Below are 72,089 nucleotides of genomic sequence, written 5' to 3'. Positions count from 1 at the left end.
TACATTATGTAAATCTTATAAGAAAAAGGATTGAAGAAGGATTTTGGTAGCAAAGGGAGGAATAAGGGCACCAATATAGATGAATGGAGATGAAAAATAAAAATCTCCATTCCTATTGGTCAAAAATCATGACCAATGGGCTTTGAGGAGGCTGCCCGAGGCCATATTAGGGATTAGGGTTAGTTTCTCGAGGCCATTCGAACTTTGAAAGCTAGGGTCAGAAGGTTTAGGTTTTTGGTTAAGGTTTTGGTACAAGTTTTGTGTCATTTGGGGTTTTTATGAAGAAGTTATAGGCGCTCAAAGTTAAGGTGTTAGTTTTGGACCTACTGTCACTCTTTTGGGCATAACGCACGCGTACGGATGGCAATTGAGGATCGGCGACCGCGACTGGAGAGAGCACTTTTGCGGCTATACTTTTTGCATACTGCTTATTGGATTCTAAGTCGGGATAAAGGAGTTATTGGATTTTGAAGTCAGCACATGCAATCTAAGGGTAGTAAGTAAATCGATTTACTAGTGTTTGTCTCTTGAGCTATATCTTCAACAATTTTGTGAAGTTTTGGCTCAAAATTTCAGAAAATGTGTAATTTCATGTTAGTAAACTTTGTGCATAAGTTTTATGACATTTAAAGTTATGATTTTTGAGATATAAGGAAAATAGTTATCAGATGCTTGTAAATTAGGGTTTGGAGTGTCTGCTAGGGTTTCTTAAATGCCAGAAGATCGGGAGTGAATTTATAGTTGGTTTTTTTTGTGGTAAAATTTAAGGCTAAATTCTACCTATTTTGTAAATTTAAAATAAATTAAACAATTAGATTAACAGTTATGATTTTCTAAAATTTGGGGCGAGAAAACCCTTCGTGGAAAAAATATGTTTTGAAGGGATTTTGTTATATTTGGAGTTTTATACAAAAATAAAGGAGTTTTGGAAGCCAAGAAAAGAATCATATAAAGGTTTAAGGTACACTCTCTACAGCTAGATATCCAGTATATTCCCAGATAGCAAATCACACCATACGACAACATTCGATCATTAATGTCGTAGCCGCACCAATGAACAAGATACTCTAACTTGTCCCACCTTTGCCATGAATCCAGTACCTTTTCAACCTCGTATTCCTTGTGGTTCTTGATTTCAATACTAGGCGATAGATATTGCATTCTTCTAGGAAAAGAGGACTCTCGATAAGACTCCAACAGAGAAACATGAAAGATTAGATGTACCTTCATAGAAGCCGGTAATTCTAGACGGTACGCCACTGGATTGATTTGCTTCTGGATGATAAATAGTCCCAATCTTTGATAGTCCAACTTATCACAAGGTCGCTTGGTCTTGATATTCCATTGAAGAAGCTATGCTTTATCTCCAATTTTGAAAGTAGGTGCTTGATTCCGAAATCTATCTATAGATGCCTTATAGGATTCTTGAACAGATTGTAATTGAAGCTTCAACGTATTTTGAAGCTCTGATAGTTGTTTCGTAAATCCTTCAGCTGCTGGATTGTTATTTGTTGACAGACTCAATAAATCAAGCTTCAGATAATACCCATAGTTGGAAAAGAATGGTGTATATTGAGTCAACGCATGGAGGGTGTTGTTATATGCAAACTCGGCTAGCAGCAGATATGTGGTCCAATCGTCTTGCTGATAGTTGATGCTGCATCGTAAGTATTGTTCCAAGACTTGATTCACCCGTTCCATTTGGCTGTCAGTTTGAGGATGAAAAGTCAAAGAAAGCTTGATATCCACCTTCAATATCTCAAAGAGAGATCTCCAAAACTTTGATACGAATTGGGTTCCTCGATCTAATACGATATCATCTGGTAGTCCATGATATCGATACACATTATCGAGAAAGAGCCTTGCTATGACTTCACTGGATGATGTCTTCTTATAAGAGACAAAGTGCGCCATCTTTGTAAGTCGATCTACCATGACAAAGATGCTGTCCAATGAATTCGATGATGGCAGGTCCGTGATGAAGTCCATGGAAACTGAAGACCATGGTCGACGTAGAATCGGTAATGGCTGTAGAAGTCCATAAGGGCGATGCCGAGGATTCTTGGATCTTGAACAGATGTTGTAAGAGAGGACAAAATCTTTCACATCCTTCCACATTTGGGGCCACCAAAAATCTCGAGAAATAAGCTCTAAGTTCTTGTTGGATCCAAAATGCCCCGCAGTTGGAAAATCGTGGCGAGATTGAAGAACTCGGAGTCGTGCTGGTCCTTTTGGAATATACAACCACTCTTCAAAGTATAAAAGATCTCCCTCCACCTTGAATTTGTCGTCATTGGCACACTGCTTGATATTAATGACTACTGAATCTTCAATGGTCACAGCACGTACCTGATTCAAGAAGTCAGCATCAATTGGTACAATAGTAGCACAAAGCCGAAATTGCTCTGGCTTCAACAACGTCATACATTGTTGATCAAACGTTGCTTCTCCAGCTTTTGGTACAAGATACGATCTCCTCGATAAGGCATCAGATAGTCCCTACTGCTTTCTAGGTCGATAAGTGATAACAAAATCAAACCTAGATAGCGACATACTCCACCGAGCTTGACGTCGATTTAGAACTCAAGCGACCATGAAATACTCCAAATTCTTGTGATCAATGTATATGGTCACTGGGTGTGCAGCTCCTTCAAGAAAGTAACGCCATTCTTTAAAAGAATCCACTATAGCAAGAAGTTTCTTATTGTGGATCTCATAATTGATTTCAGCAGCGAAAAACTTTCGAGAATAGAATGCAACCGAATGGAGCTTCTTGTCTTCTCCCATTTGTGAAAGTACAGCACCCAAAGCAAAATCCAAAGTATCAGTTTCTAAATAAAAGGCCTTTGTAAAGTCTGGATGTACTAAGATTGGAGTCGTAGTAAATGCGGTCTTCAGGTCTTAAAACGCCTTCTCTAGTAGAGGTCCCCATTCCAACTTATCCTTGCATGTCAACCGAGTGAGAGGAGCAGCAACTTGAGAGTAATTCTTGATGAAGATTTGATAGAAGTTGGCAAAACCAAGAAAGCATTGTACGTCTTTAATCGTCTTTGGAACCTCCTAGGACACGATTGCTTCCACCTTCTTGGGGTCCATCTTCAAGCCTTCCGTAGTCGCAACGAACTTCAAAAACTCCATCTCTATTTGGTGGAATAAACACTTCTCCAACTTGGGATATAGTCCTTGCTCGCGTAATTTCTCCAAGACCAAACGAACGTGCTTTTCATGCTCTTCCTCATTTTTGGAGAATATCAAAATATCATCCAAGTAGATGACAACAAAATCGTCAAGGTGCTCTCGAAAAATATCATTCATCATATATTGAAAGACCGCTAGAGCATTAGTAAGACCAAAGGGCATGACATTATACTCAAAATGGCCATACCTTGTACGGAACGCTGGCTTCCACTCATCTCCTTCCTTGATTTGTACGAGGTTGTAAGCTCTCCTTAGATCAATTTTTGTAAAGATCCTTGCACGTCCAAGATGTTCTAAGAGATCAAAAATCAAGGGTAACGGATAATAATTCTTCTTTGTTATCTTGTTGAGGCCTCGATAGTCCACGCACATCCGCAATGAGCCATCTTTCTTCTTCACAAATAAGATGGGTGCTCCAATTGACGATTTTGAATGATGGATGAAATTCTTGGCTAGATTCTGGTCGATGTACTTCCGCAACTCCGCCAACTCAGTCTACAATAGATTGTAGATTGGGCCAAAAGGTGGTTGTGCTCCTTCTTGCAAGTCTGTTGCGCAATCATATGGTCGGTGTTCTGGTAGCATGTCAGCATTCTTCTTTTGAAATATGTCTTTAAAATCCTTATATTGCTCAGATATACTTGTTGTCGAGATCTTCTCCCCGATAGTTGGAGCCGCATAAATAACAAATGGTGTGCCTTCCTTGGACGATCTTATAAATGCTCTTGCTCCAATGAATAAGGATTTCTCTATTCGAGATTTTCTACTAGGCTTGTTCTTGGGTAGTTTTGTAGAAAAGGTTATCTTCCGCAACCTCCAATCTATAGATGGATTATGCTTTTTCAATTAGGAAAGACCAAAAATAACAGGATTTGATGGGGTTCTAATAATATTGAAAATAATATGACTACTATGGCCCTTAAACGTCACTTCTATAGGTTCTGATTCATGGGTGACACTACTAGACAATAAAGGTCGCCCATCTATGACCTCAACGTGAATAGGTTTGGATTTTTGTACTAAAGGGATCTTATGACGCTTTGTAAATTCTTCGTCTAAGAAACAAGCAGATGCTCCTGAATTTAATAATGCTAAGGTTCTCAGTTTCTGAGGGCCAATAAACAAAGGAATTGCAAAGCAAAGGATAGGTTGAGCGGAAAGAAAGGAACTTAGTTGTTGTTGTGATATTTCATTGTCCAGTCGCATGGCTCCTATTATAGCTGGGCATCCGCGTTTTCCTGAACAAACGTATCCCTGGTCCTGACAATGCATCGATTTTGCTTCTTGGGGCAGTTTCCAACTTTGTGGCCTTCTTCACCGCAATACAAGCATAGACCTTCCTCCATACACCGCTTTTTTTCTTCTTGAGTAAGAGATTTGATACGTACCGCATCAATTTGCATGTCTTCTACCTCTGAATGTGAATTCACATTGCTTGCCGACATAATTGGGGCATGGCAAACCGTATGTTGTCTTGAACGTTGGTCTTGCCGACATTGGAATAGGCGGTTATCGCACTTCACAACTTGGATAAGAGCTTTGTTGAGTATTTGCGGATCAGGAAGAGTTAACAGCAAATCCTTCACATCGTCCCTTTAATCCCAATAGAATTGACTCATCAATGCTTCTTCGTTCCAATTGATGTCGCATGCTAATTGCCTGAAATTCGATGCATAGACTGATGTAGAGCGCATCCCTTGTCGTAGTGATCGGATCTTTGTTGTAGTCCATTGAACCTTGTCGTGTTCACCGAATGCTTCCGCAAACGCCTCCAAAAAGGTTTCAAAGTTGTTTAGTATGGACGATCGTTTCTCAAACAAAGAAGCAAACCATGATAGAGCTTGCCCTGTAAGTAAGGTTCCAACAAGCCCAACATGTGACTACTTCGTTGGATAGCGTTCAGCTGTAAAACTGTTATCAACTTGATTTGGTTGACGAATCCTTGAAACTTGGAATGTGTACCATCGAACTTGTCCGGAAGGCTAACTCAGGGCTCCTTATGTTATAAAACTAGCGATGCTTGTCGAACCTGAGGCAAAGTTGCTTCTCCAAGTGCAGAAGTTTGAAGCTGGTGCAACCTAGATTGTGCCATCTCAGATGCTCCATCATTATGAAGCCTTACCACGACTCCTTCAATCTCTGCAGTTCTTTGCGATAACGTAGCGAGGGCATTCATGATAGCATCCAACTTGGACTCCAAACTTTCTGTCATACTAATGTCTTGACCTCCAACCATTCTAATAGAAGGACAGAAATGACTCTACAAGAAGACAATATTGGTTTAGAGGAGAGTACTCCGCAACCTCTAAAATGCCTTAAGAGCTTCAAGAAAATGGATAATCCACTCTCTCCAAGAAGAATAGGACTCCAATATTGTAACAAAAGAAGTATCAATTTAAAGAAAGATAATCCGCAACCTCTAAAATGTTAGTACACTTCCAAGTAGAGGGATAATCCATACTCTAACGAGGAAGAAACTAGCTCTGATATCTGAGGTGAGTGCAGTCTCGACAAACTGTCACGAATACAAAAATACACACTTGAGATTTAACAAGAAGTTCAAGAAGAACTGGCAAGAACTAGATTGATCACATGAATACAAGAACAAGACCAGAGAGGTGAGCTAGAGCTCCAAGAGATGTGTTGTCGAGACTGAAGAACTCTTCAACCTCGATTCCAATATATATTCCTATTTAAGAAGCTTCTCAAGCAACTTCTACCAACTAAGAAGCTTCTAGAGGGTTCCAGAGACTTGCTTCTAGAAGGTTCTAGAAACTTGTCTCTAGAAGATTCTAAGGACTATGTCCCTAACAAATATATGATATTATGGTGTTATTATAACTATAACATGTTATTTTTTTGTATAATGAAATATGTGATAAGTTATAATTTTTTTATATAGTATGTAATAAATTATAATTCTTTGTAGGATGCAACAAACTTATGATGTGCATGACTCTTGAATCATGAGTTCCAAGCTCTTAAATTATATGCTACATGTTACTCATTGAAGAATTGTAAAATATATCACAATAAAAATAAATCTAATTGCACACCATGGTTATCTGTAGTTCTGAATATGCCATTAACTACACATGTTTTTTTACAAATTAATTGTGGTTAGCATGCATATCTGCTCTTTGATAAAAAAAATCTTTTGCAATTGCTTCTATGTTGCAACATAGATATAATTAGAATGCCTTCTGAAATAGCGGCCTCAACAATCTTATCTCTCTCAATAAAGGTAGAAATTATGTACACTTTTTCCTTTGACAGAACAACAGTAGAATTTAATTACATAACATGGCTTCAATCACAAAACCAACACGAGGGACCTATACTCTACGAGGTCAACTATTCGGATGATTGTAGGTGAAGGTGACTGTAGCGTTCGAATTGTGGATTCTAGTGAGTAGGAATTTGGCGTTGAAAATACGTCATCTACTATTTACACTGTTGCAACGATTGAATGTAATACTAGTTTCTCCGTTATAATTTGGATTAGTGGTGATTGAGGTACATTACAGTTTACCAACAATGCTAAAGGATTACATGCCTATGGTACTGAACAATTACGATATTTTACATGTTCTATTCGGTAACTTGGGCCGATAGTGTTGGTAGCACTACGAATCGGCTTTCTTAGTGCATAGCTGAATTATGCTCAAAGTGCTTCGTGGTGTAGGCACATATAAATCCAATCAATAACCACATACAGAGAAATGACGTAGTTGTCAACATTTTCACTCTTCGACACAAATGAGGTTCAAGGCATTCATACAAATCACATGAAGCGACTCAAGCGAGCCAAAGTGCACCAGAAACCAGGATAAAGAACAGAGAGAGAAAAAAATAAATAAAAAATAAAGGGGGGGGGGGTGTGTGTGAGTGGGGCGGTTTGCAGAAGGAGAAGACGTGAGAAAACGGCATAGGGAGAAGAAAAACTGCAATAAGATAGCAGAAAGTGTGCGAGGAGGAAAGGAAAGGGAAGGAACCAATTATCTCGAAAAAAAACTAAATAATTTGGCTTCCATAAACTTGACTTAATTATTTTATAAACATGGCATAGAATCTCGCCATCGGTTTTTCGTACTACACGATGACATATCACATATCAAAGGGAAATGGTGCAAGGAATGATGCAGCTACAAAGGGAGACACAGCATCATGCCCCATTCAAATCAGAGAGAGCCAGATGATAATGATACTGCTACCCTATCTATCAAGGAACCCAGCTGACTCCACACGATACCTCCATCACCTGTACACTCACATTCACACACACACTGGGAACGGAGAGGGACTACCTACATACATCACGGTCGGCGCTTCTCCATCGCAGCGCCTCCCCCTTCACACCTCACCATCTCCCCCTCATCATCAACATGGCTGCACCCGCCACCATCGCAATCCACGATCCCGGCGCCGACGGCCGCAAACAATCGCCACTGTTGGAGTTGAATCTAGGTGTAGTTGTTGGAGTTGTAGGCGTCCCAGGCGAGGTGGACGGCGTTACGCTGGGAGTAGTAGGTGTTAAGATGGGAGTTGGGGGTGGTGGTGAGTTGAAAGTCGTGGGACTTGGTGGGATTATATCTGGGGGAGGAGGGGGGTCCGAAGCGGGAGCTGACGGCGGTGAGGACGAAGACGCAGACAATTTGAAGCACCCTTGGTAGCAATAAGGTTCTTCGGTGGCCGGGTCCGACAACTTGGAATGGTAGTAGTATACATATGCTTCGCGCTTGCTGGGAGGAAACAATGTCGCATTCGTCAAAAAGGCCCGCAGCAAGTATGTGCATCGGACTGAAGATGTCGGATACAGAATGTTCTCCCATCCATACCAATCGCAATCGATCACGGCTCCTGTCACATTGTTATAGACCGTAGGTGTCGGACCAAATGGGTAATCTGGAGAAAAGCGCGTATTCTCTGGCCGAGGGAGGCCATCTGGAGAACGCTGTGCACTGATACCTACAATGATGCAACCTACCACCAAACACAGGGCTAGCGGTACCCTCATCCTGGCTTTTTCTAAGAACCTAGGTGTGGTCGCTAGAACTATGTGCTGCGCAACTGAACTCAGCGATAACGACACACTTTCCGTCTGCAACAAACGATTGCAACTTATCCTGAGAAAACACCAAATGACGATGAGGTGTGGCTAAGAAGCAGCAGATATCGACTGCTCGGCACACTCTTCGGAGTTTTTGAGGGGTCGAGTAGTCGGTATCTGGCCACGTTCACCAATTGCGGTTTTTGGCGCATCACAGCACACTACTCCGGAATAATCGTCGGCGCTTGTCAACGTCCATGCCGACTGAAACAGGTAACAGTGTGATCTATCTCAGATTCACCCGGTCTGTGGTTGTCAATCACGGACTGCACAGTTGTGACCTGCAGTCGATTCTACAGTGTGCAGATTGTCAACGAGAAAACAAGTGAGATCGTACCAACTGGTAAAAACATGCCTATTAATATATACTCGGAGGGAATATAGACCCAAGTGGCCAAAACTGCGGTAAGGCTTTTCTGGGTGGTGGTGCTTTTAGTGGATTATTTGTGTGTACTTCCGAGAATGAATGCTGGACCTGCTTTGATGATGAACGTCTCTTCATGGATGTCCTTGTGTGGATGGAAGTTGGATGTGTTTGTGACTTGCTTGCTTGCTTTCCGCCTAGTTAACAGTAACAATATTTATTATCTTTTTGGCATGTTCAAAAATATTTGAACATTTGAAGTTTTTGATCGTTTAGCTATTCAACATTCTAGAAGCATCCACTGGTCATGAGCCTCCCTAGTTCCATCAAGCCCCCTTTTGTGGATTTCTGTGCAAAGGCAAGCCATGTTTCCAATTTTTTTTTTTTTTTTTTTTTTTTTTTTTGCTAATGAAAAGTTAGTTGTACTCAAGAATGAGTAAACAAACAACCATAGATGCACAAGCATGGCAAGCTATTTCTAAGAAAAGGTCTATCATAGAATTTCAAATGTATATTTATTCTTGCAAAAAAGATGACCAATTACAATCTTCAATATTACAAACAAGAGTCCTTAGATGGTATTAATTGCAATATTATATTCAAAAAAATTAACAAAAATTAAATAGAATCTTTTTCTAATAGCTTCTATAATAATTCAAGAAAAAAATTCTTAATTCATTGTATTTGTAGAAAAAATAATAGAGATAAAGATTTTTATTACATACATGTAGATATAAATATAAAGATTAATGTTTATTATATGTTAATTTTGTTTACTACTGTGATTAATATTAGGAGTGTCTAATCAATAAGACATATAAATATTTAGAATTTCTTCAATGATTGTATTCCTTCAAGTAACTCACAAAAATATAATTGTATCTACTAAAGACCTACTAGTTATTTTTCCGAAGAAGTTTGATGATAGTAGATCTGAATTTCAAGGATTTATCAATTAAATACATTTCTTTCAAAATAATTTTTTTTTCTATTAATTAATTTTTACTTTTGAACTTAGATTTATTAGATTTTTTTTTTTTTATATTCCACTAAATATTTTTTTGATATCAAATAAGAATTTATATATTTAACATATAAAATTTTTAAATCATTATATTCTTATAAAATATATATGTATACATATATATATAAATTCAACTTCTTTGGATTATACTTAGTAATATATTTTGATTTTCTACCACATAAGTACAAGCATTCTTTGTGTTGTCATGTTTTTTCTTAGATTGTTATAAATTTAAATAATTCGACATTGATTTGTATATCTTCTATATTTCATTGTAAATTTTAATTAATTATAGAATAGATATTAGTTTGTTTTTGTAAGTTATTGGTAAAATAGACTAATAGTCCATAGAATAGTCAGTTCAAGAGGACAGATGATTGATTTAGTTATTAAAAGCGGTTAATTATAAGATTATGATTAGAATCTGGAAATCAAGAGGAATTATATAGGAGTTGTAGAAGTTTGTTGGAGGGCCAGACTATAATAGTCATGAGCTGGGGTAAGCTTGGTGCTACCTCTTTACTTCTTTGTCTCTTTATTTCTTTGTTGTTGAAGAGTAATGGATAGTTTTTGAATACTGAGAAGTGAGTCTATGGAATAAATCAAAGATTGATTTATGAGTTATTGATTATGTAATTAGAGTATTGTGTGATTGAATTATATGAGGAGTTATTGGAAGATTATGATTGTTGTTTATTGAGAGCTGTGTGTGTTTGGACAGAGGAAGTCTATGATTATAGAAATTTTGTGAATTCACATTATTGGAGTGAAGTCTGTTATTCCTGGTGTTGGATGGAAATTATGTGTTTTAAGCGGTCTTTTGAGAGTGCAGGGTTGTACACTGTTGTTATCAGTTGATGAAGGAGTATTGTTATTGGGAGAAAGCATTATAGTATTTCATAGTATTTTAGTGGTTTGAAATACAGTTAATTGTGTGACAGCAACAAACAAAACTCATGCACTTAGTCTTTCCATGTGTTCGAATTCCCCTATATAGATTTATTTTGAAAGGAATTGTAGAATAAGTAAAATGACAATCACATTAATAGAAGTATTTTTTATAATTATATAAAAGTTTTGAGTTAAAATTATTGATTATTTTATTCAAAAATTAAAAATTAAAATTATATTCAATATAAAAAAATTGATTTACAGACTAATTGTTTTAAAATTAAATAAGTTGAATAAAAATTATTTTATATTAAGTTAAAATATGTATAAAAAACTTCTAGCTTCAATAGAAATGTATAACTAGGTTTTTATCCAACATCATTTTATAAAGGTCCTTTGTTGTATTCTAAATCCTCTCTTTGTTTTTAAGTAAAATTTTAACAAAGACCTATAAAAAGTGTAATGTATTCCTCTATTTAGTTAAATTATAAAGTCATTTTTAACATTGAATCATAATTTCTTGCCAAAGGTCAAAAAATATTATTATTACAAATTCTTAGAAAATCCACAAAAAAGTTGTAGATGTCCTATTTATCTTGTGGATATGTCTTTTTCTAAAACATTTCTTGTAGAAATTTTTATACATGGACATAATAAAAAAAAATAGCAATTAATAATACTAAGATACTGAATAATCATGTTATTTTAGGTTTTTTTAAAAAAAGAGAATAATCTTTAAACAAATTAAATACTTCATAGTTTTTAATTTTTATAAAATATTTTTTCTATAAAAACTTAATAATTCTTAAAAAATAAAATCCGTATTTTTTGGATTAATATATAAATAAATATATATATATATATATATATATATATATTTATTTAACACTAAGTCCTTATTTTATTAGAGATTGTAGTGGAATCCTAAATTACTATAAGAAATTGTAATGTATATTTGAAAAAATAGTGTTAATAACTTTTTTAAGCACTATTTTTATAATTACAAGATTAATCTTAAAAAATACATATAATTACTATTTCGACCAATATATAATTTATTTCACAAATTAATAAATACTTTTGAAGAATTTATTGATAAAATTGATGCTTAAAATTTTATTTGACATGAAATAATTACCCTAATCATATCTATATTTTTGTGAAAAAAATCATATGTACATATGTATATAAATAAATATAGAATATTATAGTAGCTACAAAGAATGTTATTTATTATAAAATAAACCTAGCCATTTAAAAATTAATATTATAAATTTTGATTCAAAAATACTTCTACTACTTTTTATAATTTAATAGATGATGTAATTTGGATGTCTTAGAAAATTTTGGATATTACTCATACCACCTCCATTTTTACTATTATTATCACAATCCACTACCAACTTCATATATTTCTTTAATTTTTTATTATAGTAATTATATTATATGCAAAGGTGGTAGTAGATTGTTATATCAATAGTATACAATAGTATATAATGAAAAAATAAAAAATTATAATATTATAATATTATATTAGTAAATTAATAATAAAAATAGTTATTACAAGTATTATTATTATCTTTTAAAGAGATATATTTTTATGTTTACTATTAAAGTTATCATTTTAAAATTAATCAATCTAAAACAAAAAAAAATTAGAAGAATTAGGAAGAGTAATATTAGTGTTATAATTGATAGAATTATCTAAGTCAAAAAATAATTAGCTAAAAAATATATAAAAAATATTAATCAAAGTTTAATATCTTCAATTATAAGAAGAATAAAAAAATAATAATAGAAGAAAGAATTAAAAAGTCTCTAGGAATGAGATTTTAATTGTATGAAAAAACATATCTCTTAGTTAGCTTCTAATTATCACGGTGTCATATTACATGGTTTTCTATCTGGAAATACATTGGGTACCTAGCTATAGAGAGTTTAGTTTTAACTTATTAATCAAGCTCTAATAAGTTATTTAATCTTTAAAGTAAAAGACAAATAAATACTACAATATCAAAAATAAATTGTATTAGTAAAATCCTTTATATTTAAGAAGATTTATACATAAGGATTTCTAAAATATCTAGGAATTTCCTAACATTCTTGGTTATACCAAATCATAACTAATCATTTGCCGGTAAGTTAGATTTTCAATAATTCCAAAGAAAATCTATAATCTCCTCTCAAAAACTCATCTTTATATCAAAATTTAACCATAGTTCTATATATTCATCTTCAATATATATATAAGGTCTTGATTTCCAAAAAACTCCTTTAATTTGTATAAAATGGTCAATTTATAATAAAACCTCATCAAAACATATTTATCCTGCAAAGGTTTTTTTCTTCTTGAACTTTAGAAATTCATATCTCTCGATCCAACTATTCAATTTTTATCAAATTTACACATAATATAGAATTTATCCTTAAGCATTACTACAAAAAAAATTAAACTATAAATTTGCAACCGATCGTCTAGCATCTTAAAAATCCTAGTAGGTGCCTCAAACCCTAATTCATAAGCACTTGAGTACTATTTTCTTCATATCTCACAAATCCAAAATCTAAATACCACAAAATTTGTACATAAAATTTATTAACATAGTTATACACATTTTTGGAAATTTTGAGCCAAAATCTCATCAAATTTCTCAAAATATAGCTCAAAATACAACTACTAGTGAATCAGGTTACTTACTACTTTTAGATTTGAAAGCACTAATTTCAACCTCCAATATCTTCTTCATTCCAACTTGGAATCCATCAAAAAATATGACAAAACTATAGATTAAAAAAATGCTTTCTTCAACCTCTATTTTCAATCCTCTATTGCTTTTTGTATGCATGAGTTATACCCAAAAGAGTGATAGTAGATACAAAATCGATACCTCGACTTTGAATGCCTATATCTCTTTCATAAAAGCTCCAATTGACTCAAAATTTGAACATAAACCATAGCCAAAGCTTTGAACTTGCTCACCATAGCCTTCAAAAGCTCAAATAGATTAAAAGTATAACCCTAATTCCTAATATGGCCTCGGATAACCTTCTTGAAGTCCATTGGTCATGATTTTTGATCAGTAGTAATAGAGATTTTTATCATTCATCTCCATTCATCTATATGGATGCCCTAAACTTTCTTTTTGCTACCAAAATTCCTCTCCAATTCTTTTCTTTAAAATGTTTACACAATATATGCCCTAAACACCATATAAAAGAAACAAAATAAGACTTTAAGGGTCACTAATATCTAACAAAGGTGATTCTAAATATTGAAAACTTACTACTAATAAGATCAACTTCTAAGTCACTATCAAAAGAAAATAAAGTTATATAAATTCTAATAGAAAATCTTTTAAATAACTTCTTTTTGAGCTAGTAATCTATCCACATCCTATAACCAACAAAAATCCACTAACATAGCTTTCACTATGTTGTCTAGTATATTATATATGAAATATATAAACACATTATTTTCACATGGTAGCCAAACCACAACACGACAATGGACATACATATTTACCTACATATTTATGTGAATTGATACTCTGAGATCACATATCAATGTGATTAATCACATTGATGTGTGATTAAGTAGACGTAGGTAAAAATAAATTTATTTCTTAATATGTTTTAGAAATACTTTCTAAAAGCTTCATAGACAATTTTTAGGAAGTATTTTTAAAAACTTTATTTATTTTACATGTATATGTAGTTAAATTGTAGGTTAGAAACTTGGTCAATTAATTAACTATATATTAGTAGCTTATAGATTAAGTTAATTATATGGCAACCATTTAAAAAAATTACCTTGTAAGTTATGATATATGTCTTGCAAAGTCTATATTTGTTAGAGGTTCCATATGATATTGCCTTATAGTTCCTTATTAAGAATATATATGGAGGTAAAAGTAATCCCTTTTTCACTCTTGTCAATACTTTTTTAGTCTTTAGTCTTGTTTCAAGACTTTTTAGTCTTCTTTTTTTTTAGCAATAGCCATTTTAATTTAATATTATATCATTTTTTAGTGATTTTATAGTTCTTTTGAGTAACAAAAGAATATATTAAGTATTTCTTTCTTTAAGATTCATGTGGTTGAAAATTTAACAAGAGTGCTAACTTACTGTTTTTATCTTGTTTAAGATAAGAAAGAATTACTTCAATTTTCTTATTATATTTGAAGGTTGTAGACTACCCATCTTTAAATAATCTTATTTACTAATATTGATTTTTTTTCTTAAAAAGAGTAGATTATCCCTCTTTGTAGAAATTTTCATTTGATATTGGAAGTTGTAGATTACCCTCTTCTAATTTAACTTTTTGAATTTATTTGAGTTTTTTATAGAAAAAAAGATTATGGATGCTACTTTTACTAGAAGTGAGAATAGATTTGCAAATATTATAGATCTTCATGAGCTTATCAATACTCTAAGAATATAAATCTCATATATTTTTAATATAAATCATAGAAGTATTATTGTTATATTTATAGAAGAAGTTCAAGATTTATGTCAAGAAGTTGTACAATTGAAGGAAGCAAGTAGATTGAATTAACAACCATATCTAAATTTTTTTGCTTCTAAAAATTAATTTGATGGAATAAGTTTAAAAATTTTAGAATTTTTGTAATAAGTTAAGTTCTATCTAAGATTGCATTCCTTCCAATATCTTAATGAATTTACTCAAGTTAGATTTATAGGCCTATTTCTATGAGTCTGTACTCTCTCTTTGTTTGCATCTTGAATATAAAAAGATTTGCAATTCTTTTATGATTTGAATTCATTCCTAAGAGTGTTTATGGACACATTCAAAAAAAGTGATTAAGAAAGAATAGTAGAGATTGAGATCTTATCTTTATGGCAAGGATCTTATTCAACAATCATATAAGCTACTGAATTCTAAAACCTCGCTTGCAATGTAGACTATAATGACAAAGTCTTTATCAATCAATTTTCATATAAATTAAAGGATAATGTGAAAGATTTATTATTAATAATACCAAAGGCAAAATCTTTGAAAAAAATAATTATTCAAGCCATTGCATGCAACAATCAATTATTTGAAAGACATCAAGAACAAAGACTTGATTGGAGATGATTAAGTCAAATAATAATGATAATTTTCAAGTTTTTAGAAACTTATTCATCAAGGCCAAAACCAATGTAAATTGGTATAGTACATTTTGAATTTCTCACAAAGTAAGAAAAGTCTTAACAACATCAAAAGAGCTTATGCTTATATTACAGAGTAAATAAACACATTGCTCAATATTTTCTAAAAAAATGATACAATAAAAAAATAAGAAGTATAATTGCTAAAGAAGGTGATGTGTTAAAAAATAAGTTTTTCTTACTATAATAGGGTCTATGCAACTAAAATCTTACATAATTCCTAGTAAAGGTTATATTTTTTCTTTAGATCCTTCACCTTATTTTACAATAGAAGATTATTTAGAATCAAAAAATCAAGAAGACTTAGCTTTGTTAGATTTAGGAGCCTCAGCTTGTTTTATAGACGAAGATTTTGTCAAAAAATAGAAGATATTGTTAGTCAAAATAACTAAACCCATACATATAGAAGTCATAGATGGTCATTTGCTATCTTTTGAGATATTACACATGAGACTATTCTTTTAGATGTAGCAATTAAAGATCATAATAGCATAGTAATATTTAATGTAATAAGATTTTTATTCAATTTGGTTATTTTAAGATTATTTTGATTAGAAAAGTATAATCCTCCAATAGATTGGATTTCTTATAATCTTAATTTTTTTTGATAGTTTAATCCTAAATCTCATTAATCAAGTAGAAATATAGAAGTCTAATTATTCTAATTCTTACTAATAGGTGCAAGATCTTTCATGCATGTTACAAAAGAAAGGTTATCTTTTGCTATATATGCCACACCCATTTTTAATGGTAGAAAGATGTTAAGTAATATTCCTAGCCACTATCAAGATTTACAAGATATTTTTGAGAAGGAAAAAATAGATATTCTTTTAGAGCACCGTTTTTATGATTATTCCATTGATTTTTAAGAAAGAGCTCAACTACCATTTGGACCAATCTAGAGCTTATCACAAAATAAGTTAATTGCACTCAAGGAATACGTTGATGATAATTTGGCTAAGAATTTCATATGCCTTTTTAAATCTCTAGCTAAGGCTCCTATCTTATTTGTGAAGGAAAAAGAAAGATCTTTGCGAATGTGTGTGGACTATTGAGAACTCAAGAACTCAAGATCACCATTGAGAATAGATATCCTCTATCTTTAATTTCAAGGCTTCTTGATCAACTCAATCAAGAAAAGATCTATAAAAAATTAGATCTACAAAGAGTGTATAATCTAATATATATATATATATATATATATATATATATATATATATATATATATATATATATATATATATAATGTATTTCAAACTAAGTATGGACGTTTTGAATATAATATCATGTCTTTTGGACTCACGAATGTATAAACTATTTTTCAATACCTAATGAATGATATATTTTGTAAGTTTCTTGATAATTTTGTTGTCTATTATATAAATAACATCTTAATTTTGTTGTCTATTATATAAATAACATCTTAATTTTGTTGTCTATTATATAAATAACATCTAAGAACACAAAAAAATATGAAGTTTATATTTGTTGTGTACTATAAAAACTTAGAGATGCACAATTATATATCAAGTTAAAAAAGTGAGTACTCCACACTACTCAAGTTGATTTTCTAAGATACATCATTTCCAATAAAAAGCTAATGAATAATCAAATAGTCAAAATAATATTTTTTCGACTTTATCAATTATTATCAAATCATTATGAAGAATTTTTCTCAAGTTGTAGCTCCCCTTACACATTTGACTTGTAAAGACAAACTTGAGTAGAGTAAAGAAGCCAAAGCATAGTTTCATGCTTTAAAAAAAGAGTTTATTTTTGCACTAATCTTATATTGTGTTGACTTTTTTAAGGCATTTTTCATGGAAGCAAATTCATCAAATTTTATCTCAAGTGCAGTATTGTCACAAACAGGAGCAAATGACAATAGATATATAAAATAAAAGAAGTTGTAATAAAAATAATTAATATGAATGTTAGATAGACATAGCCTTTTCTCCACATATATACTTTTGTAAAAAATGATTAAATTTAAGACCATGATTCTTTTTATGATTATTGATCTAAAATCAAATTTTGATATATCCTCAACTATCTATATTCTATGGCTTTATATCATTTCATATATTCTTATTTATTTGTATTCTATGGTTTTTTACCATTTCAATTTTTCATTCTTTTTTCTTTTAAATTTTATCAAAATAATTTTTTGAAAAAAGAATATAAAAAAATTCTATTTTATAACTATTATTATTTTTTAATATAAATTTTTGAAAAAAAATATCTTATTTAAAATTCATAAAATAGCTCAAAATCAAACTTTAATACTAAAAATTAATAAAACAAAAATTTATGTTAATATATATTTTTTAAACCAAAAGCATCAACCTATTAAATTAAATAATACAAAGAAAAATTACTAAATCAAATAATAATTATAAAATATTAAAAAAATAGTACAAGGACTCTCATATTAGATCTAAATTATTAAAAAAAATAGAGGATTTAATAGAAAAGAATCAACTACTACAATATTATGCATAATGTGAAGTATACATTAAAATAATATCTATTTTATAATCTTCAATAAAATTTGAATTATTGAAGGTGTTTTAAAAATCAAAAACCAAAAAAATAAAACATAAAAAAACAAAAAAAATAACATCTACAATATACAAGTAAGAATAATAATAATAAGAATAACTTATGTCTTTTTGTGAAATGGCATTTTATTTCTAATCTTTATTCTAATTTTATCTTATTGAATAATACATGTTCAACTTAGAATCTTGATTATTTAGATTTTAATCAATTTTAAATAGATATTTTTATAAACTAAAAAAATAGATAGAAAAATTTTAAATGGAAGATTTAATGTGTACAATGATAGCACAATGGAATTTAATCATAGAGACTATTAGCTAAATAATAAGTACCATAGTAGACTTAGATTCAAGATTATTTTTGTATTATGTACAATTAAAGAATCAATTCATTCAAATAGAAAATGCATGTATGGTTTATTTTAACTTATGAAGAGATTGATGAACCAATAAAACAATACAATAGAAAAAACATAACCTTCTCAATCCTAAAAATGGATCTTTTAAAAAGTGTAAAGATGTATAGATCAGAAACCCAATTTTCATTTGAGTATATGAATATTACATAGCCAATAGGTTTATTTATTTAGAACTTGACAATTAGAAAACCAAAGAAATGACATCATCTAATGAATTTTATTTTCATTCTAATTCATCTAATCCAAATCATGCTAGTTTAAAATTAATTTATTCCAAATCTCAATTCTAATCCTTACTAATAATTCACAAACACTAATTTTAAATAAATCATAAATAACAAGGTAACAACCCTCATCCAAATAGAAACCTCTAAGATAGCAGTTTTTAATTCTAATTTAAAACAAACCTCAAAAAACTTCGTAAGCAACACTCCGAAGTACAAATTTTCAATGACTGAATCAACCTGAATACTAGCAGTAAGACAAGAAACACGTCTGTAGGGGCTTCACAGCTTCCCGCCGAGCTTGTCCTCCAAAAACAATTCTTGAATCACCGCTGACTAATTTTATTGGCTATGTAATAATTCACCTACTTAAATGTTATAGTTTTGCTTAACCACCACCCGCACAATCCTGCTACCGCCTCGGAGAACTCCTGAGCTTGCGCCGATGTAACCCAAAAGTTCCTCCTCAGCCTGGCCCATTTCCCTCGATAGTCGACCTACTAGATCCTTTCGTTAAATGAGCCTCGCCGTTTTGATGTTGAGATCAACCCTTCATTCAACCTTCTTTTGTATCATTTATACCCTTCACAGACATCGTTGTCTGAATCCACCCCATCGATGATCTGTTGGAATTGCATCGTTTATCTCCAATATCCCTTCTCCATGAGTGCTGTTGTAGTTCAAAGATGGTATTGTACCCACTGTTTGTCTCGATCGAAGTGATGGAATGTGTGGAACAGGGGTGATCTTTCTTCTGTCTTGTTCACTTGCGTTGTTGCCAAAATGAACCCTTTGAAGTCTATTCTATGGTTGTCGATTCCATCAGTTCAACACTATCCGATTCAGTGAACTTGGTGGTACCCTGTTTGATCTAACCTCCTTTCAGGTGGAGAGGGGTAACCGTTCCGCTGTTGTCGACATCTAATGAGACTTGAACTACTGCCTCAACCCTGCGATCTCTTCTTTCGACAGAGTCTGGGCTATCACCTGCAGTGTCTGCTTCTTTGCCTTAATCGCAGCAGATAAGTTCCTCAATCTGGTCAACACCGCGTTTCAAAGTGGCGCCTGGAAAGCGCGATGCTCCTGCTGAATTGTCATTTGCTCATTCACATCGGAGTTCAACATACTTAGATCATTCTAGCATTTTTAGGTCTCTTCCTAACCAAGCTGGTTTCTAGCAATCTTGGGCTGGGTGATGTAGTATTTGATTGTTTGCCGCAGGAGTTCTTGCTCCTAACGCATCTAACCCTACTGCCAATTTTATCCTTTCATTCTTCGAATTCCTCTATGTTCTTGAACCAAAGCAGCTTGATGTCTCTCCCACTCAACCTCTTTGCACAATTGTTCACGTTCTCATTTGACAAGGCAGTTGGCGGTGATGTATAAGACAGATACCTGCTCTGAACCCCCTTCAAATGTGCGGGCTTCTTGACGGAAAAATTCTCTGCTTTGCCGCTGTTTATAGGAGGAGAGGGGATAACCGGTTCTCTTCTTTGTCGTCCATTCTTCAGTGCAGATGGCCTCTCAAAGACATCTCCTCTATCCACCTTTAAAAAATAAAAAGACATCCACCTCTATCCACCAGTGTGTTTTTATTTTTTAAAATAAAAACACACTGATTAGCGACCTACTTTGCCAGACCGGTTTGGGCTACGCAGGTTCGAGTTTAGACGATTTTTAGACGATTTTGGACTACACAAGTTATGTCAACAGTGGTAAGCGGATGAGGTCTGGAGCACCAAAATTTGAATGCTGGGGAATTAATGAGGGTAGCAAGGCAAGGTGGCACATGGGGTGGTATGCAATAGACAAGGAAGTCAAGCATGGGTTTGAATTAATTGAGGTGATCTTGGTTGGGACATGTGTGTTACTTGAGGTCGAGTTTGTCCTCATTGGAAAGTTGGGATTGTTGGATTTAATAGCAATTTAGCCCAGGGTTGTATTGTTGCATTATATATGCTCTTGCTTGAGAATGCATTAGTTGCCTAGCTGTCAAAGATAAGTAGAAATGTAAAAATGTTCCTATCAAGTCTAATAGAATCTTAAATAACTTTAAGTAGACCTTAATAATTGTGATTAAACTTTGACCAATCCAAAGTAACGTTAAAAGAAGTCATAAAAGAAACACAAAGAAGTTCCAAATTAATTCCAAAGAAAGATAACAAGAAATCTTAAAAAATTATAAAAATAAATCTTTTAAGAAATATCAATAATCCTAGAGAAATACTAAAAATAAAAATTCTTATATAAGCTTAATTGAAATCCTAATTGGACCTTAACCAAATCTTAGGTCAAATCCTAATGAAACCCTAATTAAATCTTAACCAAATTCTATATCAAATCCTAAACCTTAGACAAATCCTAGACAAATTCTAATCAATTCTTACTCAAGTTTTAAACCAAATACCAAGTAATTCTAATCTCAATCAAATCCTAGATCAAATCCTAAATCAAATCCTACTGAAATAGAAGAACTTAACAAACTTTTAACAAATCTTATATCAAAATGTTATCTCAACAACTAATGATCAATCTATTGTTATTAATTCAAAATTTGTACACTTCTTAATATCTTAGTTAGAAATGAGCACAAGAAAGATGAAATGAATTGTACTTACCAATTGAGAGAAATGCAAGATAATTCAATTAGGTATTAAGTAGCATCCTATTCCAATTTGCATGCTAAACTTCAAGCACCAACATCTTCTTTTTGAACTATTGAATTTCTTCCAAATTTTACTTTAGATATTTGAAATAAAGTCTAGTATTTATAAAAAAAATATTTACTTCAATTCAATTGAAAAATTAGTGAAGATCTTAGAAATATTCACTAACTTTCAAACTCTAATTTTTGAGATCTCTCTCTACAAAAACCTTTACACATCTCAATTTAATTGTTTGATTGAACTCAAAATTTGAAAAAACATTAACAACTAGAACACCAACACATTGCTTAAAATTCACTTGTACACACACCATAGAAATTAAAAAATCCTCAAATTTGTAAACATATTTTTATTTCTCAAAAACTATATTGACCTAGAACATTATTAAGTTTGAAAATCCTTCAAAAACTCAATATTGACTAAATTGATATAAAACTAATGCCTAAAAATCTCTCCTAAATTTAGTTCCCAAAATCTATTTTTCGATCTACCAAAGAACCCTAGAGTCACTGTAGATGCATGGTTTTATGCCTCAGGGTCTTATTTCAACTCAGGTTGACAATTGGTTCTCTCTGGGTATCAATTCTTAGCTTCTTGAGGAAAATTTTGCTAAAATCTACTCTTAACTCCCTCTTATACATGCCTATATTATTTTTATATCTCATTTATTTTAATTTGGCTCATTTATGCGTCTATAGAGTAAATAGAAGTTCTTTCTACCAAAAAGTAACATGAAGTCTAAATTTTTTATTAACTTTCTATCATTTATGCTTATTTTTTTTACTACATCTTGTTGCTAGGCTCTTCTATGATAAAATTCATATTTTTATTTTTCACCATATAGTGGTGGTACCATACAATAGTGTAGAAGATCAGATTGTGATTTAATTTTATATGGTGAGTGGGAGATTGCAAAGCTAAGAAGATGAGGGTTGTGGCATGAAGAGGTTTTTGGTCATGGGGCATAGGAGAAGATTTAGATCAGTAGAGAAGATTGCTTATCAAAAAAAAGAGAAGGAACAAATTCTAGAAGAGCTCAAGTTGACTGAAAGAAAGACGACAACAGTACTGCAGTTGGCTAGTGTTGATGGATCTAAATTGTGCAGCCATTTCAAAGGAGGCGGCAAAGTGAAGGTGTTCCAAGTGGAAGAGATCAAAGTGATGGTGTTGCAGGGATGTGGAGATGGTCTAATATCAAGAAGGATAGGACTTAGCTTGAGAATTGACAATCATGATAGATTGGCTATAATTTGCCATATTATTGTAAGGTGGTAGTTGATTTCTAATAGTTGTTAGACAACAAGTTTAGAAGAGTTCTTTTGCATATTTTTGGTATAATAATAGGAAATTGTGATATTATGATTAATGTTTTAGTATGATCATTTCTTTATTAAAAAATATGATGCATATAAAAATTTTCACAAGCTAATTATTGGATAGTTTAAATAATTAAATAATTAATTTAAAATAATATATATAAAATAAATAAATAAATTCATAAAAAAAATCATTAATAAATAATGGTTAAGAAAGAAAAGACATCTAATCTTATGTAAGTGAAGTCACTCTACTAGACTACCAAATGCAATTAAGATTAAATATAACCTTGTGATTTTAATAATATAAGTTTAATTTGCAAGATAAATGTCTAATTTATAAGATAAGTTTTGAATATGTACATCACATACCCAACTTGTAATATAAGTGGCTAAATATATAATATGTGGCCAACTTATTGGCTAATTTGTCAATCTATTAATCACTTATTAACATATTTTAGATTATATATATATATATATATATATATAGTATTCCTACATCATAAACTTGAATAAAGATGGTGATATGATTGTGGCACGTAATGAAAATTTTCTTAGAACAACAAGAAAAAGATAGTCATTAAAATATAATTCAACATTAGTTTAAATAATTTTATAATAAAAACATCTTGTCATTTATATCTATAGAAATGGCCTTAATCTTACTTCTATATATATTAGTGGCCAAAAAAATCTTATGGAGGCTTTCTAAGAATTGTAAGATTTGTAGTTCAAGTATTAAGTTGTAAGTTGATTCTTAAACAACTTCTTATGAGAAATTAACTTCTATAAAAAATTAAATAGCCACAATGTTATATTTAATCTTAATCTAAGAATTTTTTTTGAAGCTTTTTAATAAATATATTACCTTTTTGACATATTTTTTATTATTTATCTATTTTTTTCTATTTACTTTAATAATTTAAGCATCAATTAGACTATTTTTCTTTTTAAAAGATAAGTTCTACAAGAAATGGTTGAATTTTTTTATAATTTAATAAAGTCTAAGATCCATTAAATGATATTAGTCTCAAGGATAAGAACTTGATGAATGAAAATAATAATTTTTTTTTTTCAAAGAAAGATGATAAAATAGAAATAAAAAAGTGTGTATATTAAAAAAAAAACTAGAATGACTATTTCCAAAAGGCAAGAAAATTAGACATCCTTGAAATTAAAATAAAAATAAGAAAGGAATTAACAAGAGTGAAAAATGCTTTATTCTTACCTCTATATATACTATCTAGCTAAGAGCTTTATGGCAACATTCTATAAGATCTCTAATATATGTCTTAGCTTGCAAGGCAAGTTTTCTATGTTTGCACCACATGGTTAGCTTATACTTCAAGCTACCATTACATGCAATACATGGCTAACTTGTTGGTCAAGTATTTAATCTATCAATCATCTATTAAGACATATTCAGGTAAAATCAAGTTTATACAACTTTTAAGAAGCTCCTCTATAAGATATTATTAAATTAAATTACTTTTACCTATTTCTATTTATTCAAATTATGTAGGTAATTATAAGAGTAAATATATATATGTCTATGATATTATTCCTACTTTTAATAGCAAGTTCTATAAAAAATTGTAATTATATGTTGAAGAAGTTTGTAAGTCATACAATTGATTCTTTTATATTGTTAGTACAAATATTGTACATAATGTGCTTAAAATCACGAGTCTATAGAGTTAATGTAAGAATTTAGAGATAAATAGCAAAAATAGGATTTTTGATATAAGATTAGATCCCTATTAGGATATTTGGAGGAAGAATTTTAAAATAAGTAAATTACTTTTTAATGGAGCTGATATAGATTTACAATATCTTTAATAATAGAATTATTCTATTGAAAATTAAGTCAATTTCTTAATTTTGATACCTTCAAAAATTTTGTATCAAATTTATTTTTTGAAGGTATCAATTTAAAAAAAAAGAAAAATATAAATATAAATAAATAAAAATAAATAAAAATAGAAATATATATATAATTTTTTACTTTTTTTTAAAAAGGAGAAAAGATGCCAAAGGACAAGACTCTGCCTCTATATTCAGGCCATTTCTCTTTGACCATAGAGGTCTAATCATCCAGATCCCTCCCATTTTTATCTTTTATCTTTTTTTTTTTTTTTTTTTTCATTTTCTCCTTGTTACTAAGATGCTACAATTTGGTACCTCCTATTTTGTTTTTGTTGTTGTTGTTTTTTTTTTCTTGTGTGTCTTCCTTTTTTTTTCTTTTTTTTCTTTTTTTATCATTTTTTTCTTCGTCGCTATGATGCTACAATTTGATACCTCTTATTTTGTTGTTTTTTTGTTGTTGTCTTTTTTTTTTTTTTTTTTTTTTTTTTTGTCTTTCTTTCTTTCTGATCAAAAGCTTTGTAATAAGCAACCTTGTCTTATTCTTTGTTTTTGCAATTAGATTGTAGAAAATGGAAAGGATCTAGCAAACTCTTTTTCTGTTGTTTTTGTATTAAATAGAATTTTGAATAGTGGAAGCAAGTTAATCAAGTGTTTTCTTTGTTCCTTGGTGGTGATTGATTTTTGCTGAAAATCCACCCTAGTAAAGTAATGTATAGTGAAAGGAACGATGGTTCTAGGATCTTGTTTGATGTTTGGTTATATTTCATCTTCTCCTCTAGTTCGTGTAGTACAACAATGTTGTTTTGGTGGCTTGGTGCTACCTCTAGCATTGATGTGGTTTTTTCCATTTTCCATCCATGACTCAAAGGCAATGGTAACTCAAAGTATATCATCTTAGTCATCTCCATGTGACACAATAGGTACACTGATTGTGTTGGTATTATAGAGGTAGCATATTAAAGTGCATTATGTTGCAACGATGACTTGGATATTGAAACTATTGGCTAGATTTGTTTTGTTTTGTATGATTTGATAGTGTGGTACTGCCATTGATATGCTATTGTTGCAGTGGCATTTAGATTTTTTCTCTTTGCTATAAGCTAAAATAAACCTCTACTAGTTGGAAATTTATTATAGTTCACAATAAGTAAATTATCTAGTGAATTCTAGTAGTTATAGCTATTATACACATTTTTAAAAATTTTGAGCCCAAATCTCGTCAAATTGCTCAATATATAGTTCAAAATACAACCATTGGTGAATCGGTGTCGTATTACGTGTTGTCTTGTTTGGGAATACATTGGGTATCTGGCTGTAGAAGGTATAGTTGTTTTTACAAATAACAAAGAAACCCTAATAGATTTTATCCATCTATGAAGAATATAATTGAAATATCAATTTCCAAGTATTTAAAAACACTCCTCATAGTCATTTTAACCATACAATATTCCAATTGCTTTATTTCTTTTATAATTAAGTTATTTTTGTTTTTCTTAACAAGCCCTAACCCTAGCCAGTGAGCTTTGACAAGTTGTAACTTTTGATCCAACCGTCCACTTAGTGTGAAATTTTGCGTCCAAATACCAGTATAAGCCTTCTATATGCTCAAAAAATTTCAACCCAACCCAACTTATAGATTGCAAGAAAACGCCCAAAAAACGCACTGATGACACTTGGCCGCAATCTTGAAATTTGATGTAGAAACTCCAGAAGTAATTTCTCTTTTGTCAACCGTTAACTCTAGCTCAAAATTGAATAGCCGCTTGATCTCCAAATCTTCTATTATCAAGCCAAAAATTACGTCAATCCAACTAGTAGATCTTCAGATATCACAGAAACCCTATCCAACCCTAGACTGCCAACTTCCGACAACCTTTTGTACTAAAACCCAGATATCTCTTGATTGCATCGTTAGATTAACACAAATTTTTGTATATACTTAGCACATCCAACTATCCAGACAATACCAAATTTTGACCTATAGATGCTACACGACTTGCACAAACCGATTGAGAATGCAAACCATCAATGTTTTATATAAAATCCAAAACACCAAATTAAACACTGACTTTGAGCAGCGATTGCTCTCCCCTCACAAATCCTAATGAAACCAAACTAGTGACCTTGAAAAGAGCTTGAAGCTAGCTCTTCGATCCAAAAACCCGATCTGAAAAAACCCCCCGTATTTTGTCCTAGGCGGCCGTTATAGTGGCTAGAGGTCGGATTTCGACCCTGTCTCATATCCGGCCGACCCCTGGATATCAATCTAATCTATCCTAGTGGTTTTATAGCCCGATCCTACCCTCAACTTAATCCTAGTATCAACCATGCTAATAAATTATCCTTTTTATTCTTTTTTTACCATTTTATGGCCTTTCCAAGACAATAAAAAAGTTACTACAGCCTAGAAGGTAAAATTACTAACTAGTTTTTATCTATTAGCTATTAAGTGAAGAAAATAGGATTAGAGGCTTTTATAAAAGCTTTGTAAAATATATTTAATGCTTGTTGAACCATGATAATAGAATATTAATTAAAATATCATTTTTTTGTCATATTTTCACCATATAGTCGTGTCACAACACGACATCGGATTACTTACTACCCGCAGATTTTAAGTGCTGACTTCAACTTCTAATATCTCTTTTATTTCAACTTGAAATTCATCAAGAAATATGCAAAAAGTATAGCCAAGAAAGTGTTCTTTTCAATTCTACTTACCAATCCTTCATTGCTTTCCAAATGCATGCATTATATTCAAAAGAGTGATAGTAGATACAAAAACATCATCTTAACTTTGAGCATCCATATTTCTTTCATATAAACTCTAAATCATACAAAATTTGTATCAAAACCATAGCCAAAAACATAAACTTTCTTGATTCGAATACGGGGAAAGACTGGTTATATGAATTGGGTCTATTAGTGTCACAATTGATTGTACTGTGACTATCTGAAATCAATTATCAAACTACAAAACACCAAGGCTTACTAATTCCATCTTGATTCAACACATAATCCATTCTACGACTATCAATTCAATAATACTTTTTTCAATCACAATTCTTCATAAGCAAATAATAAAAGCAAAAAAAACAAAGAGGTAGCACCAAGCTTATCTCGACTTACAACTCTCACAGTCTAGCTCTCGGCTTATGACTCTCACAATCTGGCTCTTGGTCTCTCTTTCCTCAACTTCTTTATCCTATTAAAAAGATGATCCATTGGCCAGTGGATTCCAAAGGTTATGATCCTTTGAATTCTTAACCATTTATTTCACTAACAACCTATTGTTACCAATTAAATTGCCTAACCATCAATCTAATTCTCAAGATTATCAATAACCAACTAGTAACTTATCAAAAAGTTTATTTACTTATTCTACAACAAGTCAGTAGAAATCAGCAAGGTTAGACACAAGAGAAGTATAGAATGAGATACCTTCCACTTTCAACATCCTTTACTTATAGGTGGTGGTTCCTAACCAACGAAACAACTTCTATCTTCTTAATATTACATCCATTTTTACTTCATCTAATTAAATCCTAAGTTCTTTTTTAACCTAGCCAATACCTAAATCCTAACCACCACCTTAATTACTTCCTTTCATCCTTTTGATGCCCTTTAATTATTAACAACTTACTTAAGATAATACTTACTTACTTTAACACTCTTACTTTACTATTGATCAAAAGATATTAATCTTAGTGTCTTTATTAACTTCTGATGCCTATCCTTTACTAGTACTTTAGTGAGCAAATCTGCAAGCATCTTCCATTGTACAATACTTCATGTCAATTACTCCCATTTCAATCTTCTTTCTTATAAAGTGATGTTGAATGTCAATGTGTTTGGTTCTTGAGTGATGCTTTGGGTTCTTTGCAAAGGTAAGGCATCCTTGATTGTCATACTTCATTGGAGTTGCTTCCAATTACACAAGTCCAATGTCTTCTAAAACTTCTTTTAACCATATTGCCTCCATTGCACCATGACTTATTGCCATGTACTCTACCTCTATTGTTGACCTTGTAATTGTTGATTGTCTCTTGTAATTCCATGAAATTACTCCTACTCCAACAAAGAATACATATCCTATTGTTGACCTTCTATCATTTGCATCTCCAGCCCAATCCACATCACAATAACCATGCAATGTAATATTATGACCTCCAAGGCACAATTTGAAGTTCAAAGTACCTTTTAAGTTCCTCATGATCTTCTTAATGGTTGCTCAATAGATTGGTCCAGCCTTTGACATGTGTTGACTTACAATAGTCATCGCATATACAAGATCCATCCTTGTACCAACCATTGCATACATAAGTGAGCCTATTACTACCTTGTATGGAACATCTTTCATTTTATCTTCAACTTCATCAAACTCTTCATCCCTAAGCTTCATCAACTTCATATTGGCCTCCAATGGTGTTTTAATAGGCTTGCACTCCTCCATGTTGAATTGTTTCAATACTTCTTAAATATATTTCTTTTAGCTCAATGTAATGACCTTCTTGGCTCGATCTCTAATAAAGTCCACTCCTAAGCAATTGTGGAGCTCTTTCAAATCTCTCATTTCAAATTCTTTTGCTAGCTTTGCCTTCAACTAATCCATCTTTTTTAAGGTGTTGGCCAAGATGATTAAATCATCAATATAGAGAATAACAATCAGCAAAAAGACTTTTGTTTGCATCACATACATAGAATGATCAGCATCACTTCTTACAAATCTCTCATTCACAAAGATTGTATCAATGCATTGGTACCATATCCTTGGTGATTGCTTGAGCCCATACAAGGATTTTTTCAACTTACAAACAAGGTGTTGCTTGCCTTCTTCAACAAATCCTTGAGGTTGATTTATGTAGTTATCTTCTTCCAATTCTCTATTGAAGAAAGCCGTCTTCACATCCATTTGATGCGTCTCCAAGTCCATTACTGTCTTAATTACCACAATGGTTCTAATGGTGGTGAATTTGGCCATGGAAATAAATGTCTCATTAAAATCAATACTAGCAACTTGTGAGTAGCCTTTGGTAATCAATCTTTCTTTATACCTCACAACATTGCCCATTGCATCCCTCTTTATTTTAAATACCCACTTACAACCAATTGAAGCTCGATTTGGTAGAAGTTGAGTCAATTTCCGTGTTCCATTGTCCATGAGTGATTGATACTCTTCTTCCATGGCTTTTTCCTACTTCAAAGCATTTGTGGACTTCATTATATCACACAAACTCAACGAATCAGCAAAAAATATAACATTGGTATGTTCTTCACTTACTTGAAGAAAGATGTGATTCTTCCACCATTCACCACATTGTTTTCTATCTCTCAAAAGATATCTCCTTTCATTTGAAGAAGACTCAACTTCTGGTATTCTATGGTCTCTTCCAACCTTCTTTTCTTTATAGATAGTCTTTTCTCATTCAAAGGTTGATAATCCTCATCACCATCATCATCAACATCTTCATGCTCTTTATTGCTGATCTTAGTATTTTTGAAGGCCTTATTCTCCATCTTCTTTGCCTCTTCATTTTCATTTCCATTGTTACAACCATCATTGTCTTCATCTTCTTCTTTCTTTGTTGAATTTGAAGATGTGTCTACAAATATACTATTACTTCTACTTGGAGATATATCTAAGTGCTTTCAAGCCCTCTTATGCTCTAAAAACTCAACATCACGACTTTTGATGATCTTTTTGGTCTCCAAATACATGAGCCTATAAGCCTTTGTACCTTCACAATATCCAACAAATACATATTTTGTATCTTTTGCATCAAATTTTGATCTCATACAATCAGGTATCTTTGTATATGCTATGCATCCAAAAGTCTTCATGTATAAAACACAAGGTTTCCTCCCACTCCAAATTTCTTTGGGAGTTTTTGATGTAAGTGCACTTGTAGGGCACCTATTCTTTGTATACATTGTTCTTACCATGGCTTCCGTTGTCGTACTATAAATGCTTACAGTATGTAAAAATTAGCTAAAACATATTATATGTTGATAAATCTAGATGTGTGTTAGAGTGGCTAGTAGATTAAATTAAAAGGAGTTGGTATAAGAAACTTTACTTTGTTTCTTTATTCTTTTGATTCAGACATTAAATATATATATATATATATATATATATATAAGACCTAAATGTTTAGTATGAAGCTTTGGGAGAAGGTGGAAACCTAAAGATGAAAATCTAAACTAATAGGAGGCTAATTGAAAGGGATGAAAGCAAGGCATGGTCGAATGAAGGCAAGGAATGGGGAACTTCATCCCTATTAGTCGAATACCATGCCCAAAGGGCTTCAAGGAGGCTGCCCGAGGCCTTATTAGGAATTAGGGTTCCTCTTTCAAGTGCATTCGGAGATTAGAAGCTAGGGTTGTAAAGTTTAGGATTTGGAGTATAATTTGTATACAAAAATTAGAAGATTTGGAGTTAGGGTGAAGAAGTTATAGCCATTTGAAGTTAAGGTGTTTATTTAAGACATACTGTTACTCTTTTGAGGGTACGAGGAGGTTTACAGCAGCTTTTGAAGATCGGAAGGTGCGACTGGAACGAAGATTTCAAGGCCTACATCTTTCATGGAGGAATTATTGCTTTTGGAGTTCATATGAAAGAGTTATAAAGAGTTGAAGGCGGCGCTTCCAAATCAAAGGCAATAAGTAAGCGATTTTAATTGTAGTATTGGTTGGAGCCATAACTTGAGTATTTGGATGAATTTTTGGCTCAAACTTTTGGAGAATGTAAATTTTTGTATTAAAAAGCTATAAATATAAATTTCGTGACATTTGACCTTATATTTTGTGAGATATGAAGAAAATTGCACGTGGATGTATAAAGATAAGGGTTTGAAGCGATTGTTAGGGTTTTCAAGATATCTCAAGATCTGCAACGAATTTGCAGTTGAAATTTGTTGTAGAAGTTAATAAGAATACATCAGTACCTCATGTAAAATTTGAGTTTGTTTGGATGGTCAGATTAGGAGATATGAGGTGTTGAAGTTTGGAAAAATCTCCACATAAGAATAAACAAGGTTTTAGAAGATTTTATCATATTTTGGAAGTTGTGGGTTACTTGAAGATTGTGTATTGGATGTTATTAATCAAAAGAAAAAAATTATATATAAACTTAGGACTTTCCTTATTTTCAAGCTTGATTGAATAATTAGTGACAGCCAGAAGCTCAGCATTTTTTTGAGGCAAACTCTCTCTACTCCAACACCGTCCAATAGTCAAATGCAAGAGTATATACATGTAGCATACTCCTTGACATCTCCACAATAGTATGATTTTCTCTTTCAAAAATTCTATTTTGTTGTGGAATGTAAGCAGTTGAGGTTTGTCTTGGAATACCATGCATCTTTAAGAAATCATTAAATTGCTTTGACATATACTCATCTATATTTTTTGTATGTAATATCTTGATTTTATACTCACATTGCTTCTCCACAAGTGCTTTAAACTCCTTAAACCTTGTGAAATACTTACTATTTGCTTTGAGGATAAAAATTTATACCTTCCTTAAAAAATCATCAATGAATGTGACAAAGTACTTTGTACCTCTTATTGATGGCATCTTCATAGGTCCACAAACATCAAAATGGACTATCTCCAATAACTTGGTTGCATGTATTGCAACTCCATTTAGAAATGTAATCCTTTATTGTTTGCCTTGAATACAACCTTCACAACCAAGTGTCATAGCATTGTGGTTTATATGACCAAGATTTAAGCCATTTACTATGGATTAGAGTTCCTTCATACTCTTGGCATTTAAATGACCAAGGCATCGATGCAAAATGTCAAACTTGTCTTAATCTTGATGAAATTCAATAAATGCCGCCACTTCAGCTCCATTCACCTTCTTATATTTGATGAAGTAGAGATTGCCATCTCTAAAGCCCTTTACAATATCATCTCTTTCCAATGTCTTCATAAAACATCCATTCTTATCAAATTATACTTTACAATCATATAAAATAAGTTTACTCATTGAGAGGAGGATTTTCTTCATCTTTGGCACATGTAAGATGTCCTTCAATCTGATCTTCGTAGTTTGGCCTTTCACAACAATCTCTACTATAATAGAACTTGTTCCAATAGCTTCTACTATGCCATTGTTTCCCATGAGTGTATTTGTTGCTGAAATTTCTTCATAAGTATCACATGAATACTTGTATGGATTCATATACTTGGTGGCACCCGAATCAAAAATCTACTTGGACATGATAGCCATGGAAGTACCTTTACTTGCCATCAATATATAATCATCACCTCCATATTCATCATGAGTATTGTTTGCACTTCCTCTATCTCTTTTCTTAGCCTTGTAGCAATTTCTAGCAAAATGACTTAATTTTCTAGAAATGAAGCAATTTCTTACATTGCTACATTGATTAGAATAACTCTCCTTGCCTTGTCTTGAAAAGAGAATTGAATCCTCACTTTGAGGCTCTTTTTCTTTTTTCTTGGTCACTTCATGAGCAAGTCTTGCCATCACATAATCCATTGTGAGCTCTTTTAGTTTGATGGATTCTAATGCCATAATGAGGTAGTTGTAGGACTCAAGAAGGTCCATAAGCAAGGTCATGACAATATCACTCTCTTTTAAATGCTTCTCAATAATTACAAGTTGATTAGCAAGGACCTTTACCATATTGATATGAGCCATGATGTCATCACCTTCTTCTATCTTCAAAGTGAAGAATTTCCTCCTTGTGAAGATGATATTGGATAAGTTCTTGCTCTCATATATGTTGCAAAGGGTCTTCTATGCTTCTGCTGGTTCTTTGTAAGAGATGATGTAAGAAAAATTGGCTTCATCCAAATTCGTGGCAATTACTAGTTGTATTTGATTGATGAATCTTTGAACTTTGATCTTATGCCATCAAACTTCTAGGACAAGAAAACTTTTGGTTCTCAGATATTAGAATGGTGTTCTATAATAGAAGAAGTAGCATGATTTGTTACAAATATTGAAGTAGCTCTAATCATCTCTATATCTTTAATTCTTATCAATCTTATTATTCTTTGTAGTGATAAATTGAATTAATCTTTGCAAATATTAATTCTTTCAATTGCTCTTATATTTATACCATTGTATTCTTTATTTTAATAATCTCTGTTATAATAACACTAGAAAAAAATAAATATCTAATATTACTTAAGATGAGTAGGAAAAAAACTTTAAAAAAAATTACTAAAAATAATATCAATTTAAAAGAAGATAATTTATAGATTTTAATATGCTTATGTTTTATGAAGAAAGTAGAATGATTCACTTTTAATCAAGAAAAGATAAAGCTTTAATATTATAAGTATATCTTTATTAATCTATCAAGGATAAGAACTTAATAAAAGAAAATAAACAAGTGAGATTTTTCACAAAGAAAAATAATAAAATAGAAATAAAAAAGTATATATATTAAAAAAAAACTAAAATAGCTATTATTAAAAGATAAGAAAATTAGAGATTCTTGAAATTAAAGTAGAAGGAAGAAAAGAATTGACAAGAATGAAGAAGGCTTTACTCTTGCTTTTATATATACTATCTAATTAAGAGCTGTGTGGCAACATTCTATAGGACCTTCAATACGTATTCAATTTATAAGACATGTGTCGTAGCTTACAAGATAAGTTTCCTATGTTTGCACTATAAAGTTAGCCTGTACCATAAGCTACTAACACATTCAATACATGGCTAACTTATTGACCAAGTATTTAACCTATCAATTATCTATAGACACATATACAATTGAAACTATACTTACGAAGCTTCTATAAAACTTTCCTATAAGACATTATCAAATTAATTTACTTTTATCTACTTCTACTTATTCATATTATCTAAGTAATCACAAAACTAAATATATATGTCTGGAACGATTAGGAAGAAATTCTAATCTTTATTTTTTACAAAAGCAGTTGATAGGTTCTTTTAATTATTATTAATATCTTATAATAAAGTACAAAGATAATCCAACTATTTGATTATTTTTGAAATCTTCATAACTACCTTTAAAGAATATATTTTATATTCTATTAAGTATAATATTTATTTCTAATAGTTTTTTTAGTATCAAAGATCTTTTCTAATTAAAATAATTATAACTTTAAGCTATTAAATTAATAATCCTATTTAATATTATTCCCTTCTATGAATTCTATTTAAGTATGGTAATAAAATCTTATTTTTTTTATATAAAATATAAAATTTATGATAATTTAAAATAAATAATTTCAAAGATAATATTTTTTAATTTAAAAGATATTTATTAAATTTAAAAAATTAAATAAAATTACTTATATTTTAAATATAAATTAAATTTCTAATAAATTTTAATATATTTTAGATATAAAAAAAATTGGAGCTTATTTTAAGAATTTTTTGATAGTCTCAAATATAAAAAATTATTAAAATATTTTTTTAATTTTATGCCATTTGTATTCTTAATGAAGATTCTATATTATTGATTCTATAGACTTTTTAAAATATCTATCTACTTTAGAAGAATCTTAGTTACTTATTTTAATAGACTTTATTATATATTTTTTAATCTCAAATTTTTATAAATTAAATTTTGTAATAGTAGATATCAAGGACATGAATCTTGAAGAAAGAAAATTCTCAATACACTCTTGCATCATTGAAGAGAACTAAAAAGTCTCTCAAAAGGTGATATAATATTAAACTAGAATGGCTGTTGCCAAAAACAAGAAGACTAGAAAGTCTTGAAATAAGACTAAAGTTTGAAAAGGCATTAACAAGAGTGAAGAAGGCTTCTCTCTTACCTCCATATATAATCTCAACTCAGAGCTACGTGGCAATGTCCTATAGGACCTCCAAAACGTGTTGACTTTGCAAGACACATATCTTAACTTGCAAGATAAGTTTTCTATATGTATGCCACATAGTAAGCTTATTCAACAAGCTATTAAGATGTGGTTAATTTATTGTCTAAATTTCTAACCTAACAATCAACTACAAACATATGTAAAATCAAGCAACATCTATGAAGCTTCTAAGAAGCGTCTCTAAAAGGTCTTATAAAATTAACCTACTTTTATTTACTTTTATCTATTCCTTTTTATTTATATAGATATTTATTAGAATATTTATGTATATCTATGACATTACTCTCTCTTTTAGGGATGAGTTTCATGAGCAGCTATCTTCATATGTTGAGAAAATCCAAGATGCAATAAATTGTATTTGCCACATATTCCGAACTTTGTTTTCTTTGAAGATAGTTAATAGGCCCTCTCAGCCATTAATAGTGTCTCATATCTATACAAGAAGATTAATTTTTTATTTGTTTATTGTTCAAGCCTTTGTAACTTCCTTTAAATAAAATATTTTGAACACTGTCAAGAATTGTTCCTACCTCTAATAAAATCACCAAAATTTGGGAGTCGCTTCCAAGGTCATGATACCAAATATATTATATCTTGTCATCTATTTAAAGAAAGATATGTCATTCTTAAAGATCTTCATCTCAATTTCATCATCTTGAAGGTTGTGACAATTGTAATATTTCATTTGGTAAGTCCGCAAATGAAAGCTCTTAAGTTAAATCTATTGATTGTTGGTTCTCCATCTCCTTATCGTCATAAAGATATAGCAGCTACAAAGAAAGGTAGAAGGTAGAATGTTATCTTCCTTTGACTTAGTTTCTTTTATAGCAAAGATTTGCTATTCTTCATCTTGATTTTGGTGGATGTTGTCGATGAAAGGCTTCAACTCTCTTTGCTATATTTACAAGATTCTTTGATGGCTTCCATGTGCATTCACTAATATCATATTTATGCCAATGAATAAGATATTTCAACCTATTTAGGTGTTGCCTTGAGTCTAAGACTTCTTCTACCTTGAATTTTTTATTATTATCCACTTCTATAGGAAGAAATGGCATTTGTCTTCTTCCCAAGATATTCATTGTCTTATACAACTCAAAAAATGATATATGAAATATATGGTGGATCTTCATATATTCCGGTAGATGTAATTAATAAGCAACATGATTTATTAGTTTACAAATAGAAAAAGGTCCTAGTCTACAATAATCCAACTTATCACAAGGACAAGTAGTCTTGATATTGTAACAAAGTAACCATACCTTATCATCTACGTTGAATTGTGGCTACTCCTTACAATAGGCATCTGCATTGTTCTTTTTTTGTTCTTGAGCTTCTTTTAATTGTATCTTCATTTTTGGATGTAACTCTAATAAATTATTTGTTAAATTTTTTGCCACAAGATTATCAACTTTTGAAAAGTCAAAAGTATCAAGTTTTGGATGATAACCATAATTGGCAAAAAAAGGTATTTGTTGAGTAGAAGAATGTATCAAATTATTGTATGCAAAATCTATCAATGGCAAAAAAGTTGTTCAATCATCTTGATGATAGTTGATAGTAAACCTCAAATACTGCTCCAAAACTTGATTCACTTGTTCTGTTTGCCTATCAATTTGAGGATAAAAAGTTGAAGAAAGATTTATATCCACCTTTAAAATTTTGAATAGAATTCTTCAGAATCTTGATATAAATTAAGTCCTTCTATCTAACATAATATCTTTTGACAATCCATGATAGCAATAAATATTATCAATGAAAAGTTTAGTCGTTTCTTCACTTAAAATAGATTTTATACATGGTATAAATGTACCATTTTGGTGAACCAATATATGATTAAGAATATAGAGTCATATGAACTTGAACTTGGAAGACCTATAATAAAATCTATAGAAATAAAAGACCATGGTTATTCAGATATAGGCAATCATTGAAAAAGTCCATAGGATCAATGATGAAGAATTTTTGATCTTAAACAAATGTTGCATGACTGAAAAAATCTTTTATTGCTTTCTACATTTACCACCAACAAAAATCTCTTGATATAAGCTCTAAAATCTTGTTGTATCCAAAATTTCCTACAATTGAAAAGTCATGATGTACTTAAAGAATAAATAAATAAATTTCTTTTTTTAGAATATATAAGTATCTTTCAAAGTAGGATAGGTTGTTCTTGAACTTGAACTTTGAAATATCATAAGATTTAGAAGAAAGTTTCTTGATATCATGAATAAGAGAATTAAAAGATATACTTCATCGAATTTGTTTGATAAAGGTCAAATCAACAGTCAATGTTGATTTCATTGCTAAAAGATGAAAATGCTTTGGCTTCAAGAGGATTTTTCTTTGTTGATCAAAAGATATGTCTCTTTCTTTTGGTGCAAGATAAGAGTGTTTAGAAAGAGTATTTAATAAACTTTATTATTTTTCAAGTTGATATGTGATCTTGAAATCAAATCTTGATAATGATATGCTTCAATAAACTTGGCAATGATTCAAAATACGTACTGACATGAAATACTTGAATTTCTTCTCATTTGTATATATTGTGATTAGACTTAAAGCCCCTTCTAAATAATGATGCTATTTTTTAAATGAATCCGCAATTACAAGAATTTTTCTATCATGGATTTCATAATTAATCTTAGCCATTGAAAATTTCTTAGAATAAAAAGCTACTAGATGGAGTTTGTCATTTTTTCCTATTTATAACAATACTGCACCCAAAGCAAAGTCTAATGCATCTGTTTCCATAAAAAATGCCTTAAAAAAGTTGATGCGATACAAAGTTGATTCAAAAGTAAATTCTTTTTTTGAAATAACAAACAATGTTTCAACTTCTTTGTTACACTCAAGTTTGTTTTTACAAGTCAAACATGTAAGTAGAACTACAACTTCAAAAAAGTTCTTGATAAAGATTTGGTAATAATTGGCAAAGTCCAAAGATCATTACACATATATTATTATTTTTAAAATCTTCTAATTTATGATAATTTGGACCTTGATATTTATCATCAGGCATTCATTAGAAATGATGTATCTCAAAAAGTCAACTTGAATAGTGTGAAATACTCACTTTTTTATCTTTGCATATAATCTTGTATCTTTTAGTTTTTGTAAAATACAATGAACATAAACTTCATTCTCTTTTATATTTTTAGAATAGATTAAAATGTTGTCCAAATAAAATATGACAAAATCATCAAGAAACTTACAAAAGACATCATTCATTAGATGTTAAAAAGTAGTTGGTGCATTTGTGAGTCCAAAAAGTTTGACATTATATTCAAAATGTCTATATCTAGTTCGAAAAATAGTCTTTTATTCATCTCCTTCTTTGATGCAGATCAAGTTATATGCTCCTTGTAGATCTATTTTCATATAAATCTTTGCTTGATTTACTTGATCAAAAAGTCCTGAAATCAAAAGTAAAGGATACCTACTCTTGATGGAGATCGTATTAAGTGCTCAATAATCTACACACATCCATAGAGATCCATCTGTTTTCTTCACAAATAAGATAGGAGTGCCGGTTGGAGATATAAAATGGCATATAAAGTTCTTAGCTAAGTTTTCATCAATGTATTCTATGAATACAACTAATTCATTTTGTATTAGGCTATAGATTGGTCTAAGTGGTGGTTGAAGTCCGTCTTAAAGATCAATGGTACAATCATGAGGACGATGCTTCATAAGAATATCTATATTTTTTTTTTTCAAAAACATCTTAAAAATCTTGATATTAGCTAGGAATATCAATTGATATCTTCTCACCATCAACAATGGACATGGCATATATAGCAAAAGATGGCCCTTTATTTGTGACATACATAAAAGCTTTTGCACCTACCAATAAAGGTTTGAATATATTAGACTTATGGATCTTTACTTGTCTAGTAAGACCTTGAGTTAAACTATGGAAAAAATCAAGATTGCAAGAAATCTAGTCTATCTGAAGGTTATATCTTTCTAACCACAATAATCCTAAAATGATTAGATTAGAAAGAGACTTAATCATATTAAATATTACTAAACTATTGTGACCACTAGTTGCTACTTCTACAGGAATAGTTTCATGTGTAATATCTCTAGAAGATAATGAATGTCCATCTATTACTTCTACATGCATAGGTTTGATTTTCTTAACTAAGGATTTATTATTATTTTTTTGACAAAGTCTACATCTACAAAATAAGTTGAGGCTCCTAAATCCAACAAGATTAACACTTTGTGATTGTTCATTTTAAATAGACTTCTATTATAAAACAAGGTGAGGGATCAGAGGAGAGAATAGAACCTTTGTTAGATGTTACACATGATTCCACCCTCACGGTCCCTATTGTAGCTAGAGCAACTTGTTTTTACACACATTATCTTTTTTGGCAATTATGCTTCTCATTTTGTAATTGCATTGTTTCTTTAGACAATATTCGGTAATATGTTTAGTTTTTCTACGATATAAGCATAAGTCTTCTTGACATTGTTAACTCTTTTCCTACTTTGTGAGGGATTTAAAATGTATTGTATCAATTTGCATTGGTTTTGGCTTTGATAAATAAGTTTCTAAAAACTTAGGAATTATCATTATTATTTGATTTGTTCTTCTTTAGCCATATCTTTATTCTTGACATCTTTCAAATAATCGATTGTCACATGCAATGGCTTGAGTAATAAATTGTTCTGAAGATTTTGTCTTTTTCATTATCAGTAACAAATCTTTGACATTATTCTTCAATCCATATCAAAATTGATTGATAAGAGCTTTCTTATTCCAGTCCAAGTTATCATGTTGTGATTTGGCTACTATATGAAAATAATGTAATTATGTACTTAATATATAATTTACTAAGTAACATGGTGAGAGCCATGTTAGTAGATTATAATTGGTTGTAGAATATAATTTGATTATTACCTTGAGAAGAGGTTGTTTAAAAAGATTACAATAGAATTTGTATAACTTTAATTTCCTTTTGATAGTGGCTTTTAAGATTGGTTTTGGTTGATAGTAACTTCTAAATATTTAAAGTCACCTTTGTTACACATTGGTGACCTTTGAAAACTTATTTTGGTTCTTTTATTTGGTATTTAGAGCATAAATTATGTAAATCTTATAAGTAAAAGGATTGAAGAAGGGTTTTGGTAGCAAAGGGAATAATTAAGGCATCAATATAGATGAATGGAGATGAATGATGAAAATCTCCATTCCTATTGGTAAAAAATCATCACTAATAGGCTTTGAGGAGATTACCTAAGGCCATATTAGAGATTAGGGTTAGTTTTTCGGAACATTTGAGCTTTGAAGGCTAAAATCAGCAAGTTTAGGTTTTTGGCTATGGTTTTGGTACAAATCTTATATGATTTGAAGTATATATGAAAGAGATATAGGCGCTCAAAGTTAAGGTATTGATTTGGAAGCTACTGTCACTCTTTTTGACATAACGCATGCGTACAGAAGACAATTGAAGATCGGCCACCGCAACTACAGAGAACACTTTTGCGGCTATACTTTTTGCATACTACTTACTGGATTTCAAGTTGGGATGAAGGAGTTATTGAATTTTGAAGTCAGCGCATGCAATCTAAGGGTAGTAAGTGACTCGATTTACTAGTGGTTGTGTCTTGAGCTATATCTTGATCAATTTGACAAGGTTTTGGCTCAAAATTTCAAGAAATGTGTATATTCATGTTAGTAAACTTTTTAAATAAGTTTAATGACATTTGAATATTTGATTCTTGAGATATTAAGAAAATAGTGCTAAGATGCTTGTAAATTAGGGTTTAGAGCAACTGCTAGGGTTTTTCAAATGCCAAAAGGTCGGGAGTGATTTTGTGGTTGATTTTTTTGTGGTAAAATTTAAGGGTGAATTCTACTTATCCTATAAATTTGAAACAAACTGAATGGTTAGATCAAGAGTTATGAATTTCTAAAGTTTGAAATAAGAAAATCCTTCGTGGGAAAAATATGTTTTGAAGGAATTTTGTTATATTTTGAGTTTTATGCAAATCAAAAGAATTTTGAAAGCTAAGACAAGATTCATATAAAGTTTTAGCCTAAACTCTCTACAGCTAGATACCTAGTGTATTCCCAGATAGCAAATCATGCGATACGACAACGTCACAAGCAAGGTTTTGAAATTTAGTAGTATATACAATGGCTGACCATAATCCTTCTCATAAAGATAAGAGCTTAGTCTTTGCTACTCTTTCTCAATGACTTTCTTCAAATGTGGTCATAAATACTTTTAAGAACGAATTCAACTCATAAAAGAGTTACAAATCTTTTTTTAATAAAGGTGCAAATCAAGAGAGAGTACTTTCTGATAGAAGTGCATCTATAAATCCAACTTGAGTAAATCCATTGAAGTATTGGAAAGATGCAACCTTTGATAGAACTTGATTTGTTGCAAAAATCCTTAAAATTTTGATCTTGTTCCATCAAACTTCTCATGTTTTCTAATCTTTGCCACTGTCATACATATAGAAGCAAAGCTTATTGAATTTGGTTGTAAAGTTGATCTATTTACTTCTTTCAATTGCACAACTTCTTCCCATAGATTTTGAACTTCTTCCATAGGTACAAGCATAGTACCTCTATGATTTTTATTAGAAATATGTGAAATTTTTACTCATAGAATATTGGCAAGGTCATGAAGATCTGCAATAGGTGGAAATCTATTTTCACTTTTGCTAAAAGTAGCATCCATAATCTTTCCTTCCATAGATAATTCAAACAAATTCAAAAGTTAAATTAGAGGAGGATAATCCACAACCTCTAATAAAATTTTCTACAAAGAGAGATACTCCACTCTCTTTAACAAAAAGATTAGTATTAGAAAGCAAAATTTTTTGTTTAAAGGTAGATAGTCTATAACCTTCAAAATACAACAATAGAAGGGAGATAATTCACTCACTTTTTAAACAAAACAAAAATAATATATTAGTATTCTTGTCAAGCTGTCAAAGACATGAATTTCAAAAAAAAAAAAAAAATCTTGAATACACTCTTATGTCACCAAAGAGAACTAAAAAGTGACATAATATTAAGGTGATAAAATATTAAACTAGAATGACTAATGCTAAAAACAAGAAGATTAGAAAGTCTTGAAATAAGACTAAAGACTAGAAAGGCATTGACAAGAGTGAAGAAGGCTTCACTCTTGCTTCCATATATACTCTTAATTCGGTACTACTTGGTAATGTCCTATAGGACCTTTAAAACATGTTGACTTTGCAAAATGCATATCTTAACTTGCAAGACAAGTTTTCTATATATGCGCTACATAATTAGTTTTTTTCACAAGCTACCAACATGTAGTTAACTTGTTGATCAAGTTTCTAACCTATCAATCAACTACAAAGATATGTAAAGTCAAGAAGCATCTTTTATTTACTTTTATCTATTTCTTATCTAATCATATAGGTATTGATTAGAATACCTATGTATATCTGTGATAATAGATTATTTAACCAAAATAATATTTTTTAAATAATATGTATTTATATCATATATTTTTAGATGGTATTATATCTAATTAAGGACTCTAATTTGTATCAAGGTTTTATAAGATGTTTTTTAACATAATAAAAGTTGATATTAATTTATCTTTAATTTTTTTATATTTAAATTAATAAAAAAATAAAAAAGTATAAATTAAATACTAAACTAGTATTTATAGTTTACTATCAGTTATTAATAAAAAATAATTAATAACTCTTTTATTATGTAAATATAAAATTTATCCCTCAACTTAAATACTAAATAGCATTAATTAAGAGTTGCTTGTAATTGATGGTATAAAGTGAAAAAATAAATTGATAAAAATAATATAAAAAAGATATAATATAAGTGAAATAATTAAAATTAAGTAATTACACATTATAAAATTAATCAAAGTCTATTCATTTCTAATCAAATAATAATTTATTTTTTAAAAATAATAATTTATTTTTTAAAAATAATAATTTATTTTTTAAAAATAATAATTTATTTTTTAAAAATAATAATTTATTTTTTAAAAATAATAATTTATTTTTTAAAAATAATAATTTATTTTTTAAAAATAATAATTTATTTTTTAAAAATAATAATTTATTTTTTAAAAATAATAATTTATTTTTTAAAAATAATAATTTATTTTTTAAAAATAATAATTTATTTTTTAAAAATAATAATTTATTTTTTAAAAATAATAATTTATTTTTTAAAAATAATAATTTATTTTTTAAAAATAATAATTTATTTTTTAAAAATAATAATTTATTTTTTAAAAATAATAATTTATTTTTTAAAAATAATAATTTATTTTTTAAAAATAATAATTTATTTTTTAAAAATAAATTTTTAACTTTCTAATGAAATAAAGAAAATATATATCTAATCTATTACAAATAATTTATGATAATTTAAAGATAGAAATTAAATAATAATAAAAAAAAATTATATGAAAGGTAACTTATTTAATAGATCAAGAATTCAAAATTCACCAAGGCTTATACAATATATATGGATATTTTAAAAAAGCCTCAAGGCTTTAGTACTATCTTCCTATCTATATCCAAGGTGCTACAACCCATCTAAGACTTGTGCATCTTTCTTCCTACAAGGATAATACTAGTTGATGGTCCTCTTATTTTTTATTAATAAAACTAATATTTTTTTATTTTTAACTTCATCATGGTCTTTAAAAATATATAATTAGCCTAAAGAAATTATTCGTCCTTCAAATTTTACTCTATGTTTTTTTATAATGACCTTTTAAAATAATAAAATTTATTCTTATCAAAATTTTGAAAAAAATTCCATCAATTTTTTATTTTTATTCAAAAAATATGCCTGAATTTTCTTGCTTAATCTAGGATTAAGTATATAGATGGACTCTAACCTATCTATCTACCTTCTATATATTTCCAATGGATAATTGATTTGGTAGTTATGCCATCTCGACTTTGGAGCATGAAATATTTGATTTTGGCAAGGAAAGAACTATCAAATTTTGTTGAATAAAGAACTTTAAGGACCAAGTCTATGAAAAGAATATGTTGATTTATATTAGAAGATATCTTTAGTTGATATGGGAGCATTGGAAGAATGAGAGTAGATAGAGAAGAATTAGATGCAATAGAGGCAAAGAAATTCTTTAAAAGATATGGAATTCAATTAAAATTGACTACTTCTTATAATCTAGAAGCAAATGGCAAAAGTGAAAGAGATCATTTTTTTATCATTAATTTATTTATAAAAGCTTATAAAGATAAATCATTGCAATGGCCAAAATTGCTTTCATTTGCATTATAGGTTGATAAGACTATTCATAGTATAATGACCAGTTATATGCCAATTGAGTTGATGTTAGGACAGAAATCAATGATGTCAGCTGAGGAACTGTATTCTTCATGGACTTTTTTATCTTAGAAAGGTAGAATTGATAGGCCGACCAATATTTATACTAAATCTTAAAATGAATTTTGATAACTTTTAATTAATATTAAGATTGTATAATTTAATTCAAAGAAAACCAAGTATTATTTGGTTCAAAAATAAATAAATAATATTAATGAAAATATTAGATATTTTATCTTTTAATATATCTTTTGATAGCTTAGTTTCTTTTATAACATCTCTAGATATAAGTAGTTATCTATCAATAATCTCTATTAGTAATAGTTGGATCTTCTTTAATAATAAAAAAATCTCTTGAAATACAAAGTCTTTATTTATAAATATGTTAAAACTTTAGTATCTAAAAGTACCTTAATTGAAAATTTAAAACTTGTAATTTTAATAATTAAAAGAAATTTTAAAAAAGACATAGGACTTAATGGTAGCATAAGACCTACATTTGATGGTTGTAGTCTAGAGTTATTCAATAAAAGGTCCCTAATATAATTAGACATTTTTTTAAAACTTTATACATTTGATTTTATATTCTTTGCCTTAAATCTAAATAATTTCATGTAATAATTTTGTATCTTATGATTTGCTTTTCTACAAAATAAAGATAAGTTTTTACAAAAAACTTATAAAATTTTTTACTTTATTAACTTATGAAATTAAATTATATTAATTTTCATAGATTCTAGCTTTGATAAATAGATTTTTGAGGATTTAAAAGTTGTTTTCATTACTTTATTTGTTCTTGTTCCATCAAATATTTTTTCTAAACACATTTTAAAGAGTCAATTATTATATGTAATTATTTAATTAATAAAATATTTCAATAAATTTAATTTTGGAATTTTTAACAATAAAGCTTTGACATTATCTTTTAAGCCAAATCAACATTAATTGATAAAAGTCTTATTGCTCTAATCTACATTGCAAGTAAGTTGTTGAATTTTAGTAATATAAATAGCAATAAAATATAGTTCATATTATATTAGAATTTTTATATGCTACCTTTTTTCAATCACTTTTTATAAATTTGGTTGTAAATATTTCTTAAAAATTAATTAAGATGTAATAAAAATTATGAATTATTCTCAATCAAACAAGCAAAATAAAAAAAATTACTTTCAAATATAAATATATATATATATATATATATATATATATATATATATATATATATCAAATTTAAATAATTCTATTGGAATTTTAAAGAACATATAATTTTGAAAAGAACTTAATTTGTTAAAAAAATATTTAAGATTTTGATCTTATTGTATCAAATTTTTCTTGCATATTAATCATTAGTCTTTTCATACTTATAGCAGTAAGATTTTTAGGATTAATTTAAGAGGTTGATTTATTTAAACTTATTTTTTTTAATAACATATTTTTTTTAGTAAAAATATTATATCTTATTATTGACTTCTTTTATAGTTGTAAAAATAATGCTTTCGTGGTCAAGATTGCTTTTACTTGAGAATTTCACTTATAGAATATTAAAAAGCTTATACAGATCTATAATAGTTACAATGCTACTCTCACTTCTGACAAATATAATATACATAGTTTATTATCTTTATATCTAAGTAATAGATAGTAGTAAAAAAATAAATAAGTCAAATTAATTTATAACTTTTAATATTAAATAAAATTTTATAAAAAAATCATTTATTTTCTTAAAAAAATCATTGTTAAAAAATAAAAATATTGATTTAAAGATGGATAGTTTTTAACCTTAAAAATATAATTATATTTCTTAAGAAATAAGATAATATAATTATTACTTTAAAAAAATAACTATAATAAGTTAATAAACTTATCAAACTACTAAAGATATGAATCATAATAAAACTTTGAAAAAAATATAACATTTTTATATGAAAAAAAAAAGAAAAAGAAAAAAATATAAATATAAGATAGAAAGAAAATAAAATAGCTATTTTTAATTATAAAAAACTTAGTGAGACTTAAATCAAGATTAAAATATAAGAAACATGCTTACAAGATTGAAGATAGGCTTAGTTTTATTTTAATATATATTAGCTATTAAAAAGGCTTTATAAAAGCTTCCTATAGATATTAATGTTTGTAACCTAAGCATCAAGTTATATCATAGACATACATATTTATCTAAATAAGAAATATTAAGTAGAAGATAAATATAGATAGACTTGATACTGTTTTGTGGCAAAAAATTTTAGAAGCTTCATAGATGCATATTTTACTTTAGATGTATTTGTAGTTTATTTGACCAATAAGTTAGCCATATGTTGCATGTACTAGTAGCTTATAGAATAAGCTAATTATGTGGCACACATATAGAAAACTTGTCTTATAAGTTAAATACATATCTCCTAAGTTCGACATGTATTGGAGGTCTTATAGAATATCACTATATAGCTCCTAGTTTGATAGTATATATGGAGGTAAGAATAAAGCCTTTTTTTACTCTTCCCAATGCCTTTCTAATCTTTAGTCTTATTTCAAGATTTTTTAATCTTTTTGTCTTTAATAATAGCTATTGTAGTATAATATTATACCACTATTGAGTGATTTTTTTTAACCTTTTTGAGTGCTACAAGAATGTATTAATATTTTAGATCTTTGAGATTCATGTCCTTGAAAATTTACTAAGAATATTGACTCATTATTTATTTTATTTTTTTTAGAAATGAGCAAATTATGCCACTTGTGTTATTGTGTTTCAAAAATTACAGATAACCTATTATTGAATTAGTATTTATTTTTCTAATATTGATCTTTTTTATAAACAAAGTAGATTACTCTTCTTTGTAAAAAAATTTATTTGATATTAGACATTGTAGATTATCCTCCTTAAATTTGACTTTTGGATTTATTTGAGTTCTTTATAGAAGAAAAATTTATGGATGCTACTTTGGATAAGAGAAAGAATAGATTTGTAACTATTGTAGATCTTCACAAACTTGTCAATATTCTTAGGATAGAAAACTCTTATATCTCTAATAACAATCATAGAAGTAGTATTTCTATACCTATAGAAGAAGTTAAAAATAAAATCCAAAGTCTATGCTAAAAAATTGTTTAATTGAAAAAAACAAATAGATTAAGTTCACAATTGAATCTGAAGAATCTTGCTACTATAAGTATGAAAGATGCAAAGATAAGTATTCTAAAAAATTTGATGGAACAAGATAAAAAAATTTCCTTTTTTTACAATAAGATAAGCTTTATCTAAAGTTGTATCCTTTTCAATACCTTGATGGATTTATCCAAGTCAGATTTATAGATGTTTTTTTATTTGTAGGTACTCTCTCTTGGTTTGTATCTTTGATGGAAAATAATTCAAAACTATTCTATGATTTACGTTACTACAATAGAGACCATGTGACTAAAATTTTGTGTAACATCTAATAAAGGTCATATTCTCCTTTCAAATCCTTCAACAAACAAAGACTTTAGCAAGAAACAAAAAATATCTTTAATTAAAAAAAATCAAATCTATGCATGTAGAAGTTGTAGATAATTGTTTGTTGTCTTTTTGAAATGTTATCTATGAAATTATTCCTTTTGATGTAATAATTAATATTCATAAAACTTTAGTAATATTTCATATGATTAGATCTCCCTATAATCTAGTTATTTTAGGATTATTGTGGCTAGAGAAGTATAATCCTCAAATACATTGGATTTTTTATAATTTTAATTTCTTTCATAATTTAATCCAAGATTTTATTATTCAAGTAGAAATTCATAAGTCCAATACAGCCAAATTCTTATTGATAGGTGTACGAGCTTTTATACATACTACAAAAAAAGGATCACCTTTTTTTATATTTGCTACATCCATCTTTGATGATGGAAAGATTATAATTGATATTCCAAATTAACATCAAGATTATCAAGATATTTTTGTAAAAAAAATTTAGATATTTTTTTAAAACATCATCCATATGATTATTTAATTGATCTTTTAGAAAGAGATCAACTGCCATTTGAACCAATCAATAGCTTATTATAAAAAAAATCGACAAAAACTTGGCCTAAAATTTTATATGCCATTCAAAATCTCTAAGAGATGATCTTATCTTATTTATAAAGAAGAAAGATAAATCATTGTAAATGTATGCCTACTATCAAGGATTCAAGAAGATTATCATTAAAAAGAGATAACTTTTAATTTTGATTATAAAACTTTTTGATCAATTTAATCAAATAAACATTTATACAAAAAATAGATCTTTAAGGAGCATACAACCTAATATGCATAAAAAAAAAGATGAATAAAAGATTTTATTTCAAATTAAGTATAGACATTTTGAATATGATTTCATATCTTTTTGACTCATGAATGTAATAATTATTTTTTAAAATCTAATAAATGATGTTTTTAAAAGTTTTTTGATGATTTTGTTGAATGTTATTCAGATTTCATTCTTATTTATTCTAAGAATATAGAAGAATATGAATTTTATATTTGTCATGTTTTATAAAAACTTAGAAATACAAGATTATGTGCAAAGATAGAAAAATGTGTATTTTACACTACTTGAATTAATTTCTTAAAATACATCATTTCAAATGATGTCCTTATAATGGATCCTAAAAAAGTTTGGAATATCATGGATTGAAAGGCATCAAAAACAATAAGAGATGTTTAGTATTTTTTGAGATTTACCAATTATTATTGGACCTTCATAAAAAACTTTTTTTGAGTGGAAATTCTTCTTATATGGCTTACATGCAAAGACAAACTTAAATGGAGCAAAGAAATTGAAGTATATTTTGAAGCTTTAAAGACATCTTTCATTTTTGCACCAATCTTATATTATGTCAATTTCTCCAAGGTATTTTTTATAAAAATAAATGCATGAAACTTTGCTTTAGTAGCGATATTGTTACAAATAAAAATAGATGACAAACTCCATCATATATCTTTTTATTCTAAAAATGTTTTAAGAATCAAGATCAATTATAAGATCTATAATGAAGAACTTCTTATAATCATGGATTCATTTCAAGAATAGCATCATTATTTAGAAGGCGCTTTGAGTCTAATAATTGTATATATAAATTATAAGAATCTTAAATATTTCAAGTTACTACATATTTTGAATTGTTGCTAAGCATGTTGAAATATGTCTTTATCAAGATTTGATTTCAAAATCACCTATTAACTATAAAAGTAATAAATTTTATTAGATATCTTTTTTAAAAAATTTTATATTACATCAAAAGAAAAAAATTCAACTTTTAACCAAAAAAGAATAATTTTCTTAAAATCAAAGCATTTTTATCTTCAAGTATAACAAAATCAACATTGATTATTGATTCAATCATTTCCAAGAAAATTTAAGTAAATATGCCCTTTAATTTTCTTGTTCATGATATTAAAAATAATTCTTTTAAGTCTCATAATACTTCTTAATTTGAATTCAAAAATAATATATTTTATTTTAAAAATTACTTATATATTTTAAAAAATAAAGCACAATTAAGTATTATTTAAGCTTATCATGATTTTTTAATAGTTGAATATTTTCAATACAACAAGACTTTGGAGCTAATATCTAGAGATTTTTTATAACTTCAAATGTAGAAAGTAGTCAAAGACTTTATACAATCATGTGACATTTTTTCAATATTAAAAACTCCTCATCATCAACTTTATGGACTTTTTCAGCCATTACTTATTTCAAAACAATTGTGGCCTTCTATTTCTATAGATTTTATCATAGATCTTCTAATTTCAGACTCTTATGATTCTATATTCATGATAGTAGATCAATTTACTAAGATGGTACATTTTATATCCTATACAAAATCTATTATATGTAAAGAAATAAATAAGCTTTTCTTTGATAATATTTATCACTATTATCAATTATTAAGAAATATTATATCAGATAGAGAGATTCAATTTGTATCAAGATTTTAAAAAATTCTTTTTAAGATTCTAAAGGTAGATATAAAATTATCTTTAACTTTCTATCTTCAAACTGATAGAAAAATAGAACATATAAATCAAGTTTTGGAACAATATTTGATGTATGCCATCAACTACCAACAAGATGATTGAAAAAAAAATTACTATTGATAAAATTTATTTATAATAGTATGATATATTTTTTTATTCAATAATTTTCTTTTGTCAATTATGGATATCGTCCACAATTTGATATTTTTGACTTTTTAAAAGTTGATAATCTTGCTATGAAAGATTTAGCAAATCATTATGCAACAATGAAGACACAACTAAAAGAAGCTCAAGAATGATAAAAGATCAATACAGATACTTATTGCAAAGAACAATCTCAAATCATTGTTGGCAACAAGGTATAATTATTTCATTATAATATTAAAACTATTTGCTCTTGAGAGAAGTTAGATTATCATAGACTTGAAGCATTTCTTATATATAAATAGATTAATATAGTTTCTTATTGATTACACCTATTAGAGTCTATAAAGATTCATCTTATGTTCCATATATCTCTTCTTGAACTATATAAGATAATAGATATACCAAGAAAATAATAAATTCCATTCTTTTTATAAAAGTAGACAATAATCAAGAATATGAAGTTGAAGAAGTTTTAGATTCAAGACAGTTCTAAAATAGGTTAAAATATCTTATTCATTGGTACAAATATGATATTAATAAATGTGCATGGAAGTCAATCAAGAATCTAGCAAATACAATAAAAAATATTGATAACATCCATCCAAATCAAGATGAATGATAACAAATCTTTTCTACAAAAAAAATATGGTTCAAGAAAAATTGCATTCTACCTTCTATCCTTATTTATAATTTTTGTATATTTATGGCACAAAGGAGATAGAAGACCAACCAAAAAATTCAACTCAAGAACTATTATTTGCTAAATTATTAAATGAAACATTGCAATTATTACAACCTTCAAGACAACATAATAGAAATAAAGATCCTTAAGAATGACATTTTTATCTTTAAATAGATGATAAAATATAATATGTTTAGTATCACGATTTTAAAAGAGACTTTGAATGCTTGGTGATATTATTGGAGGTATAAACTACTAATGATGGTATTCCAAATATTTTATTTAAAAAGAGCTATGAAAGCTTCAACAATGATTAAACAAAAGGGATGGTTTTCTTGCCTTGGTATAGAATACCATTGATGGCTGAGAGAATCTATCAATCACTTTTAAAAAAAATAAGCATTAGAATATGTAACAAACAAAATTTGTGGCATCTTAGACTTTTTCAACATATGATTGTCACTCCTTATGAAACTTATTTCTAAAAGAGGCAGTAATATCAAGGACATACATATTTATTCACATAAGAAGTATTAAATAGAAGATAAATGTAGGTAGATTTGATATTATGTTGTGGCAAACCTTTTAAAAGCTTCATAGACACATTTTGACTTTAGATATGTTTGTAGTTGATTGATAGGTTAAAAACTTGGCCAACAAGTTAGCCATATATTACATATGCTAGTAGCTTGTAGAACAAGTTAATTATATGGAATACATATAGAAAACTTGTTTTGTAAGTTAAACACTTGTCAAAAGTCCTATAGAACATTACCATATAGCTCCAAATTAGATAGTATATATGGAAGCAAAAGTAAAGTCTTTTTCATTCTTACCAATGCCTTTTTAGTCTTTAGTCTTATTTCAAGACTTTTTAATCTTTTTATCTTTGGCAATAGCCATTTCAGTATAATATTATACCACTATTGAGAGATTTTTTAATCTTTTTGAGTGATACAAGAGTGTATTAATTTTTTAGTTCTTTGAAATTCATATTCTTGACAAATTATTAGTTGCATTCAATACAACTTCTTAAAAAGAAGAAATTTATGGGACAGGTTTTCATAGCCATATAGCATATATGTAATTTCAATCTATAAAACCTCGTCAAAGCATTTTAAAAAAGATAATAGCTATCAAACATGTTTCTACATACGTACTTTTATTTATTTAAGTAATCTATGCATTTATTGGATTAATTTTTATATTTTAATAGTTACAAGTTTTAATTTGTAAGAATAGAGATAATAATTAAAATTCGATACAATTAACTTTCATTATAAAAAAAACTCTTATTATAAAAAATATTATTATTATTATTATTATATTAAAAAATAAATTTTATATATAAAAAAATAACTATTATCCTTTTAGCCACATTAATATTTTAAAATAATAATTTGAATAACTAATAATATTTAAAAAATATATCATTAAATATTTATGATTGTATACATTAAGTACATATTCAAAATTAATTTATAATATACATTAGATACAACAATTATATTATAATGCAAATATTATTTATTTTTAGTACAAAATGTAATAAAAATTATTTAAAAATATAATATTTAATGGTATAAAAATATAGCTTAATATTTTATTATAATATGATATCAAATTTTTAATTTAAAAGAATATAATAGTATACTATATAAATTTTTATTATAAATCTTGTTAATACATAACATAAAAGGTTGATAGATTTTAAGTATAAAATTATATTTTTTTTTTGTACTTAATATGAAACATTAGATAAAATATTTTTACTATTTTAATAATTTTTTAAAATCATATTGTAATAAAACATTATATTCAATTTTTGCCAAAAAAAAAAAAAAACACACACAAGTTATCATTTTTGATAGCCAAATTCCAAACAATCAGAATGGAAGTTCTTTTCTATATTCTTGAAAAAAATCTCACTTTAATAATTAATGAAATTATATATTAGCTAATTCAAAAAAATCATAAAATATTTTTTCATTAGTTTTATATCTTAAATTTTTTATTTAATATCTTATAATAGATCATTTTAATTATTAAAAATAATTATTTATAATCTTCATAATAGTTTAAACTTTAATATTGAAAACTTTGTTAGAAGGATGGTATTAAAAAATTCTAGTATTTAAAGATATAATTATACTCATTTATATGTCATAATAAAATTGAATATGGTTTTAATTTTATTCTATGAGGATATATGAGATTTAGAAAATTATTTTTACAATAAGAACTACAAAAACATTATAGATAGCAATAATAAATAATATTATAATCTAATATTTTGAAATACATGGATATGTACATTAATTCTTAACATTATTTTTATTCATTTCCATACAATTAAAGTAGTAATTACGTAAATTATTCTGTATTTCATTTTTTTAATGATACATCTAAAAATATCACTAAATCTACAAGTATTCAGTAAAATAATATTTTAAAAGGTAAAAAATTTACGCACATAGGTATTAGACAAAAAGTCTTTTCACCTTTGCAATAAAAAAAAAAAAAAAAAAAAAAAAAAAAAACTTGCTTTTTCTTGGAACGAATAATATAAGAATTAAAATATTACATGAAATATCATAGAGCTAAAAGTATCATATCTTTTTGTAGTAATGAATATATATATATATATATATATACTCACACACAATACATCTTGTCTGGATGTGAGACTAATTTTATTATATTAAATTATCCAAGTCATGTGCCATGGATCAAACTTATGATGTTTCTTTTGTAGTTTGATGTACCAAAGCATTCTTCAAATATATCAAGTATTGTGATACTGATGTCCAAGTGAATAACAGGGCTCCAGCATCATGTTTAATATTAATTTGTGTTGTTGATAACTATGTATTCCAACAACTGGCAATGGATACAGGTTTTTTAGTTACTTGGAAACCAATAGTTCTGGTATTCATTATACATAAGATGGAAAGAAATAGAATGTAAACAATGCCTTCGTTTGCATAATTAGCTGATGACCTAATGAATTGGATGGTAATTTGTAATACTAAACCTAATTTTAGATTTTAAAGTTTTGGCTGGAGATCACTCTCGAAGAAACAACGTGCCCATTCAACTGGATTGCTGAGAACTGACGACGGTCCACAACATAATGCTAACAGACAGAAACCCACGTTCAACAATGACCAAGACCACTGTGATGAAGTTGGCAGAGCTAGTCATGTAGTCACGAGGACTCTGCAGAATGTATTGTACAAAACACGAACAGATTTGGTTATTTTCAGAAAGATAAAAGTGTCCTAAGATGATAGTTTGAGAATGAAAAGGAAGCTCAGTATTCTCTTCCGCGAATTTGTCAACATGCATTATCCTACCGGCGCGTCCCTGCCCTTGTTTGAAAACGTGTAGAGATTATCAATATGGTATAAAGTCACGTTGAGATAGTAGAGAATTGTGGACGTAGGGACTCGCCGACAGCATGTTCATTCCTGATCAACAAAATAGCTTGTGTTAGAGATCACTTCCTAACAGTAGCGGCACACATCTTAAAAACAGCTGCAAATATAAAATCGACACTCCGCAGTTAGTGCAACTGCTCCGACGTGGGCAGTTCACCAGTTCCCCTCTGACGAAGTTATCATTTTCGTTCTGAAATGGAAAAATTTACATCCCTAGTAGGATTGCAGATCTATTTATTTCTCGTTGCTATTTAAGGATTTTCTACAATAATATAGAAATATATGGATTCGTCCAACTCTAAGCTCATCATACCAGTACGCATGCTTCACTTCGCGATTTGGACATGAACGTAAATTCTATCATGTGCCTAAAAATGCTTTTATCCGAGGGAGTATATTAACCGATTCAGATCTTGTAACTTCCGGCCTATGCCGACTGTTCTATAAAAGACCCGAGTTCTGCTTGTCACTACATACATCGCGCCGCATCTCAACTGAGGCAAGTTCCTGATCCACAATCTTGCCTTCTCGGAGATGAAACCGATCTAACGAAGAAGATGCAACCTGCTTTTGACCTCCACTCTAGGATTGGAAGAAACAGGCGAATGAATTGAACAGTAACCACATTAGTAGTTTTGCTACAGATGTTGCATTACTACTTGACTTCTTCACCCAATTAATAAGCGACACATGGATGGAAATTTTGACGGGACCATGTAGAGGGAATTTGCGATCACTAGGTAGTGGTAACGGTACAACCGTCTGGAAAGGGAGACCCTGGAATGTAACATCATCCCGCTCATGGAAAGTTTGCATGAACTCTATTCCTGACCCCTATACCGTTCCCATCTTATAGAGGATTCACCTGCAAAACAGAAAGTATGACAAATTGTCGATACCCGAAGTTCAAGATCACATGGACGATAAAGATTGAATATGCTTAAAGAATCCAACCACGAAACTAAAAAAAACAACAGAAACAGGAGCTTTGAGCACCCACTGAGGTAGTATTTGTGAGGACACATAAAAACGACACAATCAATTACTAGAGGCGCCACAAATTCACATTGCTAGAAAAATGCGCTACCGTTAATTATAGCAAGGACAATAAAAGTGATGTTTCCAATCCAGTAGCAGATAGGATTACTTTAAACTAAGAAATTCCACTATCTGGTCACCTACTGAGGACCAAAGCCAGTGCGGTAGAGATAGGATACCAAGCACACAGATTGCGAAACTGGTTTTTTACCTTCGGGATCAGTCGGACTTCGCTGGGATGGCCTTCTGCTAGTGTTTGGCACAAATGACTCAGGAAATAACCTAAAAAGTTCCACCACTGTATGTGTTCAGTGACGAATTCTTTAACAGTGAAATTCAAATTGACAAAAGACGGAAGATAATCAATTCCAGGAATCAATGCACTAAGCCATAAGCGGACTAGTCATAAGCCTGAAACTGTAAGACCTTGAAGAAATAGTTACAGATTTGACCCAGAAGCTCACCCAAGATGCAGCGAAGTTTGTGATGTCTGCGGGTCACGGAGGTTCGGATGTGTGGGGTACACCATGGTCACCTGCGCGGAAATCCCACCAGTCTCATACGCAGAGGCACTGGCAACTTGACTCGGACTCTCCGACGTACCAGTATGGCCAGAAACTTCGGCCGTTTCCTTGACATGCGCAAGCTGGATGAAGAGAAAACTCATAGTAAACTCTCCGACCATTCACTACATTGGGCAGGGTAATGCACTGCTCATGCTAGAAAAGGTGCAGGAAAAATGCTAATTTTCATGTTTAATACAGGCAATTGGGACCTTTGCGCATTAGTTCACGGTGAATGCTGAAACAAACGGAGGTATTTTGGGAGGTGACCCTGCTGCTTGAGACGCTTAACCAGTTATGCACCTGCTAAGTTCACCCTTTGTTTCAGCATTCAACCTGGGAAATCAAACAAAGCTTTTCCGAATAAAACAGGTAATTACAAACAAACACTTGCCACAACGGATTCGGTTAGTTTTGACATGTTATTTTGGTGGAGAGATATAGCCAAATTCGCCGTAAGATAAAATGATATAAACAATCGGCTCATGATGAATGAAGAGATGATTCTCACCTTTTTACGCAAATCTTCATTTTCGGCCTGTAAATCAAGCTCCTGTACAACAAAGTGTCTCACAGCTCCACTTCAGTAAATTAATTATTTAGAATATTGAAGTCTCTACACAATCGCATGACAAAGAACTCCGAAGCGCTGTTCACCTCGAAAAAGACAGATACGCACCTTTTGTCTTAATTGTTCAATTTCTTCCAATAAAAGCTGGTTCTGCAACAGTAGAACCCTGAGAAGAATCAATATTTCAGTCTGGAGAAAAAAAAAAAAAAAAAAAAAAAAAAAAAAATCTCAGCCATAGCCTGCACCTCAGTGATCTAATAAGCCGTGAGCACTAAGAACTGCGAACAATGTAATTTTAAATCTCAGCTAATTACGCATATATAGGATTACTGGTAGAGGGGATTAAAAAACAAGTCTTTTCTGTAAATTCAGTGATACTATTGAATGTGATACTTCCCAAACATGATACTTGCCTTCCTTGCTCGTACTCTAGAGGCACCGACATCCAGTTGCTGCTCCAATTGCAGCAAGTCGGATACTGTTAAAACCTGGAGATCCTCACCAAGCATTTGCCTGCATACCAGGACCACGTCGTCCAAACCATGGACAGAAGCAGCACTTAAATTGGTGAGACCATAAACTAATAAGCATGCACTCAGGAAAATTGACATAATATGAAACCTCGTTGATTTTCTCTTTACAGCTTAAGAATGTTCAGGCCTTCTCCTCTTTATTTCCTTGTTTAACTTAAACACAATACCTTTGCGAATGCTGCATCCGCTCCAACTGCTGTCGTAGCTTCACGACTTCACGACCCATGAACTGCGATCAATGTGCATACAAAGTGTAAACCAACTCAAACTTGAATCTCAACTATATCACATTTTGGAAGTGTGTAGAAGATGAAAACCGAAGCACGCCATTTCTGAATGCTGAATACATAGTTGGGGAGTACAGGATCAATACGACTTACGTCGACGTTCCCGGTAGTCTGCACTCCGTCTGGACACTTGCTGTATCGCTCCAGAATATCGCGCATGCTTCACAGCACAAAAAATCAACATAAAGCAGGGATCAAAACCTTTCTTTCGATATGCGGCAAAAGTTCATCCAAGGCCCAGATTTAAGGTCTCTGGAGGACAAAAGGCACCTGTCTCATCCAGGAGTGACACACTGTCCGCAAAAGTGGTACAATTGTGCTGTGTGCCAGGGGCAGTTACTAGAATCCAGACCCTATCGTAAAGTTATATTTTTTAGTTTCTTACCAGATTATTTTTCAGCAACCTAGGCAAAAAGTCGCTGCGACGTACAAACTGCAGAAATTTATCGCTTCACTTATTGGTATTGCACTCTTCATATCCTCTAATAGGATCAACAAAATCCCTGAAGACAGGAAGATCTACTTTGAAACGTGTGCTTGTCCCTAGAAGTGCCGACTAAACCATACAACGCTCCGAGAAACATTATGTTATAGTGAGTAGCCAATGATCACCATTGCCTTCGGAATTCGTACCGGTACTTAGCACGCAGAGACGAAAATTATGATAGAGTGAGATTAGACACCCAGTGCCAAAGGATCAAACTAGAATGATTGCTGTATCACAAGCGCTCAACAATGGAGAATACGTATAGAATGGGATTCCAGAAACGCAGGAGTGATTGTGAATTCTATGCGTGCAGACAATCTAGACTAAAAACAATACAACGCGTGTGGAAGGAAATCGACAAGAATCCCAACTGATTGATCAGACTGCAGGGAGGCTGTAGGGCCTAGAATACAGTGAGCGTTGGAACATGATGCCAACGAATCAGTAAGTGCACATGCATTCAAGGTTTGCCGAGAGCATCTAGAAAAATTGAAACGGATAGGTGAATATTTTCCATCACTCACTATTTAAGGCAGCTACTTGATGAACTTGCGGAGCTCCATATTTTTTATTTAAGAACTTATCTGTGACCTTGAAGGAAAAGGTGCACAATTGAAGGCATATGGCTTAGATTATACAGGTACTTGACGTAGTCATATCACTAGAGTAAGACGAAAAAAGTGTAAACGACTACTACCACTAGGGGAATTTGGACTGCAATTTAGTGCGCATAAAAAGTTCCTCCACTCGCAAGATGTGAGCATAATGACTAGGTTGACGGCGTCGTACCTGCCTGAGCTGGCGAATTCAAATAGCTTTCCTGTGCTGGAAAAGATGATGAGTGCCACCTCTGCATCGCATAGCACTGCAAGCTCGTGTGCTTTCTTCAAAAGGCCTCCTCGCCTCTTAGAAAAGGTTACCTGCCTACTAGTAGGATTTTCTATCTTCTTGATTTCAATTTTACCGCGACCCATAACCTCACGTTCTTTAGGTGGATCCACCTTTCCCACAAAAGATGAGCTATCCAGCACTACACGACCGGCACCTCCGTGAGTCGTTCTCCAGGAATCAGAATTGCGCTGCGAACAAAATCGCTGCAAACTTCTGTACTGTCCAGAGGCTGTCATCATCCATAACTCCTTGGATTACGCTGTTCTCCCTGATTCTACCTTCCATGTAGCCTACCATCAAAGTAGATGTTTCGAAACAGACAAAATTCCGATGGAATTAGTCGGACCGCCACCGATCGCACACAGGTGATATTGGCTTACACACAGCAACTGTGACCACCAGCTCACTATGCATGGTTACGCCTCGATGACTCCACCTCCAATGCACCACCGAATATGGCTCACACAGAGAATTCAATACAAAAAAACAAATATTCTGCTTCAAAAAGATTCTCAAACACCATCAACAGGTGCGGAACACAACACAGCACAACTTTCCTCTTTACAACTTTGTCCCGTCTAAGTGGTCCAGTTGCAATGACCATCAGCAGCACCCTACCATGTGCCAGGAACACTGGCAACAATTTGATCGAGGAGGGGAACAAATAACAAAAAAGATACTCGCCGTGTGTGTGTAAGTGTAAAAGGAGTGCAGTGGAGACGATGTTAGTAAGCACGGTGGGGCAGAAGCGAAGAACGAGTCTGTAGTAGGCTTAGCAGGAGAGTGGTAGAGTAATGTAACGACTCTGGTGATTGCCTGACACTCACCCCCCGATCTCCCCCCCCCAAGATTTACGAGAGAAGGCTCCCAAAGAAAGAGGCTGCGGCGGGCTGTACGTTAGGAACGGTAGTAAGGGAGAGGTGGGTGGGGTTGGGGGGGGGGAGTGACAGGCGGATTTGGTGGTGTCCTGACAAGGAGGAGAGCTGCGTGGGCTGGGATGCTCGGGGGCGGAACATTAGCCTTGACGCATGCCGAAGGAGACGACGACGACAACGACGACGACGAGTAGTAATTAGCAGCAACAGCAGCAGCAGAAGCAGCAACAGAAGCAGGAGCAGTAGGAGTCTGTAGCCCTGCCCCCCGCTCTTTCATTAGGCGGGAACTCACCCCCCGTTGAATAACACTACCGCTGCGGCGTTTCCACCCCTATGACCGTCCCCAAGCTCCTAATTCCGTGGATGCCGAAGCTGAATGTGCGAGAGAGAGTATATTGCGAAGGGATGTGCACTTCGCTTCACGCCGATGCTGATCACGTGCATCTCTATCTCGGTAACAAAAAGGTTTCTCTCCACTGCACAACCTCGGGCTCTTATCACAAAGGGTCTGAATGGCAGTGTAAGAAAGTTTCTGCCCATTCGATTCTTTTCTTCATTATTTTTCCCCCTTTTTTCTTTATCGTATTTGAATTAAAAAAAATTACAGGTTTAGATATTCTGTGCTTTGAGATTATACGGGGATATTAGTGACTCCTTGTTTCTGCTTATGTGTGTAGTTTTTTTAAGAACTTTTAGGACTCAATTGCCACATCATCTAGTATTAAGGCTAAGTTTTTGATTATTCTTATTGCTTTGATTAAAATGAATGGAATTGGTAGAATTTGCTTGGATGTCATGTTTTCATATTGAAAACATTGATTCTTAAAAAATAATTAAATGCAGCGTCCTTTTATTTGAATAAATAATTAAATGCAGCGTCCTATTACTTGAATAAATAATAAATTTATTCAAATAATAGTTATATGGTTTAAATGTTGTGAATTATTTTGCACATCTTTGAAGTGCTGGTTACTTCGTCATGTTTGAATCGTGCGCTGATGGTGATGCGAGACACACAAGTGTGGGTTAGAAGGTCGCAGACTCACTTTTGTTCGAAATTCAACGATCGACACCAAACACTGAAACTAGATAAATCAATTCATCCAGTGTTTTTGTTATTTTCCAGGCCGGCAGTGACGAGCTCCAGTGAACGTGAATGTGAGTCCAGATTCCTTGCGCTCAGCGCTTTCCCGTGCCGCCAGTTCAACTGATTTATGGGCACGAGGTGGTAGAGTAGGAGCTCTTATCATGAAGAGTTGCACATTCCTGGCACATAGACAACCGTTGAGGAATCAATGTGTAGGAGCCCCTGCTTGTATCGAGTTTATTGATCCATTAGACACAGCTTTTGCGCCAGTTTATTTTCATTCATACGAAGAATTTCTTTTTCGGAGCGTCTCGTCATCTGCACACAACGGTCTGTGCATCGGAAGCGTGTTGAGTTTGCTTATATCGACGTAGAAAGCTTTTTGCGACACTTAAGACAGCGCGTCCTCCATGCCATGCGAAATAGAACTGGTTATTCCACTTGTCCGACCATTGAAGGTGCTCCTGGCAACTCCCGCCTGGCAATCATCGCATGATGCGCAGATACAGACGCTCGGACATCAAGTTTGCACCCAATTCGTAGGACCATTCTCGAACGCAAGGGGTTTTGCTGAAAGGAGTTACATGCATGAACCTCTGGACGAGGACGACGTTGACCAATTTCAGGCTGTGAATCAGGCTATAACTTCTCCCGGCGCTGGGTAGATACATTAAACAGTTAGATACCACTTACGAGCTCACTCCTGGTGCCGACGCCAGCGGTTGGTGAAAATCAGCTGCGCACTACGTACCCTGCAACTCAAGTCTCGGGAGAGTCATGAAGAGCTGGGATTCAGCATCCCTGACACCTCTCCAAGTTTACCTTGTATAGACAGAGACTGCACTCGGTGGCGCCCTCTCACCAGCCTCTTAAAATAGCCAACTACCCCGAAATGCGGGGTCCAATAGCGGACGCCGTGCCGGGGAGAGCAAGAAAGAGCATCCCAAATGAGCTCGGAGTCGGACAGAAACAGCAAGCCTCCGTTTCTGCCTGCGAAATCAGGTAACCCCCCTGAGAATTTGGCCGAGCTAGTCCCATGCTCTTCTTGTCGTGTCTAGAACTCCCGATTGTTGATTGCACTCACGGATGACATCATCTACCCACTCTCTTCTCAGCGGGGCGAGCGAGGGGTGGTTGCCCCGTGGAGAGGCCGGGCTTCAGGAATAAGCAGAGTCCCAGCACGTCACGAGATTGGACCCAGCTGCACCAGCTCCGACCCAGGCAGGGTCTGTCTATTCGTGGCGATCCAACTAACCGCTGCTTTCTATGGGAATCGAAATCCTAAAGGGTTCAAAACTGGGGAATTCCTCCTGCGCCATTCGAAATTGGAAAATAACATAGCCGATAGATTCTTTTCCCTCCTCCTCAGTCCCCGTCGTCTCCGTCCCCTTCTAAGTGAAATCAAGTTAGTTCGCCATCTCCGCAACAAGTTCTTCTGAGTAGGTGTGAGCTCGTATTCCTTCTCCAACTAGTGTGTACTGGTCGGGAATCGAACTACAGTCTTCCTGATACCGGATGATGCCCCCAGTGTGGTGTAACTAGTTACTCTCTGGTTATGTACGACCATTTTGGAACAGAGATCTGACATTTTTACTTTTTTTGTACTGTTTTTTAATTGTGGCGTTTGTGGGTTTTTGAACAATAGGATGATTATTCTCTAATTTTTTTCGTGGGATTTGAACTACATAACTTTGCCAAAAGTTAACTTTTCCTGTTTTGTTTAGTAGCAATCACAATATTGCAACCACATTGATCATTAGGAGAGTTGTAATTATGAAGAGGTCCAATGAAAATCAATTTTTTAGTTTTTGATGATTATACCTTTTTCTTAAATGAAATTGTGTAAAAAAGTCAAAAAATGAAAAGAAAAAATATAGAACCAGATCTACACTTACATTAAAGGCCTTAACTTTAAGATAAGTATTTTTTATTTCAAAAAGTGTAAATAGAATTTTATAAAATTAGACTTACAATTTTATTCTCTAAGAGTGTACATAATTATATATTTATATATATTATAATTTTGAGATAACAGTGTGTTTTCATAAAACTAGATATTACTCATGGTCAAACCATTGATATTTTTCTAAAATACTAAAAACCTCTTTCATTTTCATATCATCTGTTTTTTAAACATTGTTATAAATTCATAAGTTAAAAATCATACATACATACATAAATAAAAATTTAACATTGTTCATAACAAGGTAAATGATAAAAATAATTTTTTAAATTCTGGTAGAAAAGATCTCACTGAGATATAATGAATAAAGACTCATACATGCATTAAAGTTTTGATCGTCTTTTACAAACCTTGCAGTAGATTTGATCGTGGCTTCTGTTTGACCAACTTACATTCTAACATACAATACTCTACGTAATTACCTACAATTATTGAACCATGCATATCTACATTTAATTTCGCTCTATTGACATTGATTATTAAAATACATCAATAATGTTTGTTTTTTTGGCATTACAACTTATAGTTACTTGGAATACCAATTAATATTTTTTTACCATCTTAGAACATGTTAGTAAACAACAATAAAAATGCACATAATGATATAGTTCAAATAAGAGTAAAGTAAAATAAAATAAATTGTATACTAAGAATGAAGATATTCTATGTTATCTTTTTTGAAATATTCAATGAAACTCATCATGTCTCATGACGGTCATGACTAAATCTATCAAGACATTAATATTACTACAAGATCAATGAAGAAAACAAATGTGACAATAATTTATTTGAGATTATATTTTCTACTATTCATAATGTGTGCCATTCGTGCATACATAAATTTTATATCTATCAAATTTTTATGATTATTATTATCTTATAAATTATTCAAAACCAGCAAAAAAACAGATGAATTTACCACCAAATTCCACTGCACTAAAATATGCGCTTTAACTTGAATATCCAGTTTTTGTTTTTCTTAATACTTTCACGCACCACAATTCATGAGTAATTGTAGTGAAAGGCTCATGCATTATTGCCGTTCTATACCTAGTTTAATTTTGGTAAATGATTAAATAGCATTCTTCATACTGTGTGGTGGTATCTTTTGAAATTCGTGTGTAACTTAAAAATTATCTTCACATTTTACAAAAAAAATTCTTGTATCTTTAATATTTAATAACTAAGTTTTTCTCGGAGTTTTAGTGGTTTTGATTCAATTCCTCAAAAGCATCAATTATCTTTTATTAATGATTTGAAACATTCATGTGCATCATTAATATTGGTCAATTACACCAATTAGATAGAATTGGAAATATATTGCAAAATACTTTTTTTCAAAGTAAAAAAATTCTATAAATTCTATTTAAATATATAAATTGATAGCATCAACAAACTTCACTTTGGCTTTTTAATTCAAAGTTGAATATTCTTTTATTACTTAAAACACATGTTGTCACCTAAAAACATTGTATGAATTCAATATAATTAATTTGATGGATATTAGGATTACTATTGTTTTTGCTCAAGTAGCATCCCATTTATTCATCTTTATAAGTGTAAGTAGTTGATTCTTGTGAGATATTACTTCTTGGATTGGTCTCAAGTCTGTTTTCTTGTTTGATTTAGGTTTATGTATAATTTGTAACTTTTAAATAATTTGGTTATTTTACAGTCTTTCATTTAATAAAGGGTAATTTTAAATAGATCTAAACTTTTACTAAATTGACCAATTTATCCTTGAACATCATGGACGAAGAAGAAGAAGAAGAAAAAAAAAAAAAAAAAAAAAAAAAAAAAACTTCTAAATTCATTTCTCTAGATTTGAAACCAATAAAATTCCACTACATTCATCATGATAATCATATTTTTCATCATGGATAGGTTAATTTAGTAAAAATCTAGATTTATTTAATATTCTCCTAAAAAAATATTAAATCTAATGACAATAAAAATATAGTACTAAACTTTTGGATGACATAATATATATAATTTAGTATTTTATATCAAAAATTAGTTTTGTTTTATTTTCTTTTCTTTAGTTATTGAAGACACATCAACCAATGGTCATCAAATATGCAACTTGTTACAACCATGTAAATGGAAGATGAGGCTTTGGGCAATCCATGGCAGATTTTAACTTGAACCATTAATTCAATTAAAAGATTATTTATATGAGAAAATATAAATAAATATTAGTACTATCTTTAAAGTCTAATATATATGATTGATGAACTTATTTTTATTTATAATATGCTCTCTAGCATCAATAATTTATAGTTGATATTTTTAATTTAATACTACCTTTAAATTTGTTTATAGCACCACTTTGTAGCTTATTTTTAAGTAAGTGCAAGGTTATATTTGAACATTCCTTAACAATGCAGACGACATTTATATTCCTCATTACTTTCGGAAGAACCATATTACATAACTTTAGATTTTTACTTTGTATATTAATTAACTGCAAAATAAAATCTTCATTATTTAGCTTCTAAATTTTAATTCTATTATATTATTTAATGATACTGGTTCGAATCAATTACAAAATGATTAAAGCATCTAACTTGTTTTACTTCTAATTTGCACAAAAGTCAATGTTTGGTGCAAAAATTCTACAATAATTAATTGTAAAATTTAAATTGTCAAATAGGTCTTAATAATTTTTTTATTTATCAAATCTTTTATAAATATTAAAAGTATTTGGATTTTTGATATTGATTTAAATTGATTTTATTTTAAAGAATTGACTTAAATTTCCTGGTTTTATTAATATTTTATAAAATCAAAAATAGAAATAAATTAATAAAATTATAATAAATATTTTATATTTAATTTTTATTATTATTACTATTATTATTATAATTAATTAATTTTGGCAAAATTTGAAAAAAAATGAATATAATCTAAGACTTGTGAAATATATTAAATGATAAAATTTAGTAATTAAGAAATTAAATAAATAAATAAATAAATAAAAACTTATTTATAAAATTAGTATTATATATATATATATATATATATATATAAAGAAATATTAAATAGATCTAGATTTTTACTAAATTAACCTATCTATGATGACAAATATGGTAATCATAATAAATGTGATTGATTTCTATTGATTTTTGATCCAATAGTAGAAAAATGAATTTAGAAGTCATATGTTTTTTTATGATGGATGGATAAATTTAGTAAAAATTTGGTTCTAATTAACATTTGTAGAGATAAGATTTGGCTCAGCTTTTATTGTGTCGACACCAATAAGTTCTTCTTACACCTTTATTTAAGCAAATGAGGCATCTAAACCAGCTATGTTACATTATTATAAATCAATGAACAAAAACTTAAAGGAAGAATACTTGGGAGGTCAATTTGCACCTTTTGAAAAGCTAAGATATGTTGTATGAGTGACTTTGTAGTCTCATGAATGTCTGCTACAATCTAATCAAATGACTTTTGATTAAATCTCATATCTACTTTTATCAAGTTCTTGATTACTAAGCAGGATAATGCAAAAAATATGTTAAGTATTTTCATTGTGCTTAGATAAGATTAGCACATGTCTAAAACTTTGGTGGAGATTCCAAGTATTTGTGATGCTAACAATGCAACTATAAAAAATAAAAGAATGTAAATAGACACAAGAAACATTAAGAGAGTCAGCCAAGCAATATAAAAAGCATTAAGAAGCCCAAGAACAACTACATAATGCTTAGAGACTTAATAATTGGAAGAATTTGATGGCAATAATTTTGTAATGCTCCTTGACAATCTTGATGCAATAAGAAGATAAATAATGCAATCTTATACAAAAAAAAATAGCTAACTTTCCAATTTAGACATAATAATGTAGATTAATTTTTCACCACTTATAATTTTTCCAACATTAGGAAATACTAAGTAAGATTGAAAAATTGTTGATCTTAAAGTTTTTTCTTTTTCACAAGTACTAATGACATTGTCTTTGATATAATAAAAAGTAGCCTTAACCAGATTATCCATCATTTGATATATAGATAAGAAGGCTTTTCTACTTGAAATAAGTTTTACTTTGTATTTATTAAGTCTTGTCTTTTTCCATCATTTCTTTCAAAATTGAAAGTCAACATCCTTCTATAATAGAAGATCAACAATATTTTTTTAAATCCAAGTAATATGTATAGATTTGATAATTTTACATTTGGTCCAACAATATGTATATTATTGTTAGGGACATAGTCCTTAGAACCTTCTAGAGACAAGTCTCTAGAACCTTCTAGAGAGAAGCTTGTAAAACCTTCTAGAAACAAGTCTCTGGAACCTTCTAGAAGCTTCTTAGTTGGTAGAAGATGTTAGGAACATAGTCCTTAGAACCTTCTAGAGATAAGTTTCTAGAACCTTCTAGAAGCAAGTCTCTAGAACCTTCTAGAGATAAGTTTCTAGAACCTTCTAGAAGCAAGTCTCTAGAACCTTCTAAAAGCTTTCTAGTTGGTAGAAGTTGCTTGAGAAGCTTCTTAAATAGGAGTATATATTGGAATCGAGGCTGAAGAGTTCTTCAGTCTCGACAACACATCTCTTGGAGCTCTAGCTCACCTCTCTGGTGTTGTTCTTGTATTCATCTGATTAATCTAGTTCTTGCCAGTTCTTCTTGAACTTCTTGGTAGATATCAAGTCTATATTCTGTGTCCGTGACAGTTTGTCAAGACTTCACTCACCTCAGATATCAGAGCTAGTTTCTTCTTTGTTAGAGTGTAGATTACCCCTCTGCTTGGAAGTGTACTAGCACTTTAGAGGTTGCGGATTATCCTCCTCTAAACTGATACTTCTTTTGTTACAATATTGGAGTCTTATTCTTCTTGGAGAGAGTGGATTACTCCTTTTCTTGAAGCTCTTAAGGCATTTTAGAGGTTGCGGAGTACCCTCCTCTAAACCAATATTGTCTTCTTGTAGAGTCCTTTCTGTCCTTCTCTTAGAATGGTCGGGGGCCAAGACATTAGTATGACGGAAAGTTCAGAGTCCAAGTTAGATGCTATCATGAATGCCCTCGCTACGTTATCGCAAAGAACTGCAGAGATTGAAGGAGTCGTGGCAAGGCTTCATAATGATGGAGCATCTGGGATGGCACAATCTAGGTTGCACCAGCCTCAAACTTTTACACTTGGAGAAGCAACTTTGCCTCAAGTTCGACAAGCACCGTTGGTTCTACAACATAAGGAACGCCGAGTTAACCTTCCAAACAAGATCGATGGTACACGTTCCAAGTTTCGAAGATTTGTCAACCAAATCAGGTTGATAACAGTTTTAGAGCCCGAACGCTATCCAACGGAGGAGTCACGTGTTGGGCTTGTTGGAACCTTACTTACAAAACAAGCTCTATCATGGTTTGCTCCTTTGTTTGAGAAATGATCGTCCATACTAAACAACTTTGAAACCTTTTTGGAGGCATTTACGGAAGCATTTGGTGAACACGACAAGGTTCGATGGGCTACAACAAAGATCCGGTCACTATGACAAGGGATGCGTTCTACATTAGTCTATGCATTGGACTTCAGGTAATTAGCATGCGACATCAATTGGGATGAAGAAGCGTTGATGAGTCAATTCTATTGGGGTTTAAAGGACGATGTGAAGGATTTGCTGTTAACTCTTCTTGATCCGCAAACGCTCAACGAAGCTATTAGCCAAGCTGTGAAGTGCAATAACCGCCTATTCCAACGTCGCCAAGACCAACGTTCAAGACAACATACGATTCGCCACACCCCAACTATGTCGGCAAGTAGCGTGAATTTACATTCAGAGATAGAAGATATGCAAATTAATGCAGTACGTGTCAAATCTCTTACTCTAGACGAAAAAAAGCGGCATATGGAGGAAGGTCTATGCTTGTATTGCAGTGAAGAAGGCCACAAAGTTAGAAACTGCCCCAAGAAGCAGAATCGACATATTATCAAGACTAGGGATGCATTTATTCAGGAAAACGAGGATGCCCAGCCACAATAGGAACCGTGCGAATGGACAGTGAAATATCGCAACAACAACCAGGTTCCTTTCTTTCCGCTCAACCTGCCCTTTATTTTACAATCCCTTTGCTTATTGGCCCTCAGAAACTGAGAACCTTAGCATTATTAGATTCATGAGCATCTACTTGTTTTTTAGACGAAGAATTTGCAAAGCGTCATAAGATCCCTTTAGTACAAAAATCCAAACCTGTTCACGTTGAGGTCATAGATGAACGACCTTTATTGTCTGGTAGTGTCACCTATGAATCAAAACCTATAGAAGTGACGTTTAAGGACCATAGTAGTCATATTATTTTCAATATTATTACAACCCCATCAAATCCTATTATTTTTGGTCTTTCTTGGTTGGAAAAGCATAATCCATCCATAGATTGGAAGTTGCGGAAGATGACCTTTCCCACAAAACCACCCAAGAGCAAGCCTAGAAGAAAACCCTGAATAGAGAAATCCTTATTTATTGGAGCAAGAGCATTTATAAGATTGTCCAAGGGAGGCACACCGTTTGTCATTTATGTGGCTCCAACTACCGGGGAGAAGATCTCGGCAACAAGTATACCGGAGCAACATAAAGATTTTAAAGACGTGTTTCAAAAGAAAAATGTCGACATGCTACCGGAACACAGACCATATGATTGCACCATAGACATACAGGAAGGAGTACAACCGCCTTTTGGCCCAATCTATAATCTATCGCAGATAGAGTTGGCGGAATTGCGGAAGTACATCGACGAGAATCTAGCCAAGAACTTCATCCATCATTCAAAATCGTCAGCTCCAGCACCCATCTTATTTGTGAAGAAGAAAGATGGCTCGTTGCGGATGTGCGTGGACTATCGAGGCCTCAACAAGGTAACAAAGAAGAATCGTTATCCGTTACCCTTGATTTCTGGTCTTTTAGAACAACTTGGATGTGCAAGGATCTTTACAAAAATTGATCTAAGGGGAGCTTACAACCTCGTACAAATCAAGGAAGGAAATGAGTGGAAGACAGCGTTCCGTAAAAGATATGGCCATTTTGAATATAATGTCATGCCCTTTGGTCTTACCAATACTCCAGCGGTCTTTCAACATATGATGAATGATATTTTCCGAGAGTACCTTGGCGATTTTGTTGTCATCTATTTGGATGATATTTTGATATTCTCCAAAAATGAGGAAGTGCATGAAAAACACGTTCGTTTGGTATTAGAGAAACTACGCGAGCGAGGACTATATACCAAGTTGGAGAAGTGTTTATTTCACCAAATAGAGATGGAGTTTCTAGGGTTCGTTGCGACTATGGAAGGCTTGAAGATGGACCCCAAGAAGGTGGAAGCAATCGTGTCCTGGGAGGTTCCGAAGACGGTTAGAGATGTACAATGCTTTCTTGGTTTTGCCAACTTCTATCGGATCTTTATCAAGAATTACTCTCAAGTTACTGCTCCTCTCACTCGATTGATATGCAAGGATAAGCTGGAATGGGGACCTCTAGCAGAGAAGGCGTTTCAAAACCTGAAGACTGCATTTACTACAGCTCCAATCTTGATACATCCAAACTTTACAAAGGCCTTCTATTTAGAAACTAATGCTTCGGATTTTGCTTTGGGAGCTGTACTTTCACAAATGGGAGAAGATAAGAAGCTCCATCCAGTTGCATTCTATTCTCGAAAGTTCTCTGCTGCTGAAATCAATTATGAGATCCACGAAAAGGAACTTCTTGCTATAGTGGATTCTTTTAAAGAATGGCGTCACTTTCTTGAAGGAGCTGCACATCTAGTGACCGTATACACAGATCACAAGAATTTGGAGTATTTCATGTCGGCTCGAGTTCTAAATCGACGTCAAGCTCGATGGAGTATGTTGCTATCTAGGTTCGATTTTATTATCATTTATCGACCTGAAAAGCAGCAAGAACTATCTGATGCCTTATCGAGGAGATCGTATCTTGTACCAAAGGTTGGAGAAGCAGCGTTTGATCAACAATGTACGATATTGTTGAAGCCAGAGCAATTTCAGTTTTGTGCTACTATTATGCCAATTGATGCTGACTTTCTGAATCAGGTATGTGCCGTAACCATTGAAGATTCAGTAGCCATTGATATCAAGCAGTGTGCCAATGACGACAAATTCAAGGTGGAGGGAGATCTTTTATACTTTGAAGAGCGGTTGTATATTCCAAAAGGACCAGCACGACTCCGAGTTCTTCAATCTCGCCACGATTTTCCATCTGCGGGACATTTTGGATTCAACAAGACCTTGGAGTTTATTTCTCGAGATTTTTGGTGGCCCCAAATGTGGAAGGATGTGAAAGATTTTGTCCTCTCTTGCGACATCTGTTCAAGATCCAAGAATCCTCGGCATCGCCTTTATGGACTCTTACAGCCATTACCAATTCCACGTCGACCATGGTCTTCAATTTCCATGGACTTCATCACGGACCTGCCATCATCGAACTGATTTAACAGCATCTTTGTCGTGGTAGATCGGCTTACAAAAATGGCACACTTTGTCTCTTGCAAGAAGACATCGTCTAGT

At 31.0% G+C, this 72,089-nt stretch overlaps 1 protein-coding gene across 3 annotated transcripts; it reads right to left on the bottom strand.

The window, feature by feature from the left end:
- Nucleotides 1-55,090: 55,090 nt before the first annotated feature.
- On the bottom strand, nucleotides 55,091-60,633 carry LOC112281299 (agamous-like MADS-box protein AGL11). Of its 3 annotated transcripts, none has more exons than XM_024517656.3 (9): nucleotides 59,550-60,633; nucleotides 58,367-58,433; nucleotides 58,154-58,215; nucleotides 57,867-57,966; nucleotides 57,562-57,603; nucleotides 57,394-57,435; nucleotides 56,784-56,965; nucleotides 56,531-56,601; nucleotides 55,091-55,311 (listed from the first exon to the last, which is right to left on the bottom strand). In XM_024517656.3, exons 1-9 carry the CDS (start codon nucleotides 59,888-59,890, stop codon nucleotides 55,238-55,240), a joined length of 981 nt encoding a protein of 326 aa, XP_024373424.1. In that variant the 5' UTR covers nucleotides 59,891-60,633; the 3' UTR covers nucleotides 55,091-55,237. The 3 variants fall into 3 exon arrangements, with proteins under 3 accessions (XP_024373424.1, XP_024373432.1, XP_090109557.1); XM_024517664.3 differs by lacking the exon at nucleotides 55,091-55,311 and adding an exon at nucleotides 55,380-56,146 and having other exon boundaries at nucleotides 59,550-60,025; XM_090253431.1 differs by lacking the exons at nucleotides 55,091-55,311; nucleotides 56,531-56,601; nucleotides 56,784-56,965 and adding an exon at nucleotides 56,997-57,185 and having other exon boundaries at nucleotides 59,550-60,025.
- Between the last annotated feature and the right edge of the window lie 11,456 nt (nucleotides 60,634-72,089).

Source organism: Physcomitrium patens, chromosome 1, assembly GCF_059467195.1.
Source record: "Physcomitrium patens ecotype Gransden chromosome 1, ASM5946719v1, whole genome shotgun sequence".
Taxonomy (NCBI): domain Eukaryota; kingdom Viridiplantae; phylum Streptophyta; class Bryopsida; order Funariales; family Funariaceae; genus Physcomitrium; species Physcomitrium patens.
This window is presented reverse-complemented; position numbering and strand designations above follow the sequence as displayed.

Excerpts from the sequence above, each read along its gene's own strand:
- LOC112281299 (XM_024517656.3), bottom strand. The coding sequence starts at position 59,890 with ATGATGACAGCCTCTGGACAGTACAGAAGTTTGCAGCGATTTTGTTCG. Across the intron at positions 58,434-59,549 it reads GAATTCGCCAGCTCAGGCAG|CATGCGCGATATTCTGGAGC; the intron begins GTACGACGCCGT and ends TGTGCTGTGAAG. Across the intron at positions 57,604-57,866 it reads CTAGAGTACGAGCAAGGAAG|AACCAGCTTTTATTGGAAGA; the intron begins GCAAGTATCATG and ends CTACTGTTGCAG.